Here is a 72,089-nt window from a genome sequence, read left to right on the forward strand (position 1 = left end):
AGCACATTAAACTTAACTTTAGATTTTTTTTACTCCAATCTCACCTTAGGGGCTTGGTAGTTTTGCCTCAAAATGCACACAAGTAATGTTTTTAGTGAGGCATCTTTGTTAAAACTAGTTATATTTCCTAATTAAACTAACGCCTAGTCCTGGTTTGAGATAATCCTTGTCTGGGAAACCACCCCTTAGTTATTTAAGAAGAAACATCTCTAAAAAAACCTCTCACTGTAATGTTTAAAATATTTATTAATGTTTCTTCCTCTGTGTCACCCTTCCTGTGTCACTGAATGACATAAAACATATCCCAGGAGCACAGAAGAATTTGAGGCAATGGGAAATAAAATTACAATAATATTGTCCACATTGCACATATACGTCATTTGATTTATGTTTTGTGTGAAGTATTGCATAACTTTACTCTATAAATAAAATATATTTATAGTTTTAAAATATTCTATAAATAATCTCCACAAGTGCATTTGATGTAAGTCATTTATGATTAGATAACCAAGTCTGTGAAAAACACTTCCTACGCATTTTTAAAACTTGTTTTTTCCCCACTAATCTTTTACTATGGTTTTAAAATCAAATTATTTTATTCAAACACTGATGCAATTAGGGTAACTCTATTGAAAGTCTAAATGATGGCATCAGTGGCGAGACGCTGTGTGTTTTACATTCGGCCTGTGTTTGATAGCTCACCCATCCGACGTCTGCCAGCTCTGTAAACATTTACTTATGCTATTAACACAGGCCACTAAATTCAGCACTGTCTGACCACATATTACATAGCAGCTATAGTTAGACTATATTGCCTGACTCTTACCACTGCTGGGAAGCATTGTAACATACACAACCGACTCCTGACTCATTGTAAACACTATACGGCTTTCACACAAACAAATATGCAAGACATTTTAAAGGGGACATGTAAGTGCTATAATTGGGTCTCCAATGTTTCTATCAACCTAGAAAATGTAAAAAAGATCAACCCAGTAACTTAGTATAGGGAAAACATTTTCTGTAAGCATGTAAAAATAGGTAAATGAAATTTGGGTTCCCCTTATGATGTCAGAAGGGGATCATCTTATTATAATACCACCCATTAATTCAGCCACGGCATTGCCATTTAATGCAGAGATCAGCTATTTTTGCTCACACTTACAAAGTGGCAATTTTAACATGTTATAATAAATTATCTATATGGTATTTTGGGCTAGAAATTCAAATACCTACTCTGGGGGCACCAAAGATTTATTTTCCATCTTAAAAAGTGTTGTGAAATGTCCCCTTTAATACATTTGATATATGAACTAGACTGTACTGTATGTTTAAATACGACCTCCATTTAAATATCTCAAAACTGAAAACACATAGGCTTATTGCCCAGTGTGTTAGGTACATACAGTAGTACGCTGGTGGTTGTGCTTAGGGTAACAGTTGAGTCTACAAAGGAATGATGGCACCGCTCTGGAACTTTGTGGTTTGATTCGATGACTGAATTAAGATCTGATGATCCAGCGAAACGGTGGCAGAAAACCTGTTAACATAGTGGCTTCAAATATTATGTGGACACTTACTGTAAACCACATTTAAAATATCTGAATGTTACCGCATTTGGTAACAACATATCAAACCCAAGAGCCATTTATTTCATAGAAAGATTTTCACAAACCGTATTAAATAAAGTAAGAAGGGTATTGCACTGGATTCTTACTGCTTTGTTAAAAATAAAGACCATGTGCAGAAACCTTTGAAGTACAATATAGCATCTTGATAGAGGTTTACATCATAGAAAATTAAACTTCTGACAAAAACTGAGGCTTCTTTTTATAAATGAGTATCAGATTTCATTACTGTGATGACTAAATATATATTGGGGTGATAGTACATGAATCCGATTTGAACCTGGAGGATTTTTATTAACGTGATAATGTCAGATATTGTCTTTTGAAGTAAGTTTACAGCTCTGGATTGTCTTAAAAGAGAAGGTAACATCAGACAGATTACAGCTCTGTATAATCAACTGATTTCTATATTTGGTAATGAACCGTTTTTTATTTGAAAGCTAATCAGAAAGATGTGTGACTTTTTTATCTATAAAACTCAGTTGTGAAATACACCTGTGATCAGACATTTTGTGGTGGGAATAAAACCATGACATTTATTATAGATTTTTATATTTTCTAAAGAAAAATCAAAGAGGTTGTCTGCACAAAGCATGCCGCCATGATGTAAGAGTGTCCTGGTTGATTGCCAAAGTGTTGCTGTGCAATTGCTTAGATGATTTTAGTGTATGGTTTTGTGTTCTGAAGATTGACATGTGTGGTTGCCATTGTGTTTCTATTGGCGCTTTTCCATTGCACAGTACCCCATGGTTTGGTTTAGTCTGGGTCGGGTCAGCTTTCTTTTGGGAGCTTTTCCATTAGGTGCACAACGTGGTACCCGATACTTTTTTTCGTACCACCTCAGTTGGGGTTCCAAGCGACCCGAGCTGATACCAAACGTGACGCGAAAACACTGTAGATCACTGATTGGTCTGACAGAGTCGTCACTACAGCGTCATCGCAATAATGTAAATATTACACTCTTAAATATTTATGTGGTTTTTAGTAAAGAAAAAGACTCAGTAGTATTAAACATTTATTTATGTTGGAGATTTAGAAGAGTTTGCTATTTTTAATTTTAAACAAAAATTAAATTGTAGTTGGTTTACTTTAATATTTTGAGTACTCTGAACTTGTCTTGTTTTACAGTGTACTGTTAAGTTGTAAAATTGTAAAATGTAAGTATTTGAGTACAGGAAACTTATAAAAAACAAGGCAATCAGTTGCCACAAAATATTTAAGTAACATTACTACTACCATTTAAGTTACATAAAGTATATATTTAATTTATATCAGACTTAAACTAAGTTTGATAAATTAAAATTTTTGATTTGAATTGAAGTTGTCAGTACTCAAAACTTTTAAGTTTGCAAACTTAAGAAAATATCGGCAACCAGTTATAGAACTTATCCGGGTTTACAGTGTAGCTTTACCATGCTAGCTTGCGCTGTCTCAAGGAAACATGTTGTCTTCTGTGCTCTGCTAAGTTCCCAAACTCCCTTTTAGCGGTAAAAAACATCCACAGGTTGAGAATCAGGGACACCATAACAGTTTTTTTACATTCTTGCAGTTTGTGGCGGAACATTCGCGATGCGCACATTCGCATACAGTATATGCTTAAATGCAACCTCAATGAGGCTCAATGGAGTGCCGTCGAATGACGCCACCGGTGTTGGAACAGAAATTGTCATGTGAGACCGAGGTAGTGATAAACGCGATGTGCAAACATCTATTTGTGGTGGCCAATTTTAATTTTGTGGCGGACTGAGAAATAAATGAATGTATGGGAATGTACAACAGCGCTCTCACTTGTATGATGTCACAGCAGTAGGCAGCGCAAATATAACGACACGCCTAAAAATCCCTCCCACTACGAAGTGATACTAAACTCGATGGAAAAGCTAACCACGCCAAAGTGAGGTGAGCTGACCCGACCCAAACTAAACTTAACCGTGGGGTACTATGCAATGGAAAAGCGCCATAAGCAGTTGCAGTTGTGTGGTTATTAGATTTGCATGGGTGGTTGCCAGAGTGTTACTATGCAGTTGCTAAGGTGTTTTCGGTGGTCTTTATTGTTCGGTTGTGTGGTTATTAGATTTGCATGAGTGGTTGCCAGAGTGTTACTATGTAGTTGCTAAGGTGTTTTCGGTGGCCTTTAGTGTACAGCTGTGTGGTTGTTAGATTGACATGGGTGGTTGCCAGTGTGTTGCTATGCAGTTGCTAAAATGATTTTAGTGGTCTTAATTGTACGGCTGTGTGGTTGTTAGATTGACATGGGTGATTGCCAGTGTGTTGCTAAGCAGTTGCTAAGGTGTTCTGTTAGAGTGTTTGTTACTATGTGGCTACAGTATGTCATTGCTGAAGTGATTACAAGGGTATTAATAGATGGTTTTAGGGTTGCTGAGTTCTTATCTACAGTATTGGCCAGTTAATTCAATGTTAATTCAACAGTGTTCCAAGTTTCTACTGTATAATATTCTATCCATAGTTACTTTAATCCAGCGGCGTTTGTCTATATTTCCCCCAACCATTCGTTTATGGCAATATATAATTAATACCCCACCTCTCCTCAACAAGAGATGATTTGAGGTCTCGTTGAAACTGAAGTTTTTTTAAATCCCAAACTTCAAGTAAACGCTATAGTAACAGTGGTAGACTACTTGGCTTCGCAACCACAACAAATGACTGAATATCCCACCTCATGCTTGCACAAAAGTGTCAAGCACGTTTAGCGAGGGAGAAGCAGAAATAGCAGGCACATGTCACTAGTGTTTCAGGGAGAGTTCTGAGAAATGAGTTAATTTGTGAGAAATGCATGATGGGTAAAACTCAACGGGTGGTAGTAGGGAATCCTTTCTGAGCTTTCTTTGACCCTCCCCTCTTTTCTAGTATTAGGAACAGAGAAGCACGTGTTAGTTCATTAGCTAGTGTCATTTCTCCACAGATGGCAGTAGACTTCATGTTTCACTCGCTTTGGTTTGTACACTGTCAGAAGAAATTATTGAAAATGGCCCACCTAAAGAGTTCATATTAGTACCTCAGAGCTACATATTGGTATCAAAGAGTGCATACAAGTACCTTAAATGTGCATATTGATACCAAATGTATACATACCTGTATCTAAATGGTGCATTTTAGGACCTTTTTAAAGTAGTGCCCCAGTGATATCTTTGTACCATTTTTGACCACGTTTTCTGACAAAGTAGGCTTTGTTGATTGCTTCTGGGGCAGTAACAGTATCCTTTAAAACAATCCTAATGTGTACCATTTAGGTACAGATATGTATACCTTTTTCCCCGAGGATCAAGCCCATGACCTTTACTGTAGCACTATTAATGCAATGCTTTTCCATGTCTGAGCAGGAGTAATATAATAATCCCATTCTCCCTAAGGAGTCATATGCACAATACTTTTATTTACATATTTGGTGAATCCTAAGATTTTTTCAGATCGGTTGATTAGAAGGGCAGTTTGAATCAATCAATGCTCCTCGTACCAGACTGTGGATTTAAGGGCCAAACATTTGTTTCTGATGTTGAAAAAGCTGCAGTTCATGAGAAAGATTGGCTTGAATCAGATCATTGAGAGAAACATCTTTTACCACCGTGTTTGTGGATTTCCAGGAGACAGATTACGGAACAGTGATTTTTGTCCTAATCAGTTTCAGGCAGGATTTGAGAGACTAATTCTCTCCGTGACGTGGACAGATATTTAGGAATGTCTTGCTATTTAGTATTTTGACAAATTCGTCTAAATCTCAACGATAACAAATATTTTGCTATGTGTGTTAACACTGAGCACGTGTGTTTGTTTACCGCTGAGGAAAGAATAGAAGGTCAAGGCAAGAAAGCACACGGATTCTGAAACTGCAGCATCAACCGGTCGGCCGGAGGAGCGCACTGCTGAGAGACACTACGATGGGAGCTCGGCCCTGTTCATGAAGACGCGTTACACGAAAAGTAACTAACCCTTAAAGGAATAGCTGGCCCAAATCTGAAAATTGGCCCAAATCTGAAAAAGACGTATATGACTTCCTTTCTTCAGCTAAACACAATGCGTCTTGTAATGTTGTTAACACAGATCGGTGTGAATAAATATGGCACATTGATAACTTGAATTTTATTGGTTTCTTGCAAGAGTTTAAAGTTATTGGTGTGCCACCATATTTGAATTTACAGTGCTGATCTGTTTGTTTGCAATTGTATGCAACATATAGATTGCTTAAAGATACAATTTGTAAGATATTTGCAGTAAAATATCCAAAAACCACTAGTCCGTTGTTATATATTTTGTCCAGCTGATTACTAACAATATCTATAATGTTTTCAACTACTTGTAAATTATGAGAAAATTGCTGCCTTAAACAGTGACACGGGGCAGTGCAGTCGCCTGTAAATGACGTTAATATCTACGTTACCCTTTGTTACCGCCTTTACTGACGTAAAAACCACATGCGTAAGTAATAGCGTCTGTCGGGCCACTCGCTTTTTTATGGTAAGTTTGTTCATCTGAACACTTAATTCTGTGCTGTGTTAACAAACCATCGTATTGGACTAATACTGTAACATCTATGACTAACAATTGCGTTTTGAACATTACATAAAAAGCTTACATAATGAAAAAAAACAATGTCATCAAACACCACATTTATAAAACTTGATTACTTTACCTCATGTGTAACGTGATTTCTCGTTCCTGTCCGTTTGATGGGCATCAGCGTTTGAGTTAAAGACAACAAATCCCATCAGTCCACGCTGCTTCAGAGCGTCATTAATCTACGTCATTGTTATTGATTTGATCTGGCGCCCTCTAGCTGCGCGGAGTATACAAATTGCATCTTTAATAAGCTCAAAAATCACCATTTTATATGAGGATATTTGATGTGTTTTGAACTACTCATTTTTAATGCTAGGCCTATTTGAAATTGAAAAAAATCTCGAACATTTTTCTTAAACACTAAATTCAAGAAAAATGTAAGAAAAATGTGCTTACCCCATTGTCAGATTTTTTTTGCTTGTTTTATGCACAAAATCACTTAAATTTTATATTTTTTGTCTAAAAACTAGACTTATTTTCTTGGGTCATTTTGCTCATCAATAAAAAGCATCTTAATTTAAGAATTTTTAGATATTTTTACTGAAAACAAGACAAAAATACTAAGACATTTTTTTCTTAAATCTTTTTTTGTAGTGTAATTCATTGTCCAATGCAAAAAAAATATATATATATGTATTGTCTTGATGAGCAAAATTACTTAAGAAAACATATATAATTGAAGTAAATTTGTGCTTAAAACAAGCAAAATACCTGCCAATGGGGTGAGAAAATTTTGCTTGAATTAAGTGTTTATGATAAAAGAAAACTTATTTTAAGATTTTTTTTCTCACCCCATTGGCAGGTATGTTTGCTTGTTTTAAGCACAAATTCACTTAAATTGTAAATTTTTGTCTATAAACTAGATATTTCTACTGAAAACAAGACAAAATACTGTTTTAAACAGTTGCACTGCAAAAAAATGGCTTTCTTACTTAGTATTTTTGTCTTGTTTTCAGTAGAAATGTAGACAAAATGTTTCAAATTTAAGTGAATTTGTGGATAAAACAAACAAAAAAAATCTGCCAATGGGTTAAGCAAATTTTTCCAGAATTTTTCTTGAATTTAGTGTTTAAGAAAAAAGTTAAAGATTTTTTTGTTACCCCATTGGCAGATTGTTTTGCTTGTTTAATCCACAAATATTTAAATTAGATTTTTTTTGTCTTAAAACTAGACTTATTTTCTTAGGTTATTTTGCTCATCAAGAAAATTCATCTTGACTTGAGAATTTTTAGTATTTGTGCTTAAAACAAGACAAAAATACTAAGAAAGTCATTTTTTTGCAGTGTGATGATAATTCAGTACCTATTCTGTCCCAGTATGCGATTTTTATAGTGCACTGTTTGAGGAAACATCAATTATTAGTGCTGTCGGAATTCATAGTGGACATTATTGAGTACACTCATTAACACCCACAATTTTTTTTCTTGAAAATCATTTTTTGCAGTGCAGTAAGTTGTGCTGATATATATTTTTCTTTAATATTTGCAATGTATGATAGCAGTTTTATCAAAGCATTAAGGTACTTTAGGCTAGTGCTGTATCGTGAATAAACTCATGGCCAAAAGGGTTGCATTTGAGATGACTGTCTGATCAGCTGTGCAGTATCTGGCACTCCGATATACACAGAGCCGAGTTCTGGGTGGCAAAATACATTCACAGTCTCACAGTGATTTACAGCTGTGTTTATGAATCTAGACAAACACTTCAGCTCATAAGCAACTCATCAACGCCTCATAACCCAAGATTAATTCTCTTCAACATGGCCACATCTTATAAATATTCAAGTTTATACTTTGGCAATATTTAACTATTTGTTTGGATACAGCCGTTTCGAATGCCGACTAAACCATTGATATAATCTGTTAAGCACTAACAAGCCGTATACCCAAAGAAAACATGTTTCCTGTCTTTTTACTTGGTAACAAACATCCGGTTTACCACCATGGTGGCCTAGAAATGGTCGAATTATGGTTGAAGACTTTAACGAAGAAGGAAGACTACGATTTTAGCACCTTAATGCTACTGTAGCGCTGGATAAAACCTGAGATCTCACTTAGCTTTGCAGATGTCTATATAGATACGGTGCAGTGTGTTCAATCAAATCCAGCTCACAGGTGTTTGGCCAAGATCTCAATATTTAAAAATCCTTCCCAAATGGAAAAAAAGTATAAAAACGTCAAGCACTGTTTTCATTTTGCACAAGTTGTTAAAGCAGGATAGAGACCAAAACCAGCCAGCTCAGTCCATTATTTTACCTCATGCCTGGTGTAATATATGTATATGTTTATATCATTTCAAAAGTTTTAGACAGTGACAACATGCACTTACACTTACCATGTTGTCCCATGGGTGATATCAATGTTATCCTAAAGGGGAGAACATAAACTCTGTCATTTCAGTATTTCTAAAAGAGTTTGCTCTTCCTGTAGCTCAAATGGTAAAGAACTACATTAACATCGCAAAGGTCACATGTTTGATCCTGGTTAAAAGATATTTCACAGTCAAGAATCTAGACTATTCTCATCTCTGTTATGGTGCCGGGCTTGGCCTAAAGCTTGTGTTGACCCCCATACATCGTGTGTGTCATGTGAATGTAAAAAAGGCTTAGTTGCAGGCCCGGGGTCAGAATATTGTCTCACATTTCCTCAACGCTAAACCATGAAAGCCTCTTTAAGCCGGACAGTCGATGCCTAAAACAGTATCGCAGGATTCTGGAGGGTTGTGTTAGAGTTGGATCCTGGTCTCTCTCCAGCAACCTGACAACCCTGCTCTGCTCTCTCTAATACGCGCTAATTGCATTCTCCTTTAGCCACTAAGTGGGAAGAATGCATGTTATTTCTGCACCAGGGCCCATCTGCAGAGTTCAGCTTTGAAAGTGAAGACTTAACTGGGAAGGTCAGAGTAGTAAATCCATACATACTATCGTGTTTTTTAACCTTACAACAGTAAAAATGTAAGTTTACTATAGTATTTACAACAGGATATCAATTTACTATAGTGAATACAACAGAATACTAAAGTATACTTTATAATATTACTAATTAATATTATATTCTAATTAAACTATAGTTTTTTATACTAAATTCTAAACTAAACAATACTATAGTATTTACTACACTTTACACAGGATACTATAGTATACATTAACAAAGTCTAGCAATATACTGTAGTATACAACCATTTATTACAGTTTACTATAGTTATTGCTATAAAAATACTACAGTATGCATTAACAAAGTGTAGCAATAAACTGTAGTATATAAATATTTACAACAGTTTACTATAGTTAATGCTACAAAATACTACAGTATGCATTAACAAAGTGTAGCAATATACTGTAGTATACAACTAATTACTACAGTTTACTATAGTTCATGCTACAGAATACTATAGTATGCATTAACAAAGTGTAGCAATATACTGTAGTATACAACTATTTACAACAGTTTACTATAGTTAATGCTACAAAATACTACAGTATGCATTAACAAAGTGTAGCAATAAACTGTAGTATATAACTATTTACAACAGTTTACTATAGCACATGCTACAAATTACTACAGTATGCATTAACAAAATGTAGCAATATACTGTAGTATACAACTATTTACAACAGTTTACTATAGTAAATGCTACAGAATACTACAGTATGCATTAACAAAGTGTAGCAATATACTGTAGTATACAACTATTTACAACAGTTTACTATAGCAAATGCTACAAAATACTACAGTATGCATTAACAAAGTGTAGCAATATACTGTAGTATACAACTATTTACAACAGTTTACTATAGCAAATGCTAAAGAATACTACAGTATGCATTAACAAAGTGTAGCAATATACTGTAGTATACAACTATTTACAACAGTTTAGTAAATGCTGAAAAATACTACAGTATGCATTAACAAAGTGTAGCAATATACTGTAGTATACAACTATTTCCAACAGTTTACTATAGTAAATGCTACAAAATACTACAGTATGCATTAACAAAGTGTAGCAATATACTGTAGTATACCACTGTTTACAACAGTTTACTATAGTTAATGCTACAAAATACTATAGTATGCATTAACAAAGTGTCGCAATATACTGTTGTATACAACTATTAACAACATTTTACTATAGTACATGCTACAAATTACTACAGTATCCATTAACAAAGTGTAGCAATAAACTGTAGTATACAACAATTGACTACAATTTACTATAGTTCATACTACAGAATACTATAGCATGCATTAACAAAGTGTAGCAATATACTGTAGTATACAACTATTTACAACATTTTACTATAGTAAATGCTACAGAATACTACAGTATGCATTAACAAAGTGTAGCAATATACTGTAGTATACAACTATTTACAACAGTTTACTATAGTTCATGCTACAGAATACTACAGTATGCATTAACAAAGTGTAGCAATATACTGTAGTATACAACTATTTACTACAGTTTACTATAGTTATTGCTATAAAAAATTACTACAGTACGCATTAACAAAGTGTAGCAATAAACTGTAGTATACAACTATTTACTACAGTTTACTATAGTAAATGCTACAGAATACTACAGTATGCATTAACAAAGTGTCGCAATATTTACAACAGTTTACTGTAGTACATGCTACAAATTACTACAGTATGCATTAACAAAGTGTCGCAGTAAACTGTAGTATACAACTATTTACAACAGTTTACTATAGTACATGCTACAAATTACTACAGTATGCATTAACAAAGTGTCGCAGTAAACTGTAGTATACAACTATTTACAACAGTTTACTATAGTACATGCTACAAATTACTACAGTACGCATTAACAAAGTGTAGCAATAAACTGTAGTATACAACTATTTACAACAGTTTACTATAGTAAATGCTACAGAATACTACAGTATGCATTAACAAAGTGTCGCAATATTTACAACAGTTTACTGTAGTACATGCTACAAATTACTACAGTATGCATTAACAAAGTGTCGCAGTAAACTGTAGTATACAACTATTTACAACAGTTTACTATAGTACATGCTACAAATTACTACAGTATGCATTAACAAAGTTTAGCAATATACTGTAGTATACAACTATTTACAACAGTTTACTATAGTACATGCTACAAATTACTACAGTATGCATTAACAAAGTGTAGCAATATACTGTAGTATACCACTATTTACTACAGTTTACTATAGTTATTGCTATAAAAAATACTACAGTATGCATTAACAAAGTGTAGCAATATACTGTAGTATACAACTATTTACAACAGTTTAGTAAATGCTACAAAATACTACAGTATGCATTAACAAAGTGTAGCAATATACTGTAGTATACAACTATTTTCAACAGTTTACTATAGTAAATGCTACAGAATACTACAGTATGCATTAACAAAGTGTAGCAATATACTGTAGTATACAACTATTTACTACAGTTTAGTAAATGCTACAAAATACTACAGTATGCATTAACAAAGTGTAGCAATATACTGTAGTATACAACTATTTACAACAGTTTACTATAGTAAATGCTAAAGAATACTACAGTATGCATTAACAAAGTGTAGCAATATACTGTAGTATACAACTATTTACTACAGTTTAGTAAATGCTACAAAATACTACAGTATGCATTAACAAAGTGTAGCAATATACTGTAGTATACAACTATTTACAACAGTTTACTATAGCAAATGCTACAAAATACTACAGTATGCATTAACAAAGTGTAGCAATATACTGTAGTATACAACTATTTACTACAGTTTACTATAGTTATTGCTATAAAAAATTACTACAGTACGCATTAACAAAGTGTAGCAATAAACTGTAGTATACAACTATTTACTACAGTTTACTATAGTAAATGCTACAGAATACTACAGTATGCATTAACAAAGTGTCGCAATATTTACAACAGTTTACTGTAGTACATGCTACAAATTACTACAGTATGCATTAACAAAGTGTCGCAGTAAACTGTAGTATACAACTATTTACAACAGTTTACTATAGTACATGCTACAAATTACTACAGTACGCATTAACAAAGTGTAGCAATAAACTGTAGTATACAACTATTTACAACAGTTTACTATAGTAAATGCTACAGAATACTACAGTATGCATTAACAAAGTGTCGCAATATTTACAACAGTTTACTGTAGTACATGCTACAAATTACTACAGTATGCATTAACAAAGTGTCGCAGTAAACTGTAGTATACAACTATTTACAACAGTTTACTATAGTACATGCTACAAATTACTACAGTATGCATTAACAAAGTTTAGCAATATACTGTAGTATACAACTATTTACAACAGTTTACTATAGTACATGCTACAAATTACTACAGTATGCATTAACAAAGTGTAGCAATATACTGTAGTATACCACTATTTACTACAGTTTACTATAGTTATTGCTATAAAAAATACTACAGTATGCATTAACAAAGTGTAGCAATATACTGTAGTATACAACTATTTACAACAGTTTAGTAAATGCTACAAAATACTACAGTATGCATTAACAAAGTGTAGCAATATACTGTAGTATACAACTATTTTCAACAGTTTACTATAGTAAATGCTACAGAATACTACAGTATGCATTAACAAAGTGTAGCAATATACTGTAGTATACAACTAATTACTACAGTTTAGTAAATGCTACAAAATACTACAGTATGCATTAACAAAGTGTAGCAATATACTGTAGTATACAACTATTTACAACAGTTTACTATAGTAAATGCTAAAGAATACTACAGTATGCATTAACAAAGTGTAGCAATATACTGTAGTATACAACTATTTACTACAGTTTAGTAAATGCTACAAAATACTACAGTATGCATTAACAAAGTGTAGCAATATACTGTAGTATACAACTATTTACAACAGTTTACTATAGTTAATGCTACAGAATACAATAGTATGCATTAACAAAGTGTAGCAATATACTGTAGTATACAACTATTTACTACAGTTTACTATAGTTAATGCTACAGAATACAATAGTATGCATTAACAAAGTGTAGCAATATACTGTAGTATACACCTATTTACTACAGTTTACTATAGTTATTGCTATAATAAATACTACAGTATGCTAGGGGTGGGCGATATGACCAAAATCTTCTATCACGATAGGATTAATTTTATATCATGATAACGATATGTATCACGGTAGAGTTTTTTATGTTTTAATAAGGTTTAAATCTTTAATACCATAGAAATGTTCATAATTCTCACAAAAAACATATACAAGCATAGAAAGATGATAAAAACAAACAAAACTCAAGCTCTCTGAAGATACACAGTCAATAAGAATGATAATAAATAATTATGCATGTATGTATAGGCCTATATATATTTTTATTTAAGGTAGAAAAGTGATTTAATCAGGAGCAGTGAGAGATTTGTTTCTCAATGCTGTTTGATTAACACGAGTGACAGACAGGAGCAAAATTAGGTAACTTCCCCTTTAAGACCAAAGTCCGGATCCAATACACTGTTACACATGCGCTTTCTCTTTTAGCTGTTTACTTTCTCTTAAGACCTTACTGGTCGTGTTTATGATGATGCTTGCAAAGACGGGAATTTTGACGCATATGTGTATTTAAGGCCAATAAAGCGGGAAAAATGCTCACGAGCTTAATAAGCAGAGGTCGCGCGACTTGCGCGCTCCTCACAGACAGAAAGAGCAGCGGTTGCGCGACTTGTCCGCTCCTGACACACAGAAAGAACGCACGCATACAGATCTGTTGTCTGTGTTTCAATGGCTTAAAATAACTTGTTTTAAAACTGCAGTGCTTAAATACGTGTACAAACGTTACGTTTTCGCGACCACACGCACAGGAGCGTGACGTGGGCACGTAACCTCGATAGAAACGATAGTCCAAAATCTCTACCGGTTGACAAATTTCTACCGGTTAATTTTGTCTACCAGTTTATCGCCCACCCCTACAGTATGCATTAACAAAGTGTAGCAATATACTGTAGTATACAACTATTTACAACAGTTTAGTAAATGCTACAAAATACTACAGTATGCATTAACAAAGTGTAGCAATATACTGTAGTATACAACTATTTACAACAGTTTACTATAGTAAATGCTAAAGAATACTACAGTATGCATTAACAAAGTGTAGCAATATACTGTAGTATACAACTATTTACTACAGTTTAGTAAATGCTACAAAATACTACAGTATGCATTAACAAAGTGTAGCAATATACTGTAGTATACAACTATTTACAACAGTTTACTATAGCAAATGCTACAAAATACTACAGTATGCATTAACAAAGTGTAGCAATATACTGTAGTATACAACTATTTACTACAGTTTAGTAAATGCTACAAAATACTACAGTATGCATTAACAAAGTGTAGCAATATACTGTAGTATACAACTATTTACAACAGTTTACTATAGCAAATGCTACAAAATACTACAGTATGCATTAACAAAGTGTAGCAATATACTGTAGTATACAACTATTTACAACAGTTAAGTAAATGCTACAAAATACTACAGTATGCATTAACAAAGTGTAGCAATAAACTGTAGTATACAACAATTGACTACAATTTACTATAGTTCATGCTACAGAATACTATAGCATGCATTAACAAAGTGTAGCAATATACTGTAGTATACAACTATTTACAACATTTTACTATAGTAAATGCTACAGAATACTACAGTATGCATTAACAAAGTGTAGCAATATACTGTAGTATACAACTATTTACTACAGTTTACTATAGTTATTGCTATAAAAAATTACTACAGTACGCATTAACAAAGTTTAGCAATAAACTGTAGTATACAACTATTTACAACAGTTTACTATAGTAAATGCTACAGAATACTACAGTATGCATTAACAAAGTGTAGCAATATACTGTAGTATACAACTATTTACAGCAGTTTACTATAGTAAATGCTACAGAATACTACAGTATGCATTTCACAAAGTGTAGCAATATACTGTAGTATACCACTATTAACAACAGTTTACTATAGTTCATGTCACAGAATTCTATAGGATGCATTAACAAAGTGTAACAATAAACTGTAGTATACAACTATTTACAACATTTTACTATAGTAAATGCTACAGAATACTATAGTATGCATTAACAAAGTGTAGCAATATACTGTAGTACACAACTATTTACAGCAGTTTACTATAGTAAATGCTACAGAATACTACAGTATGCATTTCACAAAGTGTAGCAATATACTGTAGTATACCACTATTAACAACAGTTTACTATAGTTCATGTCACAGAATTCTATAGGATGCATTAACAAAGTGTAACAATAAACTGTAGTATACAACTATTTACAACATTTTACTATAGTAAATGCTACAGAATACTATAGTATGCATTAACAAAGTGTAGCAATATACTGTAGTATACAACTATATACTACAGTTTACTATAGTATTCTGTAGCATTAACTATAGTATACATTAACAAAATGTAGCATTATACTGTAAGCTAGTATACAACAATTTACTACAGTTTATTACAGTTAATGCTACATTTTTGTATACATTAACAAAGTGCATCAATATAATGTAGTATACAACAATTTACTACAGTTTACTATAGTTAATGCTACAAAATACTACAGTGTGCATTAACAAAGTGTAGCAATATACTGTAGTATACAACTATGTACTACAGTTTACTACAGTAAATTCTATAAAATATTACTACAGTATACATTAACAAAGTGTAGCAATAAACTGTACTATACAACTATTTACTACAGTTACCATAGTTAATGCTACAAAATACTATAGTATGCATAAACTACAGGTTACTGTACTGCAATTTACTACAGTTTACTGCTAAAGTATACTACAGTATTAGGTTATTAGTTCACTGAGTACTACTGTATAGTATACATTAACAAAGTGTAGGAATAACTGTAGGATACAACAATTCACTACAGTTTACTATAGTTAATGCTACAGAATACTATAGTATACATACTATTGCAATTTGCTACAACCCCAAAACAGAAAAAGTTGGGACACTGTAGAAATTGTGAGTAAAAAAGGAATGGAATAATTTACAAATCTCATAAGCTTATATTTTATTCACAGTAGAATATAGATAACGTATCAAATGTTGAAAGTGAGATATTTTGAAATGTCATGCCAAATATTGGCTCATTTTGGATTTCATGAGAGCTACACATTCCAAAAAAAGTTGGGACAGGTAGCAATAAGAGGCCAGAAAATTTAAATGTACAAATAAGGAACAGTTGAAAGACCAATTTGCAACTTATTAGGTCAATTGGCAACATGATTGGGTATAAAAAAGCCTCTCAGATTGGCAGTGTCTCTCAGAGGTCAAGATGGGCAGAGAATCACCAATTCCCCCAATGCTGCGGCGAAAAATAGTTTTCTGAGTTTCTCAGAGAAAAATTGCAATGAGATTGAAGTTATCATCATCTACGGTGCAAAATATCATCCAAAGATTCAGAGAATCTGGAACAATCTCTGTGCGTAAGGGTCAAGACCGGAAAACCATACCGGATGCCTGTGATCTTCGGGCTCTTAGATGGCACTGCATCACATACAGGAATGCTACTGTAATGGAAATCACAACATGGGCTCTGGAATACTTCCAGAAAACATTGTCAGTGAACACAATCCACTGTGTCATTCGCTGTTGCCAGCTAAAACTCTGTAGGTCAAAAAAGAAGCCATATCCAAACATGATCCAGAAGCACAGGCGTTTTCCCTGGGCAAGGCTCATTTAAAATGGACTTTGGCAAAGTGGAAAACTGTTCTGTGGTCCAACGAATCAAAATTTGAAGTTCTTTTTGAAAAACTGGGATGCCATTTCATCCGGACTAAAGAGGACAATGACAACCCAAGTTGTTATTAGCGCTCATTTTAGAAACCTGCATCTCTGATGGTTTGGGGTTGCATGAGTGCGTGTGGCATGGTCAGCTTACACATCTGGAAAGGCACCATCAATGCTGAAAGGTTTATCCAAGTTCTAGATCCATGTGATCCCATTCAGACGTCGTCTCTTTCAGGGAAGACCTTGCATTTTCCAACATGACAATGCCAGACCACATAGTGCATCAATTACAACATCAAGACTGCATAGAAGAAGGATCTGAGTACTGAAATGGCCAGCCTGCAGTCCAGATCTGTCACCCACAAAAAACATTCAGCTCATCATAAAGAGAAAGATGCGACAAAGAAGACCTAAGACAGTTAAGCAACTAGAAGTCTGTATTAGACAAGAATAGGACAACATTCCCATTCCTAAACATTGGTCCTCCTCCAGCTGTTCCTTTATATGCACATTTAACTTTTCTGGCCTCTTATTGCTACCTGTCCCAACTTTTTTGGAATGTGTAGCTCTCATGAAATCCAAAATGAGCCAATATTTGGCATGACATTTCAAAATATCTTACTTTCAACATTTGATATGTTATCTATATTCTACTGTGAATAAAATATAAGTTTATGAGATTTGTAAATTATTCCATTCCTTTTTTACTCACAATTTCTACAGTGTCCCAACTTTTTCTGTTTTGGGGTTGTACATTTTAGTGTGGTAAATAATAAAATATACTTCCTACAATTGATCAGTTTACTATAGTTAAGATTACAAAATACTATAATATACATTAACAAAGTGTAGCAATTACTATAATATACTGCACTTTAGTACAATTTATTATAGTAAATACTAATGAAAAAATACTGTATATGGTAAATGGAAAAATATTAAAACAAAGACTTTTTTAAAAGTCAGAGCTAAATAGGAATCCTACAACCTACAACCCTATTGACAACCCCATTTTCCAATTCAGTAGTTGAATGGAAGACTGTCTTAGGCGTTAAGTAACTTTCCTTTTCTATAATATTTATTTTCTACTTTGCAGGATCATAGCGAGTACATCTTGACAGAGGTTTCTTGTTTGCGTGAACTTTTCCTTTAAGACTACCCAGACAGATCTTGCAGTTAAAAATTATGGTCCAACCAACCACTAATAATATAATATGTAGGCTACCACATAATTTTGGGTAGGTCTGGCAAATTTAAAATTTCAGTTTGAGTGCTTTTGCATACTTTACACCAAATCTTAAAACTTGTCTTGTCTTACAAAAAGCAATGTGTTTTAGGCTGCTGTTATATTTTCTCGTTTTTTAAGCTTTTTGACCTAAAAATTGGCCATTTGCTTTCTACAAAACAAATCATTCACAAGATCAAGGCAAGACAAATCATTTTTGAGCTTAATGTGAAAACGTTTTGATGGTCTTTCACAGGGATTTCCTCATTTTTCAGTACATACCTGCGTCTGTTTTTTTTTCAAAGACTGGATTTACAGTAAAAGGTTTAAAGATCAAATTTAGATCACAGGGTAATTACCCCAAATCGTGCCTTTGTTAAAAGCAAGCTTATCTGCAGAAGGAAAGTCTAAACACAGGCTTTCGTGATGTTGAGGTTTGCCGTGTACCATGTTATCATGGCTCCAAAGGAGGATAATACTTGGCAGTTTTTTGAAATGGGGAAACATTTATTTGCGAGCATTTGTCATTAGAGTGAATCCCACTGGAGCACCTGGGTTTTACTTTAGTACGTTCAAAAAGAGGTCAGACTCCACCAACTTATAACAGAGGTCCTTTACAGCAGAGATGTGAACCTTAAATAAAAGTTAGCATAGTTACTGTATATTCATTAAGCCTTAGATAAAAAAGGACATTTAAGTAAACATACCTTACAAAAACATAACTGGTGTGCATCTTGAGACAAAACAATGGCACTGATATATGTTATGATATAGTGCAAGATATAGTGCAAGCTGTTTTCAGTTAAGACAGCTCAAACATGCATTTTAGTCTTAAAAAAATCGCCCCTAAATTGCATGAAATTTACATAAAATTATTGCTGATTTTAATTTTGACTGTGGAATCTGAACTAGTGATAAAACATAACAAAAGAGTGCCGCATACATGACATATTTTTGTAGGCCAACCCGAAATTTAGCGATACACTGGTTTCCTCCCCAAAAAGCAATACATTTTTCCCACAGACTGTTGGATTATCACAAAAAATCTCTGGGCCCTACAGTATTTTAACGATCTGAAACGCAAGTGCGAAGCGCAAAACGCAAGTGAGTTTGTGGGCGGATCTTGGGCGCTGTTGCTATTTTCCCGGCGGGAGAAATAACTCTTGCGCCAGGAGCAAATCAATAAGGGGTTTGTCTGAAGTAGGTTCATTATTCATAGGTGTGGTTTGGGCGTAACGTGAAATAAACCAATCAGAACGCTATCCAACATTCCCTTTAAACGCAAGGGGGCAAGTTCCATGGCGGGTTGCTATTATTATGACGGATTTACCAGGCGCACGCCAGGAGCGGTTCACAGTCGAGGAGACCGACGTTCTTGTAAGAGCAGTCAAAGACAGAGAAGTTGTTTTATATGGGGATAGGAGAAACCCACCCAAATCAGCGTCGGTTAAACAGGCGTGAGAGGAAATAGCCACAATTGTCTCATCAGCTGGCATCACCATCGTTGCGCCAAGCGTACAATGATGTCAGGAGACGGGGGAATCCCAAGCTTGCCAGCATAAATCGGGCACGCCGTGTAACGGGAGGTGGATCTGCCTCTACACAGATCTGCGTCCACCCTCACCGCTGAAAGGGTTTGGGGGCTTTGAAATCGGACCCAAGACACGCAAGCAAGGTCCAACCCCAAAATCAAGTTCATATACATTAAGGTTTCTTATGAAAACATTTTAATTATTATTTACATAAAAAAAGTAATACAGCCACACAACAAATATGAAAATACTTTAATCGTTATTTGCATGAGAATTTTTTAACGCAGCCACACATAAATAAAAACTATCACCACAATGCTCACCACAATGATTTCCCTTATCTCGTGTATTAATATTTTTTATTGTAACAATTTATGATTTGCAAAAATAACTGTTGCATCTGTGTAGATTAGATAAGCAAAGTGTGTGCGCGTTGTGCACGCTATACATTATGGTCAAGCATGCGCCCTTAAAATAGCATAATGAACCACGTGCAACGCGCCACTGACTTTAAAAATTTTTTTTTGGTCAGTGGCGCAATTGTTTTTTGAAACTGCAAAATAGCATCAGGGATGGATTGCGCCGCAACACGCCTCTTTTTTTGCGCTGAACCGCCCAGGCAGCGCAAGTCAATTCCCTAGTTTGCCGACGTGCGTCTGTGGAGGGAAAAACCCGCTGTGCGCCGCGGTGCAAAATACGAATGATACATGCGTCACTGACAAAGTCAATTGCGCTGGGTGCAAGATAGGGCCCTCTGTGTTAAAGTTAAGTGTATGACACCGACACATTTTGTCCAACAAGTTATTAATTTTTAAGTCAAAATTTGCCTTTTCATATTTCTAGTAAACGTATTTACACTTCAAAAAGTATATATACATTTGTATTCGTATGTGAAGCTTAACTTGTTGGAAAAAACGTGTGTCTATATTGTCGGTTAACACAAAGCTTATTTTTGGCGATGATCCAAAAGTTTATGTTTGTTTACATTCCACCCTGATCTCACGAGATTTTGTAAGAATAGAATTTTGCTAATTCGTATAAATTTGTACAACGTGAATCGTACAAACACAAATGATTATCATGAAAATAATCAATAAAGAAACCCCTCACCTAACCACAACAAGACAGGGTCAAAAGCAAATCATACAAAATGTACGAATGTGGTTGTACGAATGAATACAAATATGCCACATCATAAAATACGTAAAAATTGCCACAAGATACAATTGTCATTCATAGTACTGGCTATCTATATTTAAAATGTAATTATTTACCACACTCCATAAACCAGTATGATAAAAAATTCTTGTGATTTCAGATCGTAGTGGTGTGGAAGTCAGTTTCAGTGGTTTTAGGTCAATAACTCAGAGGATGAACTCCATGAACTAGACTTGGTGAGTGACTTGGACTTGGCCTTATTCGTGCTTGTTACTTCTGATTTAAATCAGTCTGCTCTGATCATACCAACAAAGGGATTTATAAGCACACAAGCTTTAAAGGGACAGTTCACCCAAAAAGTATAATTCGGTCTTGATGCATTTGACTTGAGAAGTAAGGGAAAACGTTAGTGACCTCAGTCTCTATTCACTTTCATTGTATGAATAAGAGATCATTGAAAAACTTGACATGATAACAGAAAATACAGGTACATTTTTTAATATTCACACATTGTTTTTTTTTTAGAATGTACAATGCAGAATTGCTTTAAAAATGAAATAAACAAAGCAAATAATCTAGTTATGTAAAGGCAATGTTTGAAAAATGTCTTTGTGATTCAGAGCTTTAGAATGTAGGACAACAGATGCTCGAATAAAATTTCAGTTTTTCGGTTTTGTGTTACTGCTGAAAATTAGTGTTGAGGGAATCCTTCGGATCAGGACTCCCTTTACATTTATCTTCATAAATACTATAAATTCATAACAACACCAACAACATCTTGAACATAAACTACAGTTTTTACCACAGAACAAAACACTGACAAAATGTGAGTGCACAGATCTGTGCTGTAGGGAAGCTGAAGGAGGTTCACTTCAGAGGGGTTTAAAGTTTAATTTGAGGGTAAGGTCTTGCACTCCACAATTTGCATCCTGCATTGTACAGTACCTTACATGGGAACTGGCCAATTACCATAACAAAGCAGTAAAATTTAACAAACCTTTCAGTTTTGTTGACATATTTTCAGAAGGTGGGGTTTTAGAAAGAGGGTAAGGGGTTAAAGAGGGGGTGTGGTGAGCAAGGCCATGGTGGCAAAATGCTGGAAGAATTATTATTATTTATCTTTATTTAACCAGGAGGTCCCATTGAGATTCAGAATCTCTTTTACAAGAGAGACCTGGCCAAGGTAGCAGCCAAATCACAACAAATGTGCATACATAACAAACACCAAATTACATTTTCACACTATAAAAGTACAAAATATTCCAATATATAAATATATAAAACACAATGAGACTATTAAGAGAAACAAGAACATGTCTCCATCACAATACTCTTTACAGTAGTTTTAAATTTTTGGATTTATGGACATAAGGGTTTCTAACTTTAGCTCTTTTTGCAGATTATTCCACCCCCAAGGTGCTAGATAAGAAAAACCAGTTCTTCCCAATTCCGTTGCAACTCGTGGCACATTAAAAAGCAACTACTTTGAAGAGCGTAGCTGGTAGGTACCAGAGCAGACAGAGAGAAGGTTACAAAGGTACAGTGGAAATTTGCCAAGTATAGCTTTATAAATAAAGATATACCAGTGCTGTTGTCTACGAAGTTTAAGTGAAGTCCAACCAACTAAATCATAAAGAATGCAGTGATGGGTAAGAGACTTTGTATTTGTTATGAATCGTAGAGATGCATGGTAAGCAAAGATAATGGGTATAACAAGAATGAGCACTGCTATTACTAGAAATGTGATGAAATCATAGACTGAAATCATAACCGAAAGTGGGTAAAGAGCCGGGATGTGAGTAAAGCAGAGGCGTCTGGTTGCTGAAACCACACCCGCCTAGCTTGATTCTAGTGACAGCAGTGGCAGTTCACTCATCAATCAAGTGGCCACGCCCTTAATTATGCGGAACTTTAAGGCTTAATATAATTTAAACGGATGAGTTACAAAAAAATTAGCTATACAGACCAAAATACTTTTTGTACCAGGCTGTGAACATATCATTTTCTACTGTAAAGTTGGGCATTTTAACATGGGGGTCTATGGGGATTTAAGAGTATATAAGCCGAGAATTTTTTTTTAGATAGGATGAAAGTTTTTTTTTTTCTTTCATTTTGTTTGTTTGTTTATTGTTTGTTTGAAAGCAGAGGGTCTGTTCTTTTTATTTGATATATTTGTATGATTATATATATTTTTAGAAGAAAATTTTCCTGGATGGCATTTTGTGAAACTTTTGTGGAAATCACAAAAAATGCTGGCGGGCAACTTTTTAAAATATGGCTGGCGGGGAATGAGTTAAACTATGTTGTTTCTATTTTTTATTTCTATTGAGAAATTTTAGGAGAATCATCTGAAGGGACAGATTTACTAAACGAGGCAAAAAAGAGCAGATGGGTGTAGTAATTCCTGCGGGGTTATTTACTAAAAAAGCACAAATTAAATAACACAGGCGCAACAACTGATGTCCATAATGACCAACGCAAATTAGTTCAGGGTCGCAAATAAGCAGAGCTAATTGTGAGTTCAGCTCCACGGACATTGCAGCGGAAAATTCGGGGTAAAATCCCACAATACTTTGCTGCCTTAAATTTTTTGTTGAATCAACTCAGATTTACAAGTCATGTCAACAGAGATGAGTTGTCACAACTTAAAAATATAGTTGAGAAAAGTCAACTTAATTTTATAAGTAATAACAACTCACCTGTAGTTATAACAACTCATCTCTAGTCTAGATAAATAATAGTAAGTTGAAATGACTTGTAAATTCGAGTTGATTCAACAAAAAAAATTTAAGGCAGCAAAGTATTTTTTACAGTGCAGCTAACAAAGCCATGAAGTTTTAAAACGTCTGGGGCCTCATTTATAAAATGCTGTGTAAAAACCATTCTACATTTGATCTTACGATCATTTATCAAAAATGCGTACGTTGATTCATAAACCGAACGTATGCGCAGAAAACGTGCCACTTTTATATCTATAAATCGCAAATGAACTTGAACTTATGTGCAGCCGAGCAGTTTCAGATCTCCATCTTTAAACGATGCCTACTGTAATGAATGTCATTTACATATAAAAAGCGCTTGTCAATGTTTAAACCCAATTTCGAGCAGCAAGAATGGCTTATTTTCCAAAAACCTGCAGCAATCAGACAAGCAAAAGTGCATACATCTGCTTACCCTGACGTGGCGCTAAGCACGTTTTCCACGTCAAAGTTTTTATAAATATGGACTTTGCCGTGGATTTTTGCGTATGCACACTTTACGATCAAATCTGTGCGTACGCACGCTTTATAAATGAGGCCCCTGGTATTGTGTGACTTATAGTGATTACTCTTTTATTTACTTAAGCAAATAAAAAATAACATGGATTGGCAAACAATATTTTTGAATAATATGTTCCTCTGGTATTCCAAATAAACTGTTACATGTATAAAAAATTCTCTGCCTTGTTTTTTAGCAATAATTGCAGCCATTTCAAGCACAAAGTAATTTAAATCATGTTTTTTCGCCATTAAATAATGGCGCAAATACTAGTCATGACACCCACGCAAACATTACTAAATCACGTTCCGTGATTCTTTTAAATAATCTCCTCCCAAAAATTTAGCATCTAAAAGGGAAACTCCTAGAAATACATAAGCAATAAAGTCAGTCACTAAAATAACTAGACCACACTTTTTCAGCGCTATTTATCTACTGCGCATCTTTAGTAAATCCAGTCAGTCGTTATTTAACGACAAAATGATGGTTTGCGCTGGTGCAAGCTGTTAGTAAATCTGTCTCTAAGTTAATACTTAAATGAAGCCCAACAAGATCTCCTAAGCTATAAAATTTCACTCTTGGTGATTACATGAACACAACTAAAGCTCTAACTCCATCAAATGTGATTCAACCATATTTTTAATCTCTAATAAATGTTCAGATGAGCACATGGCGGCGTTGTAAATTCAAAGACTTGAAAGAAATGCAATAAACATCAAACACAGACATTTAACACTCTCTGTGTAAAACATCTTACTGTATGTTTTTGGTCAGCATGGTGTAATGTTTTATATTCAGTGATCCAACGTTTCTCAATTAGTCCAAATGAAACAGAAGTTTCATATTTTATTTAAAGCAAGTTCTGCTAAATTACAGGCTGGTCTGTTGAAACCCAAATGCTTTATTTTGTTTGGTATCTGCTTTTTCTCAAACGTCTGTAAAAGTTCTGTGCCTAGTCCTGTATATCTAATCTGTGATCTCTGTGCACTTTCTCTAATTCTGTTTCTCTAAGTGAGTGATTTCTATATATGCCAGTTCATTCAACTTCCCATGAAAATGTGTACTGAGCCATTGCTAATCTCTATATCAGGGAGAGTGAGCCGTATTTAAAACAAATAGAGGGAACGTATTAGTAGTATTTTTTTGTGTGTTGATGATTTGTTCTTTCTAAAAGCAGAAAATGATAAAGTCGATGATAACATTTTTGCACACTGTGACTATGGATATTAGTTTTTTTTTTAAGATTCATATTTTACTTCTAGTGGGATCAAAACCAAAAAAAATTCAGAATGCCTGAACAAATTCCCCTAAATGCCGAGTACATTGTTTTCATAGTGTGGATTTGTAAGAATCACAGAGCTCAACCTGTTCCTAGAGAAGCGGATTAAAGGAAAAATGCGATGGCATTCCAGAGGTGTTGCCGTGGAAACCGAGGTTCCAGTTGATGTAACGGGTCAGTAGCTTTTGGACAGGTGAAAAGCACACCTAGTTCATTCAATAGCCCTCAAATTCATGCTTTTACCATAGGACACTTCCATGCTTCCCCCCGGAGTGAAGGATTCACATCATAAAGAAATATTATCATTCAGAGGAGCGTTTGATTTGACGGTTGTACCTCCTGTTGTTCTGTGTAGCTGGGTGTTTCTTCAGCTATGGGCAGAATTAATGTCCCGGGGTTGATTTTTATTAAAACCAACAGATTTCCACAGTTTTCTTTTTTTATTATGTAATGGTCACATCAAATTAAAACGGTCTTGGAATTTGTTCCCCAGCGTTTATTATACAGTTTTGGCTGGCTTAAAAGTAAAGATTTTATTGTTTTTTTTCTCTTGCCCTAGATTTTCAATAGCAAAATGACAATCCCAAATTTTTTTTTAATATATTTAATAACACATTTGGGGTGAAAAATATAAAGCATTTTTGAGATATTTCCAGTTAAGTTTTTTCAACTTTTATGTTAAAAATACTTCAAGTGAAAAGTTCAAATTGAAAAAAAAAATCAATTTTAGGTGTAAAAATAAATTTATTAATAAAATAATGTATTAGCCTGATGTTGTCATGCTCAAATTTCTAGTCAGAATTTGGGTCTGATACCGCTCCATTGGGCTGTGATTATGGGGTGTTTCAACTGAACCAGGACAAAAAATGGATAGACCTACAACCAATCAGATCAACTGAGTTGAAATGGCGTCTGTCCTTTTGCAGCCTGACCTTAACTTCTAGTTATTTCGCTACAATGACACTAACATTATGATTGTACTAAGTCTAACTAAGAGTTAGCGAATGTACATCAACACCTACTATGTTTACAACATTTCATTCATATCACGACATTGTGAGTTATTTACTAGACTGCAGAAAATGATTTTCAAGAAAAAAATTCTTAGTATTTTTGTCTTGTTTACAGTAAAAATATAAAAAAATTCTTAAATTAAGATGCTTTTTCTTGATGAGCAAAACGACCCAAGAAAATAAGTCTAGTTTTTAGACCAAAAATATCAAATTTAAGTGATTTTGTGCATAAAACAAGCAAACAAATCTGCCAATGGGGTAAGCAAAAAATCTTTAAAAATGTTCTTAAACACTAAATTCAAGAAAAAATCTAGAACAATTTGCTTACATCATTGGCAGATTTTTTTGCTTGTTTTATATACAAAATCACTTACATTTTATATTTTTGGTCTAAAAACTAGACTTATTTTCTTGGGTCGTTTTGCTCATCAAGAAAAAGCATCTTAATTTTTTTTATATTTGTACTGAAAACAAGAGAAAAATACGAAGATTTTTTTTCTTATTTTTTTAAGTGTTTAATTGAAGTTATTTGTTTAAGTAGATTTAACTTTCACTTTTTAGAGTGTAGGGTGTCCAAAGACATTTGGGTTCCTCGATATGGCTGCAGTCCATCCTTCCATCTATATTAATGAACAAATGATAAAGTCTACGAGGCTAAACCTATCTAAAGTTCGGCAAACTTCTGGCCCTTTAAAGACATTTTTTACCGAACAGGAGAAATTGGCAAAATGAATTGGAATCTCGCCATCCTGGGGATTAATATGACCCTGTATTGTGCTCCTCTTAAGAGCTGGAATATGAACAGTGTCCACAGCTACTGCTCAGGAATGAAGAATAAACTATCTCACAGTCAAAAAGTATGAAAAAGACAGATTTATGGGAATTCAACTCTTTAACCTTTTGTTCTCAAAATGAAACCGTGCCTCCTGTGTACCTGGGGTGAGAAAACAGAGCCCTGTTGAGGGAGGTATACTTGAGAAGAAAATAACACGGTGTACTGTATCTTGGCTTTAAAAACAATAATGGGAAGTCCAATGAGGTGGTCCCAGTCAGGGGTCTCTTTATTCTTCTTCACCATACTTAAGAAAATGGCACGTAACAGAGTAAGAAAATTAACTTTCACATCCTTCCTGATAATAGTTTCATTTTGATTGATTTATCATATATATAATGATTCAAAACTACAAGCACTCGAAACAATAACATTTTCTGGAATTCGCAAAAGGGCCTACAGCTCTCAGGAAACCATTGAGGAAATCTCGACAGCCACTAGAGAGTTTTGAAGATTGATTCATCGTTCCCATGCGTTATTTGTGTTCTTTCCGACATAGACGCAGAAACCTTGACTGTGTTCCCGAGTACCTTGGCATCGTTGATAATGACCCCTGGCATATTTCCCACCATTCGTTTCGTGCCGCAGGGACAGTTAGATTGACGTGAAGATCAAAGGTAAAAAGTGGCAAAAAATCACATGGAAGTCCAACGTGCAGATGGATGAATTGAACGTGTTGGTGACGTCCAGATGCAGTCGTGTTTCAAGGCCTGCGTGTGTTTTGTTTTCTCCAGAGGTGTCTTGATTGTGTGCTCATAAACGTGCTGACAAATAGGACCATGCAGGACACATTTATGAGCGGTTTGTAGCATTTTATTATAAACAGATTGAAGACTTCTGTCCGGCTAAGAGAACAAAGCACATGTTTGGTTCAGCATTTTAGACAACTATAAAGAGAAATGAACACAACTTTTCTTCCTGTGGCTCACTTGGTAGTTGTGACACAGTGTGGCTCATTGTGTTAGCACTGGAAAGGTCATGGGTTCGATCCCAGGGAGACATACAGTACTGTGCAAAAGTCTTAGGCCACCATGCCAGAATTAGTTTTGTTTTTGTTTTTGCAATGTTATAGTGATCATATATAATTATTTCTCAGTCTCTTTAATAGAATACATCCAAAAATATAGGAAATGTGTATGTAGTATTAAAAACTTTATAAAAATGTAAACTGATGTGACAAGTTTTTAGGCTAAACCCGCCTTCCACTTGAGCAATAGCAGGAAACTGAAGGATCTCTTAAATCTAAATAAAATTAAATCCTAATTTCTAATTTTAAAGAAATTTCTCTTTTTACTTCATTATGCTCAAACACGCTCAAGATGTGTTTAGTGCCAAGAGAGGTCACACTAAACACAGACAACGCCTGAAAATTTTATTTTTGTATATTTCCTGTATTTTCTGTTTGTATCTTAAAGGATTCATCCATTTTCTTTAAAAAATACAGATAATTTACTCACCACCATGTCATCCAAAATGTTGATGTCTTTCTTTGTTCAGGCAAGAAGGAAAACATTCCAGGATTTTTCTCTTTTTAATGGACTTTAATGGACCCCAACACTTAACAGATTTAATGCAGTTTAAAATTGCAGTTTCAAAAAACTCTGTACGATCCCAAACGATGCATAAGGGCCTTATCTAGTGAAACCATTGTCATTTTTGCCAATAAAAATAAAAATATACACTTTTAAACCACAACTTCTCATCTGTCTCCGGTCCTGTGACGCGCCGGTGCGGCCTCAGATAATTGCGTAATTACGTCAAAAGGTCACGTGTTACATATATGAAACACACATTTGCGGACCATTTTAAACAATAAACTGACACAAAGACATTACTTAATATCATTTGACATACAACAACGTCGTAACGGTCCTCTTTCTCCACACTTGTAAACACTGGGGCGTAATTTTGCATTTGTTATCCGTGACCTCTTGACGTGATGAAGTATTGCGTGAGGTCGCGCTGGCGCGTCACAGGACCAGAGATAGATGAGAAGTTGTGGTTTAAAAGTGCATATTTTTATTTTTCTTGTAAAAAATGACCCTGATACCTCGTTTGGGATTGTTTAGAGTCCTTTGAAACTGCAATTTTAAACTGCATTAAATCTGTTAAATGTTGGGGTCCATTAAAGTCCATTAAAATGAGAAAAATCCTGAAATGTTTTTCTCAAAAAACATAATTTCTTCTCGACTGAACAAAGAAAGACATGAACATTTTGGATGACATGGTGGTGAGTAAATTATCTGGATTTTTTTTTTTTTTAAAGAAAAAAGACTAATCCTTTAACAAATATAGATTGAAAAATAAATATGGATGGAACAAGAAGGCTGGTGGTGGTGCCCTAAGACTTTTGCACAGTAGCCTACTGTATAAGGATTAAATGCAGTGTAAGTCGGTAAAGTATCCTCTGTATAAAGGTAAATTTACCATTTATAATGTAGTGAAGGTGAACTTTTAGGTGCCATAATAATAAATGAATGACTCATAATTATATTTACATAATCCACTAGGAAAATATATTTTAGGGTAGGAGCATAATGTGTCCCACTGGGTCTAAAGCTAACATCTGAGGGGTCTTCTCCTGGTCTTTTGTTTGGTGCCAAGGTTGACTGCGGTGGCTGGTATCCAGTGGTTTCTAGGTTTTTTATGAAGGGATTTACAGTGAACTGCAGGTGTCATGGCCATGTGGGCTGTATGGTACTATTGTGAGCAGAACAATGGCGTGGAAAGCTTGGGAACCGTTGCGTGGCTTTGTTCTCGGCTATTGTCTGTTCCCAGGATGTCCTTCAGGAAAATGACAAAGAAGGTCGAGGAGCTGACACACTGCATTACCTTTATGAGATGCTGAAATGATGGCAGAGGAAGAGAAATAATAGACTTGAATCTTTAATCTTGCATTGTCAGTATTCATTAGCTGTGGTTTTACGGTATATATAGAAGTGAGGTAGTCGGAAAGGCTATAGTGATTTTTACGTTTGTTGTTAACATGCCTAGGGTCCTACTTAGGCTAGTCCTATAAGTTAGTCATCTAAAAAGTGTTACTTAAATCAACACCATAGATGAATCAATAGTATTTTTGGTTCCTTAACGAATCTTTTAAAGGATTATTTTTTAGGAAAACATTCCAGGATTTTTCTCATTTTAATGGACTTTAATGAACCCCAACACTTAACAGTTTTAATGCAGTTTAAAATTGCAGTTTCAAAGGACTCTAAACGATCTCAAACGAGGCATACGGGTCTTATCTAGAGAAACGATTGTCATTTTTGGCTAGAAAAATAAAAAATATGCACTTTTAAACCACAACTTCTCGTCTTCCTCTGGTCGTGTGAGACACCAGTGCGACCTCAAGTAATACGTCATCACATCAAGAGGTCACTGATGACGAATGCAAAACTACGCCCCAGTGTTTACAAGTGTTGAGAAAGAGGTCCGTTCCGACATTGTTGTATGTGGAATGATACTAATTAATGTCTTTGTGTTAGTTTATTGTTTAAAATGGTCTGCAAATGTGCGTTTCATATATGTAACACGTGACCTTTCGACGTCATTGCGCAATTACTTGTAAAAAATGACAATCGTTTCGCTAGATAAGACCGTGATGCCTCATTTGGGATCGTTTAGAGTCCTTTGAAACTGCAATTTTAAACTGCATTAAAACTTTAAAGTGTTGGGGTCCATTAAAGTCCATTAAAATTATAAAAATCCTGGAATGTTTTCCTCAAAAAAAAAAAAACAAGTTCTTCACGACTGAACAAAAGAAAGACATCAACAGTTTGGATGACATGGTGGTGAGTGAATTGTTTTTTTTTTTTTTTTTTATTGACTAATCCTCTAATAGCCTTTTTTTTTAAATTTTGTGCAATTTAAAGGTTCTGTGGATGTTAAATGATCTTTATCAATATATTGAGGAAAATTATGCCTTTCACTTAGTCAAAGCTATTTATAATGAGGAGTCAGAGTGACTGATGCATGTTGGGAAGGCAATTATAGCAGGATGTGACCCGTGACAGCATTTACAGTTCTTGTGGCAAGGCGGTGAGAGGTCCATCGTGCAACAAATGATTCAAAACAATCCTCCCCAGTAACAAGTGCCTTATCACGCAGCTCCATACTACAGTACTATAGAAGAGGAATGGGAGGGAGGGGTCAGAGGTCAGCTTTAAGAATCTCATTATGAAAGAAATGCTGAAACATCAACTTTTAATAACTGACAGCTCATATTTTAGTACAGAAACCACGACAGGTTATTTTTTTATTTATTTTAATAATCTGTGACCCTGTTTGTGAATTCCAGACAATGTTTCATTTCACTTTTTATTTTTTTATTTTTTTTGACACAACCTTGCTCATTCAATACTATATTAATATTATATGTTCGGTAACACTTTACAATAAAGTTGCATTTGCTAACAATTAGTTAATGCAGTAGTTAATGCATTAGTTAGCATGAACTATATATGAAGAGTTTGGTTCCAAAACGCAATAAATCCATTTTTACTAATTTCGGTAAAAACGTGGTTTCTATACCAAGAAAATGACAATATGTAAACCACTTTTTTTCTGTTACAAACTTTCACACAGCATCTTTATGTTATAATAACATTAAAAATTCAAATCCATAATTTGATTTTCAAAGATTTCTGATAAAAAATTTTCCGCAAAGTGCAATAAAGTTTTTTTTTCAAAATGCTATAAATCTATTGAATCAATATATAAATGTGCATTCATCTCTGCCCTTTTATATTTATTTAGTTGAACTGTGGTATACACTGATTAAAAAAATAAACATTAATGGCATTAATCAAAACACTTACTTTGTCATATTAAGAACACTGTCATTGCTGCTGTCATCCTTGGGATGTCGTCGCTGAACTTGTGTTGAAAATGTTTTGGTCCTGCTCAATTTTCGTTAACTTTGAGTAAAAAAATTGAACGTTTTTCATAAGATGCCCTGGGTTCAATGTGTTAACATGACAGAAGCTTGATGCTTTCGTGTGAGAACAAACAACAGCCGGCATTTTTCCGTCATCCGAGTGCCCGAGTGGCTTATGTTCTTCCCTGCCACAGAAAATTACCACAGGTTTATCAATGCCATCAAAAGTAATATTTAGTTTTTGTTTATTTGTTGATCACGAAGTACAAAGTAGATGAGGAAAACTAGGATTCTGTGTGTATTTAACGCACCACCATTAATGTTTACAACGCGTGGAATGGAGCACTGTGATTTGTTGTGCGGATTTATTCAATCTGCAGAGAAGGAGGACTGGCGTTTATTGCGTTTTGGGAAAAAATGGAGAAAAGATGACAGAAAAACACAGCGGATATTGGATTTTGTGTCAAATTAAGAATTACCTTTTTAATATTGACCTGATACAATACTGTTTTTGGTGGTAAATATTTTTTTTAAATGGTGTTTATCGCATTTTGGAACAAAACTCTTCATACTGTATCTACAGTATATAATGTAACAATTATATAATTTATATATATATATATATATATATATATATACATATATATATATATGACGAGCTTGGATGCAAAACCATCCAAGTGCGTTTGCCATGTTTTCTTGTAAATAAGGAATTTTTTGTCAGACTCTGCCAACAAAGTGGTATTTCTGAATGGCATGAGGCCGGGATTAAGCGGATTTGAAGGGAAAGTATTTAATGAATGTATAATACGTGCCGAGAGCATTCTGTTAATATCATTATATCATCTTCGATGGGGTCCCTTTTATATTTTTCCATGTAGATTATAACAAAGATCATAGATCCTACAATAAGCTATCAATAAACAATGTGTTTATTTTAAACAATTTTAGTATAGAAAGAAATGGGAGAAATTCGAGTTTTTATTTATTTCCATTTCTCTGCTGTATGACGTCAAGCGTGAGCATTACTGTAGACCCAAAGATGGCTGTGGTTACTGAGACCTTTCATAATTCAAGCACAAGTCATAAACCAGTGGTCAAAACAAACATGAACAGTTGTGGGCGGCTGACCCTGCCAAGTAACTTTTAGGGAAACAGTACGTGTCCTTTCAACAAAAGCCCAAAATTACTGACTTAGAAGCTGGGTGGCATTATGGACGGCAACCTTTTATTAAAAGTCCTTGTTGTTTGTTTATGTTTGTATACCAAGTTGTAGCTTTAATTATCCTTTCGTAATTGCAGGAAACACAGATACAACAAAAGCATCATTCCGGTGCAAAATACTTTTAAGTTAATGTTGGGATACCCACCTTTGTTTGAGCTCTTGTTTGTGCCTGACTATCATCACTATCATTACTGTGTTAATGTGGGTGTGGTTGACAGGAAGAGACTCAGCCCAATATACCCAAAACATAGACAAAATAAGTTATTTTGTTAGTGTTGTGACACAGATTTTTTCCTTCTGCAATGAATTATTCAACAGGACTAAAGATTCTAGCCTAAACCAGCAAATAAAAACCCATATTGTAAGATAAAATTATGGTAAACCAGTATGGATGCTGAAAATAACTGTGCTGCAAGATAACTGCTCGTCCTTTGAACAGAGCCCATGGGATGAAAGAGAAAAATTTCTGGTTAGATCACAGAGCCAAACCCTCAGAGATGCTCACAAGCAGATGTGCACCAAACAGAAGCTGAATACTGAAGTCTGTGTTTTTAAGTCGTAACTGTGAGATAATAAATGAATTATGCTTTTGTTCACCTGAATTTATGTGACTGGAATGTAACAGGCAAGAAGCACCCGTGCTTGCAAAAGACAAGCATTAAAGTCATAGATAAATTTCTTTTTTAGCTCAGTAGTTAAAGTGACAGTACACCTTGTTCAAGGATCTCAGCTCATATCTTTATCCACATACACAATAACATCTCCATCATTTCTCAAAACCGCTACACTTTTTTCTTAGTTTCTCACTAGCTCTTTATTGCATCTGTAAATAAAAATCCTTACAAAAGTACTATGGTGGTACCATACAGCATTTAAATAGGGTGAGTTGTTTCAACTCATTTCTAAAAATTTGGACAAACCAAACACTTTGATTAACCTACACTCTCAGAAAAAGGTACAGAAGTTGTCACTGGGGCAGTACCATTTTAAAATGTTTACCTTTTACTTCAAGACTAAAAGTCAATATTGTTATACTCTACACTGCAAAAAAAAAAAGATTTTCAAGAAAAAAATTCTTAGTATTTTTGTCTTGTTTTCAGTAGAAATATCTAAAAATTCTTAAATTAAGATGCTTTTCCTTGATGAGCAAAACAACCCAAGAAAATAAGTCTAGTTTTTAGACCCAATATATCAAATTTAAGTGATTTTGTGCATAAAACAAGCAAAAAAATCAGCCAATGGGTAAGCAAAAATTTTTATAAACATTTTTCTTAAACATTAAATTCAAGAAAAATTGGCAGATTTTTTTGCTTGTTTTATTAAAAAAAATCAATAAAATTTGATATTTTTGGTCTAAAAACTAGACTTATTATGGGTCGTTTTGCTCATCAAGAAAAAAAGCATCTCAATTTAAGAATTTTTTGATATTTTTACTGAAAACAAGACAAAAATACTTATAAATTTTTTTCTTGAAAATACTTTCTGTTTTTTAGTTATTTTCAACCCAGTGTTGGGTCAAAAAGGGACGAGAACATCCTCATGGGTTGTAATTGAACCTATACTGGGTTGTTTCAACCCAAAATTATTGGTTGTTTGAAACCATTGTTGGGTCAAATATAAAACTTCGCTCTAGACGCTCGGAAAAACCAAGCATTCGACAAGCTTCAGATGTGAAATTCTTGTGGGAGGGGCAAGTGCTATGCGTTTGCAAGATGACTGATGTTGATTGTGCATTTAATTGAGAGAGTTACCGGTTTGTATTTGGTAACCTTACTATAGGCGGAAAATAGTTTGAAAAAACTGCGGGAATGCCGCGGGTCGATAAACATCACGTGACTCAAAAGTGAAATGTTTATTTACAACTTACCAGGTTGCCCAATGTCCTCACTGACACTCTTCCAAGCGAGGTCCTTTTTATTCCTGTCTCTATAGAAATAAGAATATTCCTGTGAATGAGTGACTTGAATGAGTGACTCCGGGCGGGGCTGCCACCACAGCAGCAAGCAGGCTCCTGATTGGTTAACACAGCGCGAAAATCCAGCAAAGTTAAAAAAATTTAACTCGGGCGTCAGCCGCAAATTCGCATGAAACACAAAATGCACACAAAGCACCATTCGCGCGTACCGCTCCAGACACTCAATTCAACTAGACGCGCGAATATGGCGGAATTGCGTCTACCGCGCCATGCTAAACGCCTCATTCGCGCCGCGAGTGTAGTGGTATCAGAACACCGTGGTACTTTCATATATCATTGTTTCAATTGCTTTACTTGTCTTACTATTGTGCATAAAAAGTGCTTTGTTAATTACGTCGTACCCTAAAATATTTTATTGGTCATCTGTATGTGATTAAAAAATGTAGGAATGTGGATTATATTAATCTGTAGTAGTAAAGACAGGGATGTGTTAATTCTCAAGCAGAATATCTTGTTCTCTCATGAGGCTCAGTAAGTTTAAGTCATAATGAGCAAATCTTTCCTTTGCCTAATTCCTACACCAACTCTTTACTCATAACTGTGATAACATAGAATAACCGTAACTTTTATACTTTTTATAGTCTAAAGAGCCTTTTGTGATACAGAAAGCTTAGGAAACCATACAGCCTGCCATCCTTTATTTTTATAGTGTATCAGCCCAACTCCACATCAGGAAGTTCATACTGGAATGTCAGTCACATCCTGGCAGTATGATATCCAGTTATCTACTGGGCACCTCTTCCCTTACTGGTTTGTCTGTGCCTTTATGATAGTGGAGGATAACATCCCTCTCTACATTTATTCAAATAAAAGTCATAACTCTGTATCAACATGATAAGATATTGGATGTTACATCACTCCAGGGAGGAGTGAATCAGCTACATGTGTCATATATGTTGGAGATGTGCCCTGATGTATTACAAATCAATAATTACGCATCAACTTGCATTTATCTTCATTAAAAACATGTTATAAGTAAACTTCCAAACAGCTACATGGGCGTCAAGATCGACTTGACAATTTAGCACCACACCGGGAGAAAAATCCTGACCGAGCAATTTCAAATGTTGATAGGAGTTCTCTGAAATGTGTTGTTTTGCTCCGAGTTGTAAAAACAGTGTGTCAGTGGTGGGGGCTGGCAGCTGACCTTACACTTTTGGGAACACGGCGGACCTCTTACTGTCATAATCGCATTAGATCCTAATGGGACTATTACTGACGACACCAACCGCAAAACAACCAACACAAGGTTCTTATTTGTATCACAGTGAAGATCTCATGTTATTGTGTAAAAAAACAAATTGAAAAATGATTCAATTTTGATTTTAACAGGGCGAAGAACACGTATCTCATTTCAAGTGTTATCATGACCTTCTATTATGATTTGTATGTCACCAGGAGGGATTAAATGAATATTCTTAACTAAATGATCTGTTTTGTTTTATATGAGAATATTCATACTGTACTGTAAAATATAAATAGGATGAAGGATATATTATTGTAGCTTTTACTGTCTTTGTTTTTTATTGGTCAATATCTGTGTTTAATTTACCATAAAACACAGCTGGATGCTGCACTTAACATTTTTGTGTATCACTGCGTAGCACCCATAGCAAAATAAACATATTTTACCCTAACATATTTTAACATATTGGACCAAAAAAAAACAGTCACAAAAAGCATGGGTATATTTGTGGCAATAGTATGGGTCATTATTTTATTTTATGCCAAAAATTATTAGGATATTAAGTAAAGATCTTTTGTACATTTCCTACTGTAAATATTAAAAAAATGTATTTATAATTAGTAATATGTCTTGCGAAGGACAACATTAAAGGCAATTTTCTCAATATTTTGATTTTTTTCACTCTTACATTCCAGATTTTCATATAGTTGTATTGGCCGAATGTCCTATCTTAACAAACCATACATCAACGGAAAGCTTATTTATTCAGCTTATTTATCAAGCATGATGTATAAATCCTAATTTAAAGAGCACCAGTTATCCGATTCACGGTTTTACATTTCCATTGGTGTGTAAGTGTGTATTAGTAGGGGAGAACCGGTGCAAAAGTAATGCGGCACAAAAGTAACAAAGAGATTTTCAAAGCTTTTAAATATGACGTTATTTACTCACCGTTTTCCGCATGTAGATCCAGAAAGGTGTTTTCAACCATGATAAGTACATTCCTAAAGCGGTCATTTTTTTCTTAAATTTTTTTAAAAACTAAAAAAAAAATTTCTGGTTTCATGTGTCAAAGTACTGATCAATCTACAGGTTATTTAGTGCTCTAACACATCCTGAAGTTTGATCTCTCTGAGTTTTTCAAAATAAAAGTAAATCGTGTTTAAATGTGAAGAGACACTGTCGGGTCGAAAGTAACACTTGTTACTTTTGTCCCGCTGCTAATGGTGTTGTATATGTTGAAAATTTATATTATTCTAATTTAATTTAATTAAATTTTCATAGTGTTCAAACTGTTAAATTGTTGTTTATTCTCAACAATTTAAGTGTTGCTTTTAAAACATTTTATAAAACTAAAATTTCATTATTTTTTTTACAAAGATAAATTACAAAATATGTTTGCAGTTACATATTAATTACATCATAGTAGGTGGGGTCAAAAGTAACAATTCACTACTTATGTTCAAAGTAAAATTATACTGAAGTGGTTTTACATTTTTACAAAATTCCACATGGTATTAATAGTAGAGGTCTTCTCGGGTCCAAAGAAATGTACCCGACCCGAAATGACCCGAATCACTTCATACCCGAACCCGACGTGCATAAATAATTTTTTTTTAAAGAAAGACCCGACCCGAGACAAACCCGAGAAAATTAGACCCAAGTCCGACCCGAACTAGTGAAAATATTTTTTTAACCCAACTGGAACCGAATGTAAACGGCACTGACGTGTGTGCATTCTGCAGACCCATGCGCAGAAGTCAGACAAAAAGAAACTCCGGTGGCCTTGCAACCAATTTGGCGAGCTGCTCCATTCGTTTTACTTTGTTATCTGACGACGACACCAACGTAACCGCTAAAATGTACATTTATAATTGACTGACATGTTTGTCTCAACGAAAATGAACCTTCCGACAACCACACAATGTCGCAAGCGTTCTTGGCAAACAGATGAGAGGTTTGAAAAGGACATTGACACACACAGGCGAGAGAGTTCGGGTCGTCTCGGGTCCGTTCAGAAAAAACACATTCATTTTTAAATTACCCGAGACCCGATGCCGCTATTATTGTACCCGACCCGTGTCCTAGGCACATGTAAAACTTTTAGACCCGAACCCGATCGGGTCTCGGGTCGGACCTCGGGTTTTCGGATCTAAGTGGACCCGTGAAGACCTCTAATTGATAGACCACACTTGTGAGTTATTGACCACATCAAAAATATATCTCTTGTCTATTAAATTTTCTTTTAAAATTAAGTTTTTCTGAAAAATTGTAAATGATGACGCGAGTCATCGTCTCCAACGTAAATATCTTTTCTTGGACTACAACAAACCCACGGATTGTAGGCAACAGTTTACGTCCTGGGATTGGGGATGTAGACAAGACCGACATTATCATAATTCCTTCCGCTTTGGACTCACAGCCTGTAAGTTAACTCCTGTTATACAACAGTTCTTTCTGGTTCTCGAATCTGATTGGCTAAGAGCTATGCGATATTGTGCTGATAACGGCACTGTAACCGCATCACCTTTCGTATCATTCCGCCACCTAGTGAATGGAGGTCCTAAGCAGGCTCATCTCTGAATGGAAAAACACAGACGCGCTGTTTTGAATCACTCTCCGTGTGTCTCATTAGTTTACTAGCTCATAAATCAGTCTGTGAATCCCCAATCGGAAGTAATTATTCTGTCAAAGATCAGCGCTCTTGGATGTTACGTTAAAGTTAATGGGAGAAATGTCTTGTCACATCGTGTGGACGATTAACACTTGGAAAGAGGAATATAAACACTCGTTTTTTTCTGGAGCTATATCTTTTATCAGAACGCGAAAACACCGTGGAAATGCAGGTAAGCACCGCAGCTTTTAAATGTGGACATTGATCATTTACTTTATCGTGATGTGACTATTAAAACATGTTATGAGATATCGCCACTGGTATATTTATAAGCAGCATGCAAAAACATCTCTCTGACACTTATAAAAAACCATTTTGTATAGTACTGACAAGAACAAAGTTTAATAATAATAATCGAGTGCTCGTATCGCGTTAAGAATAAATGAGAAAGCAATAGTAACGTTATACAAGTATAGTTTTATTAACTTTTACCTCGCGCCAAAACAATAACAACACAAAAGACACTAAATATGAATAAAAAAACAAGTAATCGTTTGATCATGACACCACATACTGCTGATTTGATCTCATTTTGACGATCATAAACAAACAAGGCCAACATGAGAGCCAGGGTATCTCTGTCAGAGATGTAGCCCAGAGAGGGCGGTGGTCAGCGGGGCGAGTGAACACTCACGTCCGCTCATGCTTTGGTTCTCATTCGTACCGAATCTCAGTAAGCACTCGTTCAAACAGGCGCTATCTTTACTAATCGACTGCAGATTTAAATATAATACATATACATTCTCGACTAAACTAATCTTAAAACTACACTTTGTGACCAAGAAACGGTAATATAAAGAAACGGCTTTTCCGTCCATTGAGTTGTTATGAGCTTTAACCCTTAAACAGGCAATGTGCACCACGGGATACGCTCTCTTCAGTGTCTTGTTTGGGGCATAAAAAAGATTTTTCAATCAAATCCTTATATCACTTATCAAACCTTGGTCTGTCTTGAATATGTGGGTAACATTATTTGCTTCAAGTTTTTTTTAATCAATTGGTCAGCCTGACCTAAATCCAACATGGCCACCGGTTTTGCAGGACAGTCAGATTTTGTGGTAAGTAAATTAATATTAATCTTACTTTTCTTCTTTAAAAAAAATATTAATACTGCTAATATTAATTGTGAACATTGTCTTGAGGTGCTAAAGAAGAAAATTTGGTTATATGTTGTTTATTTTGTTATTTAGCGCATTTTGATATATACGTATCCCCTGAGATACATTGCCTGATTAGGGTATAAAAAAGGGATTAACCACAATATTGCCTATCTTTGTATTTTGAGTTGAAAAATGTAATAAATGATCAAATTTGCAGGTTAAACTGATATTCATATATTTAGGTGACTGCATCTTAGCATTTTAACTGGATATTTTCTTTCACGGCTTCACAACAGCTAATTTTATGGTATAAGGAATAATAGGGAATATGAGTTATAGAGCTGATACCAATGAATTCTTCAGATTTTGAGAAAAGTGATGAAGATGAATTTTTTTGTGACAGTGCAGTGGTGTATTAGAACCAAGAAATGTTGGTAATTTTCCTCATACCAGGCATGCATTGCAGCCAATAAGAGGCCTCTGCATGAAACACATATAGACACATATAGTTTACATTGAGGGGTAGGTCAGGTAGTATGCAAAATTAATCAATTCTTAAATAATTTACCAAACTATTATTATCTAAAAAATATATATTTTTTGCAGATGGAGCAGAAAAAGCACCAACGAAGCCAATGAAGACATTCAAAAACTGCTCATTCTTAGTTAGGCCTACTTACATTTAGTTGTGTTATTTACATGCATTGTTACTAATAAACCTGTTGTTTAAACTTTTTAAAATGGATGAAAAAATATGTATGGCATGTTTTAGAGCAAGAGAGGAAGTCAGAATCACATAATTTTTGCTGCAAATAAAAAATAAATTTTGATGACTTAATCCTTTTTTTATACCTTAATAGGGCAATGTATCCTGGGAGATACAACTCATAAAATCCTGAATATATCAAATATTTTAAAAATTCAAATGAATATCTTTTACATAAGTCCAGATTATACAAAAAATGTCATGAAATGATTTTTTGCTCAACGTTTTCCACTCTTGCCTGTTTAAGGGTTAAAGCAGCCGAAAGTTTTACCTGTCATTCTGGCCGCCCTCAAATCCGTGGCGGAAGAAGTAGTTCTCAAACAAAGAGGCTTTTAAAATAACTCCGTTGTTGTTTTTTAGTTTTCGTTTTTCAAACGTGTGCCGTCGAACTGTTGTATAAAAGCAATATCGCTCTCGGAGTCGTGTGATATAGCTCTATATCATCACGGCTGTGATTGCCTCCGGCCTAATCACAGCCGTGATGATATAGAGCTATATCACACTCCTACTCGAGCGATATTGCTTAATTAACATTGCAAACATGGTAAACATCTTTCAAACATCTTAAGGAGCGTCACATTTCCGGCTGATGTCAGAAGTATTCATGCCAATCACAACGTACAGATTAGCTGGCCAATCAGGGACACAGTGCTTTTCAAATCAATGAGTTTTGTACAAAATCAGTGCGTTTCAGGAAGAGAGGGAAATCTGGAGCTACAAAAATTTACGGTATGTGGAAAATAATGTGTTTTTTTAACCATAAACCATGCGAACACATGTATTATACCAAATACACAAATCAACATGATTAAAAAATTGACCCTTGTGAATGGTTTTGTGGTCCATGGTCACATAATTATATGAAACATTATGTTGCTGTTCACAGGCGTCAGGGACTATTTTTTCCAGCCGAAGAAAACAGGGTTCTAGCGGGGTTAGAAGATGCTATGACTCGACGCTTAGCAACGGATAGTCGTCTAATCCAGTGGTTCTCAAACTTTTTCGGCGTGCATCCCCCTTGTGTACGGTTCATCCCTTCACAGCCCCCCAAAAAATAAAAAATTATGAAATAAAACATTCTAAAATTGATTTTTTTTACTAAACAAACATATTAAATAATACAATATAATGCTGCCTTATTTTTCTGAGGTTTAATTACACAGAATTTATGATAAATTTATGTATTTTTTAAAATGTCATAAAACTAGGGCCCTTGCACCATCTTGCGGCCCCCAGTTTGGTCTAACCATAGCCCAAAAATAAATAAAATAAAATAAATAAATAAAACCAAACACCTTGTAATCACCGTTGACTTTGCTTACATGGCGCAATCATACATCTCTCAAGTTATTTTAGCAAAAATGACATGTTACCAAATGTAAGTTTATTTTGTGTAGAAGTGGGATACTTATAATCAGACTATATCGGGTCTATAGTTAACCTAGACAGTGAAATGATGGCTATTGCTTGCTGGGTGTTAATGCCAGAACACTTCCAGTAAAGTATGACAAGATCATGGTACAAGATATTACATTTTAGGCATTTAACAGACACTTATATCCAAAGTGACTTACAAAAGTGAGGATTTACTTGAGTTTTTTAGTATTTTGACTTTACTTTCTTTTTTTCTCTGCGTTTCACAGGTAAAGCCGTGTTGCTACAAACAGTCAAACAGTGTCTATTTTCTGCATTGAGGCCGTGTTGACGTGTGTGACACCAGCGTGTGAAGGCCTGTGGCATGAGCACAGCCGTTCCGGCCAAGCACGCTTCGACTCGGGGAAGGTAACGATGTGTCTGATTGGTGATTCGCGACTATGTGTGTGTGCAGTCTGGCATGTTTAATGAACGCTGTCCCAAATGCATTCTCCTGCACAAGTAGTTCAACTTCCTGTGGCTGTTCCTCTGCAGGGAGAAACATGCTGCTGAAAGGCCATGAGAGATGTCAGGGTCATATGCAGACCTTTGGGATTTGGAGGAAAAGTTGTTTACACTTTTACTTGCATCAAGGCCAAAGAATGAAAACTCTTGAAATTGTTCGTCGCCAGTTCCCCAGTTAAAGAATTTGTTCTTCTTTTGGTGTTTTTAACAAGCCTTCAGAGGCGCAATTAAAATACTTGTTTAGCCACTTGCAATGTCATTTAAGATACCAGCATTCTTGTAGTGGTGTTTTTGCGATGCGAAAGTTTGTGTTAAAAACTAATTGTTCGTCTTGAATCGCACGAAATCTGTCCATTTTATGTGTAGGGGTCATCAAGGCAAAGTTAAAAGAAATAATGTTGTTGTAAATCCAATCTTTTCGAATTAAGCGTGAACCTGGACAAGTTTCATTATATACTCAGTGTCATGATGAATTATGGTGCATGACTTAAAATATATTTGTGCATTTGGCAGACACTTAATCCAAAGTGACTTACAGCGCATTTAAGCTATACATTTTCTTAGTATGTGTGTATCCTGGTAATCAAACCCATGACCTTTGCACAGCTAGCAAAATGTTGAGCTACAGGAAATCAAAGTACTGGGGCAAAGTGATTTAGAAGAAAGGCTGTTCTTACAAAAATCCAGTGGTATACGTACAGTGCGTGCATACTATTCTGATGACTGAACGCGTACCCAAAAACGTGACTATACTTCAGGACTAAGACCTCATTTGGGGTGGACTATTGGAAATGTTGTCCCAGGCCGTGCGATGAAGGAATCTAATAAATAAATAACCTCACACTGCTGAGATTGGGACCCACCCATATGATTTGTCCCAAGTCCTGTAAATTCAAGTGACAGCCCTAGTGAAAGATCATTTCAGTGCAGTCAAATATCATTTTACAACCTTTTTTTATCACATGCAAATAGAAACCACACTGGACAGAGACCAAAAGAGAAAAGATGATGTACATTGCAGGCAAAAAAGGCACACTGGTGTTACATCCCAAAACAGACATTGCAGGTAAGATCAAATGGCATCGGACAATCTTGTCAAACAGTAAGCATCTGCACATCCCCTCTTGAAGAATGTTGACGTAACATTACGATGATGCTTTCAGGCCTTTCCAGGCTATTACAGGGATAGATCTGATTTCAGGTCAGGTGTTGAGATGAGGACGCCAGCTGGGGAATTTAACATGCAGGGGTTGAGGAGATCTTGGCAGGATGAGACGGCTCAATCTGTGACAGGTCACTGCTATTGCATTAGATACAATCAGCAATCTGTTGTGTGGATCTTACACTTGCTTATGCTTTAATAGCACAAGATATTTAATGAAGTTATCAGTTCATAGAGAAGTTTCTCCTAAAATTGCTTTTATAGAAATGAAAATATTGATGAAATACCAAAAGACTGTGGAGTTATATGAAATAATTTGGATAAATGTAATGAGAAGAGAGAGTTAATTTTTAAATCTCCATATGCGAGTTTGCTTTTTTCATTTGCTCACTATTTATTGCTTTCTAGAAGAACCAATAATAATATTTAAGAGCTCTGATTTGTATAATTTTTATTCTTATTTACATTTATGCATTTGGCAGATGCTTTTCACTTGGGGCTCGTACCCTTTCAAGAATTAAAAGTTCATATTAGTACTTCAGAGGTACATATTGGTAGCAAAGAGAGCTGTATTAGTACCTCAAAGATACACATTAGTATCTTAAAGGTACATGTCGGTACCAAATGTATACATTTCTGTACCTAATGGTAAATATTAGGACTTTTTTAAATGTAACTTCCTTAGTGACCATACAGTGCGTTACAAGCTATACATTATATGATTATGGGTGTTTACTTGCCCTATGACCTTTGCACTGCAAACACAATGCTCTACCAGTTGATACACTGGAACACATATGTGACCCTGGACTACAAAATAAGGTCATTTTTAATTTAAAGATTTATACATCATCTGAAAGCTGGATAAAAAAGCTTTCCATTGATGTATGGTTTGTTGGGATAGGACAATATTTGGCTGAGAAAATCAGGAATCTGCGGGTGCAAAAATAATCCAAATATTGAAAAAATCGGCTTTAAAGGGATACACAAAAATAAAAATTCTGTCATTATTTTCTCATTCTCATATTGTGCATGAATTTCTTTTTTTTTATGAACACAAAAGAAAATATTTTGATAAATGATGATAAGCATATGGAGCCAGAATGATCTCAATAATAATTCACGTAAAAAACACGATGCACACACGCGTAGCCAAATTCACACGCATGAAGCCTAATTCACATGCACAAAATTTTATATTCACCAAAACCAATTCACATGCACAAAAAATTAAAATACATATTCATAAAATATGTTTCACAAATGTACAACTGTGTACCAAAAATGTTTAAAATTCATGCCTTTATCGCTTTGGATTCGTGTGTGTTTTTTGACTGTCCTGGCAGCGCGCTTCTCCAACGTGGGTCACTCGTACTCTTTAGCCAATCAGATGCGAGCTCACCATTCAACCAATCGTAACCCGCCAAGAGCTCAGCTTTGCACATCTTTGGCGTGATCTGGCTTAATTACAACAGAAATGAAGCTTTACGTTATCAATAGGCTTTATGCCCAGCTGCACTACTTCCTGAACTTCAGCCAGCTCCTTGTTTCCTGTCTGCCATTATTGGACAAACTGATTAATCCAGGTGTGCCTGACCTCAGTAGTCACAAACAAACTGATTAATCCAGGTGTGCCTGACCTCAGTAGTCACAACAACAATAATCAGATACACCTGGATTAATCAGTTGGTCCAATAATGGCAGACAGGAAACAAGGAGCTGGCTGAAGTTCAGGAAGTAGTGCAGCTGGGCATAAAGCCTATCACGCATGGCGAACGAAGAGCGGGATGCACATGTAAGTTATTACTTTATTTCATATTGTTCCATAAATTAATATTACTAAAATAACACACATTTCCCTTGTAATTATGTTTTTTGTGAATATATATTTATATTTCATGATTTCATGCGCGTGAATTAGGTTTCATGCATGTGAATTTGGCTATGCGTGTGTGCATCGTGTTTTTGTGTGAATTATTATTATGATCATTCTGGCTCCATATAAGCACACAGCACAATATTATTGAAGTATTTTGATAAATGATGGTAAGCACATAGTTGATGATACCCATTGAATTTCATAATATTTGTTATTCCTACTATGAAAGTCAATGGTTACCATCAGCTGTGTGCTTACCATCATTTAACAAAGTATCATTCAAGTTTATAACCATTCCAGATGCATTCTGGGAGAACGTTGTTAATAAGGGCCAGCCATTAGTCTTGGAGGCACAAGTCTCTCTCAGCTGTTGCCTGGCAACGGTGTCTCCCGAGAAGCGGAAGAGGATGTCATTCATACCGGGGTCTGGTGTCGCACATGAGGGGGGAGCCGACTCTAATCCTCTTCCTGTTGATTCCTCTTAGGATTCCGTTCGTCCTCTTCCCACGTTGACTTAAATACTTGGCCCCATGTGACATCCTGTGTGGAAGAGCCGAAACAATAACGGACAAGCACGTCAAAACCTGGGAACTACGCTGTGACAAACGTAACATCACACCTTAGTCAAAACAAACACAAGTTCTGTTCTGTTCACACCCGGTTTTATTACGCAATTTAGCATTTGTCACCAGGGTGCAATTCCTATAAACAACGGGAATGTGCTGACCTTGTACGATTTGTAAAATGTCCGGTGATGACAAAAACAGTAATGGGTTATACTGAAGTATTGATTTAATCATTGTAGGCGCTGGGTGAGCTACTAAAACGCCAATTTAATTTGTTTGTAGCTTAGTTGGAAGATGCAAAACCCTTAAAGTGCATTTGGCATATTTTTATCAGGCTCTTATGTTTAGGTTCACTTAAATTGCAATGAAAAAGATTATTAGTCAGTTTTTGATGGAGGTGGCCTTTAGCAGCTTTTGCATCCGAGCTCTTCGTGTATAGATTGAATGCTTTGGATAGCAACATCTGCCAAATCCATAAATGTAAATTTAGCTACAGTTAAGCTATCCTTTTAAAGATCTTTATTGTTCTGGTACAAAAAACATATTAGCAGTGAAGTTGCATTCACAATGCCACGCAAATGCCATCTGTCGCTTCGATTATTTGTTGGAAAAAGTTGATTATTACCGGATAAATAAAAATACTGTAAAACGTTCCTGATAAATGTAGATAAGTATCGCTGCTGCTTTAGTCAGTTTGGTCATTGAATGCTGTGTGAACAAATAAGAAAACATTTTAACTGTGGTGATGCAGAAAGTGTTAAAAGCCACAGACCTTAACTAGCCCACAGTTGTTGTTACATTGCTCAATCCTTTAAAAACGTGTTAAATAACAGTGCTGGAGCCAGAGTAGTTATGCAGTAGATTTTCTCATGAGCAATTAGCTTGTAATGCCAGATCTGCCAAGATAAACAACCTAACACTTCATTTGTTTACGAGAACTTTCTCGCTCTCGATGTATTTCTTTGTTTTTCGGTCTTGCTTTCACACTTTCTCTGTTTTTTTTCTCTCTTTTGCTGTTTAGATGGAGTGGAAATCATTTGCTAATCCCTGTGGATCTTGTATGAATTTTTTTTTTGATCTGGGATGCCACACACAATAAAACTCAGGTGGCTACTTTAAGTTAATGGAACATCGTTTACTGATCTCCATTAACTCTGCTTCATGTCATCAAAGCTTTAAAGTCTGAAACATAGCGAGGGTCCGCATATTGTACGCATGATGTAAATTTCGCAATCAGAATAGTATGCGCACACTGTACGTCCACCGCCAGATTTTTGTAACCACGCTACTTTGTACGCGTAGGTCGCACATACATGTACAGGACTCAACCTGATCTCACAAAATCCATGAAATAGTCACACAATATTTTGCTCATTTTGCATGTCATTGTCACATATTTCCACCATTTTATGTGCCGGTGCCACATTTGTGCCGTCTTTTTTGAGCAGTAAAAGAAGTTATTAGGCTTGTTCAACTTCATGCGGCGCCGCAAGAATCGACAGCAAGATGACGTCAAAGTACCGCAAAAGAGCGATTCGCAAAATCATACGGAGGAGTTTGCTTTTGAATCGCTGTCGTAGAACTTTGACGTCATCCGGCTGTCGGTTCTTGCGGCGCCGCTTGAAGTCGAACAAACCTGAAAGCTGATCAGTGGTTAGTGGGTGGAGCTAATGAGTCAGTTTCGCGCAGTGCATTCTGGTTAATTGAGTCCATCAAAGACCGTTACGAAAATTCTGCTTCAACACACTATCAGTCTAATAATCGAAATCGTGCAAATTTCTTTTTTTCCTCATGTAAAATGCAAAATGGACATAAATTACCCATAATAACACGCTAAAATATCTAGGGTTCAATTCCGCTTTAATAAGCAGCGGATGCGCGACATCGTGCTCCTCTTACACAAAAACAGAGCGCGCATATAGCACTGTTGTTTGTGTTTTAATGGCTTAAAATCACTTGTTTAATACATGTACAAGCTAGAGCTGAAGATCTTTGCCCGAACCCGACGGTTTGATTGTTTTTATTGGCATGTTGGCCTATTTATAGTGTATTGCATTGGCCTATTTAGAACGAGATGTTACGATGTAACAGATGACTTATTTTTTTGCTTTGTTTCAACTTCCAAGTGAAGTGTAGCCTAGCTAGTCATTAATAAATAATGTTAAAACCTGCGTAAATTACTCATTCTTGACAAAAGCTGTGTGCGTGCGCACATTTAAATAATGTCGGGCTGTAAACGGGTTCGGGCTTTTAAAAAGCTGTCAATCTAAATGTACTTTCGGGTTCGGGCTGCATTCTGTCGGGCTCCGGTCATTGCAGGCCTAACTTTTAAGGCTCGATTACAGCTCTAGTACAAGCATCAAGTTTTCACGAACACATGCGCACAGCGTGTAACCTCGATAAAGACGAAAGTTCAAAATCTCTACCCATTGACAAATTTTACAGGTTTATCATGTCTACCGGTTTATCACCCACCCCTAAGCACAGCCATGGTTATTTTGTGGGAACCATGATTTAACTATATGAACCATGGTTTTCAGTTTTTTTACTGTAGTAAAACCACGGTAATTTTCATAAGGGATACTTTTGTGCTACTAGCAACTTAGCTACAGGAACATTTTGGAATCACCTAGTAACCACTCAGAACACCTTAGTAACTTCGAAACGGTTTTGTATGGGCAAATCATTCACATGCAGGTAAATCTCTTGTAACTTAGTTAGAAGAGTGTTATGTTAGCAACACAAAGGTCACGGGTTTGACCCCCAGGGTACACGCATACTGATAAAAGTATAAACTGAATGCACTTTAAGGGGCTGATCACACCAAACGCGTTTATGGCAGTTGCAAACGCCTTTTTTTGAATGATTTTCTTTGCAGTGTAAAAAAGAATACGCTGAATTTACTTAAAAATATAATTCATCATTTCTGTTTTATATGAAATTTTAAGCAGTTTCATAAATTCCTTAAAATTCCATGTAATACTTAACAAAAATACTGTAACAAAAATGATGCACTATATTTTTAAGTAAATCCAACCTTTAATTTTTTTCAGTGTGGGCACTGAACGTTATGCGTGCTGTTTATGCACGCAGAACGTCTTGCATTTTCTGCCGCAGCACGCGTTTTAAAGGTGCGCTCAGAGCGGAAAAGCGCTTGACGTCATTCGCGCTCTTCCATTGTCCAATCGAATGAGGGGAGAGGCGGCCTTCTGGACGACCAGACTGCACTCACTCTTTCCTATGTGTTTTTGCACCTCGCACCCTCGATCAATGTTTGAGCAAGCGAAACTAAAAGTGACCAAAAAAGGCAGTGCGGCATTTTAAGTGTTTAAAACGCATTTGGTGTGATTGGCCCCTAAGTCACTTTGGATAAAAAGTGTCTGCCATATGCATGAATGTAAATGTAGATTAATAATTACAATAGTACTTTTCACATATTGTTGAACTTTTTTTTTTGTTTTTCATTTACCTCAATCATCTATATAACGGATGATACATTTCTTTCAGCATTACTGTACTATACTGTACTGATGGATTTCAGCATACTTTTATTCATTTGAGAATGGACACCAGATGGGTGGGAAGATTCAGCTCAAGTGGTCAACATCAGTACCATTGTTAAAGGTCAGTGGTCCAGTGTGCATTGTGGTTGTTTAAGGTTCTTGACCTCTCAACCATAACAGACAAACCTCAACCACACCAGCTGTTCACCTCAAATCATTCCCATGTCTGGACAAGCTACATACACAAGCACAGCCAGATATATGGATAGCCGGATAATCTTTTATTCAAGCTTACAAACAAAGCCGAATAAAAACGAAGAAAAAGCACCAAACAGGATTTTACAAAGGAGCTTTGACAGTATTGCAGAATAACGTTCACACGTTTCCCCCCCTCAGTTCTTTGTACCCTTGTCCTGTAAACATGGCAAAAATAAGACTTTGATTTTCAGTTCAAAGTGAGAACCGTACTCAAAGTTCCTCAGCGCCGGATCTAACCCACAGCTTTGCCATTTACAACTCATGGACTTGAAGCAACAAGCAAACAAACAAACCATTATATGGTTAAAATACTGAAACTATTCACACAATTCATTTATCCATCAAACACACACTAGTGTATCTGGCTTTCTCAATGGGATCATGTGTTATATAAAGTATATAAATCCAATTTAAGCTAATGGTCGTATTCACCAACAAAGGAGTTGGTTTTAAGTCAGCCATTAGTTGGTCATTTAACCAAGAAACTCCCAAAATCAGCTTAACCAGCAGTATACCTGTTCAGACGGTTAATTACCCGCTTTGTCCAGTTTAGAAACCAGCTACTGCCTTCGTAGCATAAGATGTATTTTCCAGCAAGGTTTGCTGGATCAAAGCGCTTGACTTTCTCCTGAGAAACTTTCCCCGTCTGCTGTGTCCCCCTCAAATTGACTTTACTGCATCTCCTTTTATTTGTGGTGAAGTTGACACCTTTTTTTTCCCCACAAAGGAGCTTTTAATGAGTTGTGAACATCTCTTCATGTTGTGAAGAGCTCTTTAAAGGGCAGAAGATTTAGTGTCAGTTTATTTCTGAAGATTAAAGCACCTCCTTCTGTCCTCCAAACCCCCTCCAAAACGCTTTCAGGCTTAAATCCGCTGAAGTGTTTCTTTAGAGAAGACAGCAGAGGCTTGTGTGCAAAAATAAACTAGCATGACTGAGCCTTTTATTATTTTTTATGAATTAGATCTTGTTAACATTATTTTGAATAGACAAACACAGATCGTGACACATCATGAGATTATTACGGCACTTCCTGGCCTATTGGCTTATATGTATTTTTGTCTTTTGTTAAATATCTTAGAGATGACATCTACAGTAATTCAGGAATTTATGAGGAAACTGAATTCATGTAGGTTTAAAACACAATATCTGATTGGTCAGTTATTTATAATGACCTATCGTTTCCCATCATGTGTCATTTAGTGTCACTCAACAATCTTTGTCTTCTAACATTAATTGTAATATATTCTTCTAATTAATCAATAACCAAAATGAATACAATTTTGTTTTACTTTTTTTTTCATTTGTTTAGTTTCTATTCAGATGGGATAATTTAGGATTTTAAGATAATGTCATAAAAACTATGCATTATGCTTAACATGTAAAGAGCTCAGATGCAAAAAGTGTGTCTGACATATTTTCTTGTAAATGTTTTTTTTTTTATCAGGTTCTTAAGTTGTATTAAGTATGTCCATTAATTTCACTTAAGTGGCAATGAAATGTTATTAGTCAGTAATTGAAATGCCTTATTTTCACAAATGTCACTTTAGTAATTTTAGGCAAGATTTACTAAACGGGGCAAATGAGCGCAATTCCAGAAAAGCGCCAATGGGAGTGGTAATATCTGCAGGTTATTTACTAAAAAGGCGCAAATTAAATATTACAGGTGCAATAGCGGATTTCCATAATGACCAACGCAATCTACTAAGAGCAGCGGAAATTAGTTCAGGGTCGCAAATAAGCAGAGCTGATGAGGGGCGAGTGATCTACAAGCATCCAATGCGCTTGAGTACAGCACCACAGACATTTCAGCTGAAAATTCGGTGTGTTATTCCAGCTACAGAAGCCAAAGTACACTGAAAAGAATCTGACAACAACAAATGAAGGTTTACAAGAAGTTTTGCAACATCTATTGTGTAAATCCTCCTAGTGTCTCCTCTTTTATTTCCCCAAGCAAATAAAAAATAACATGGCTTGGCAAACAATATTTTTAACAAGATGTTCCTCTGGCATACCAAATAAACTGATACGTGTTAAAAAATCCTCTGCCTTGTACCACAAGCTCTCTGATGTCTCTCTTATCAGCAACAATTGCAGCCATTTCAAGCGCAACATGATTTAAGACATGCTTTTTTCTCCGTTAAATAATGGCGCAAATACCAGACAAATCACACGCACAAACATTAGTAAATCACATTGCGTGAGTAATATAAATAATCTCTTTGCATGTGAAAGGGAAACTCCTAGAAATACATATACAATAAGGTCAGTCGCTAAAATAATTAGACCACACCTTTTCAGTGCTAATGATCCACTGCGCGTCTTTAGTAAATCCAGACAGTCGTTATTTAGCAGCAAAATGATGGTTTGCACTGTTAACAAATCTGGTCCATTTTTAGTATTTAACAAATTTCATAGTCTTTCCATCAGAGCACTCTAAAGTAAATAAAAAAAAAATTCCACTTAAAGGGACAATAAGTAGGATTTACCCCCATCTAGTGGTGAAATTGTATTTTGCATTCAAACGAACAGTGCTCTCTAGCGCCTCGCCTTTCCAAATGCGTATTGCAACTACGGTAGCCGTTATGTAATCACTGATCTACTTGTCCGTTTCAGCTGGTTCACGTGTTCTGAATGAAAAGGCGTTGTGGAAACAACAAAAAGCGTTGGTAGGCTAGTGCTTTTTGTCCATCTCTGCTATTATAGTTTATCAATACGGTGGAACGACATGGAAGCCTCCTTTGACTTCCCCGTTCAATGTAAGTAAAGAGAAGAAATTCTAAGCTTACAAAGAAAACTTAGATCATTGGCAGAGGTCATTTGACACCAACAAGGCATATTTTTGAATAAAAACATTGATTTTGATTAATAAAACACTTAAAATCCTACTTACTGTCCCTTAAAAAAAATCTCGTTTTACTGACCTTTCTGACTTACGGTATATTTACACAGGACAGAAGCGTTAACGCTTGACGAAGGCCTGTCTGAAGCGTGGCCAACATCCAATCACAGTGGTCGCTACACATGCTCCGGTCTTCCATAAACGCAATCGGCTGGCTCTGTCTATGTTATTTGCATAAGGTGATCTAATCGGCTGACACACACGTTGCCGCTTGAAAAGTTGAGAAATCAATTTCAAGTTCAACTTCTGCAGCAAGCAACGGCAGTGATGCGACGCCGACGGATCCACAATTCAGTTCGGCAATGCATGATGTCACCCATTAAGAGTGAATGGGAAGCGTCAACGCCCCATGTGAATGTACCGTAAAGGTAAAAGTCTCAAAAGTTTGATCAATATCCTCCTTTAACCAAGTATAAAACTTTTGCAACTTGATGTACGTGCGATGGCGGTTATCTAGTTTATCTTCCGTGCACTTAGAGGACTTTGCTGAAAATTCGATGTGGTATTTAAAGGCAACAAAGCGGTATTTATGAATGTCCGGAGGCCAGGATTAAGCAGAGAGCATTCGGTCAATATTATTATAGCTTATAGCGAAACCAACATGTTGTACGAAATTGCTGTGTTGGCTTCTCTAAGGGAACACGACATACTGTCTCTCTCTCTCTCTCTCTCTCTCTCTCTCTCTCTCTCTCTCTCTCTCTCTCTCTCAGTTGCTAGAACGAGGACTACAGCCAATCCAAGTTTTTTCTCTGTTTAAACCACAGCCTCCTGTTTTTAGTGACCAATTACATTGAGGCTGCATCAGACACTGCGCAGTCATGCATGTGAGGACACTGTGAACAAACAGCACTCTATGCACAATTATAAGGACGCCTCTATTAGAGGATGCATCTAAAGCATATGAGATAAAAGCCGCTGGTTGTTTAAAATCCCACTCATGTCATCCCTTGAGACTGTTTGAAGTCATAAAAGGGAAGCTCTCAAATTGGGGGGAAATGCATACAAAAAGTCACTATGGTGAACAATAAGTTTAACAGGCTTTAATAAAACTCGAAATTCATAAAAAAACAGTAGTTTATAGTGAAATCTTAAAATTTCTTTAAAAAGCAGTAAAGATTGTTGAAACTTAGTATTTGAAAACTTTTGAAAGTTTTTTTAAGAGAAACACATATGCCCTATTCAATATACAGTAAGCCATTTTGTTGTCATGTGGCCATAGTGGTAACAATAGATTTTCATCTACATACAATGTATAACTACTGTACAGTAAACTGCAGGTAACAAAGCATTATTTTGATTTACCATATGAAGGATATATTGGGATATATATGTTGCTAAGTCATGTGAACGGTGGCTTGAACTGTTCCTGGTCAGTCATAACCCGAGTCAGGCTTGTTAGCAAAGCGGTCCTTTTTTATTGTGCAGAAATTTTGCCACATTGTTCATTTTAACCCTCTGGAAATTGTTTCAGTTTAAATGAATAAGCAGCGAGCGGTTCTCGTTCGCTATTGATTGTCGCGTAAGCCAAAGGCGGTTAAAAAGAAATCCCTGGTGAACTAAATGAGGTGCAATTTGTTTGTTTCTCTTGAAGCTTGTAAAGTGGAACCATGTGAAGCAGACTTATATCTCTGAAGACTTTGCAAATAATTGGAAGCCTCAATTCCTGGTTACCACGTTTCAAACATAATTACAAGTTGCAGGCATAGTTTGTTTTGTCTGATGTGGTTATTTTCATTTGCTTGCTGCTGTTTTTGTGCCTCAAACCAGCATCAATAACTGTAGTTCTTCATGCTTTTTCGGATGTACCCGACACAATGCCATAAAATTAAAACTAGACCAAATAAAGGCGATCTGTAATGCCAACTCGCAGCACACTCTGGAAATGCCTCGGTGCACGTTTCACTGTCAAAGTCGAATCCTCAATAAGTCTATTTTACTTTTCCCTAAATGGTTTCTTTATTTCTACAGTCGATCAGAAATAGTCGGATCAGGTGGTCAGGACTGACTGCAGTTGGACTACGATGATATTGAAGACCTGAGGCGATCATTCTCCTCTTAAGCTGTCCAACAGCATGATCCAACCCACACAGACATCAAGACTCCAGGATTGCTCCAGACGTTATTATCTGTACAGCCACATTTGTCTAAAACGTTATAATCAAATGGTGAAGAGAAAAGAATAGGACAGAATAGAATAGTGGGAAATAAATAAAGCTGGAACATCACACTAGACTAGACAACTGGTTAATCCATACACAATATAATCCATACACATGATACAGAAGGAACAATTTGGCATCTCCAATTCACCTAACCTGCATGTCTGATCTAGTAGTATCTAGTGGACAGAGTAAAACCATACACTGTAAAAAAAGATGGACGAAGCGAAGTCGCGTCCCTACATTGTAATGATTTGAAGCCAAAAATGTCCGACCATGGTCGCCACCATGTTATGTAAAAACGTCAGGCATGCGCAGAAGGAATCGTCCGTGGAGCCAGAGGCGGAGCCCCGGTATCAAACTCCCGCCCAAACGCTCTCGTGCCCAATTCAACCACGCCAATCATAACAACCCGCCCCGTTCCTATAGCATCAGATTACTAGCTAAAATAAAACTTATCACAAAAAGAACAATTGATATCAGCGTGATATCAAATACCTGAAACCATCATTTGGAAACTTTTATTGGAAGTGTACATTTTTTTATTATATCAGAGTCCTATTCGTTTGAATGGAGAGGGTGGGGTTTATTACTTGTACTGGAGCCAGCCACTAGAGGGCGATCAAAGAGCCAGCGGCTTCACTTTTCAAGACTTATGAGGCACACCCGAGTACAACTGGCTGAGGGATGAAACTATGGTAATGCAGGACTGTTAGTGGGCGGGGCTTTATCAATGTGACCTCACATTGATAAGAACATCAAAACGGCATGTCTAATGAGACTGCTTTGGTTTAATGGGAATTAAAAAAAAAAGGAGCGGATGGATTTTTTTATCGTAGGGTGGTTGTGTTTACACACTGCCAACACACATTATGTCCAAACGTGGATTTTGCATAATAGGTGCCCTTTAAAGGCAATAGTTTTCATTCTTTTGTTACACATACATAAAATGTAAACAATGTAAACTCTAATCTGTATTAATGGCTCAATCGTATTGAAAATCCTTTATGTAAACACCTTAGGATTGAGGTCGATCAGATGCAAATTCCGATCGTATTGAAAGGTGTGGTGTACTCCGATCTGTGATCCGATCAGCAGGAGAAAAGTATGCATGTAAACGTATGAATCTTAGTATTTTTTTCAATCGGATGCAAAAATACCTTGTGCACATGCGTAGAACATTTGTGCTCAAGTTCACGTTTTATATTTACCTCTTATTTACGTATCACATGATTCTCGTCACACAAACATGCAATAGCAAGGCAATGGCAACAGGCATTATTTAGGTAATGGGTTCACGCACTGTGCATTCTATAGCGTCCATGTGTACTTTCATAACATTAGGCTACATACAGAGGTGTAAAAAGTACTCAAAAATTTTACTCAAGTGAAAGTACAAGTACTGAGTGTAAATTTTACTCAATTAAAAGTAAAAGTATCTGGCCAGAATTATACTTGAGTAAAAGTAAAAAAGTACCACATTAAAATTGTACTTGAGTATTAAAAAAGTAAAAGTAACAGAAGAATAAAAACGAGAGATTCATGTTGTGAATGAACCACATACAAGGTTGTTAAAACTGTTTGTATTTAATTGTATTTCATTATCAAACTATAAGACTACTACCTAATTTTCAACATAATCTCACAAAGTTCCGTGATATAGTCTCAGAATTTTTTGCTCATTTATCCTTGTCATTGTCACGGATCTCCGCATTTTTCTGTGTCTGTACCACAGACTTTCTTTTTCGTGTCAGGTTCACGTATGATTGCTCAATTGTTTTTCCTATTTTTAAACCATTTTCATGTGGGTTTGGGGCAGTGGCGAAGCCAGAAATGTTTAAGTGGGTGGGCCTTTATAAAACAGGGTGGGCAAAGCATAGAATGTACATAAACTGGGGGCGTGCACAACAAAGTTTTTACGCCCGTGGTGGGCGTATGTTTTTTTTCCAATGGAAGCATGGCGTTTTTCAAAACAGCCAGCAGCTGTCCATTTATTGAAAAAGCTCAGCTCGTCAATGTAAGTTCTCACACGGCCGTTTAATCACAGTGGACGAAGGGCGGGACAAATATAACAACAACCAACTGGCTCACAGCTCAAGTATCACAGCAACCAAAGCGCTAGGCTGAAAAAACAGCTGGTATTTGGCGTCCTCCAGGCGTTTTCAGCCGCGTTTAAAAACGTTGGTGTGCACGCTACCTAAGCCAAAATTATAAAACCACATATAAATAACCAACAGTAGCTTGTCTACAGTATATGGGCAGGTGGGGCTGTGCCTGTTTTATACAGTCTATGGGCAGTGCCACACCAAATTATTAATCCACTTGAAAACACAGAACTCAATATAAACTGAATTAGTAAAGGAATTAGTTTTTACATTATTTACGTTACGTGAACATAGTTCCGAACAATGATTCGTCATTCCTCGTCAGCAAAATGCATGACGTGAAAGCGTCATAGGATACGACAGATTCAACAGGTAACGTTAGTGATTTGATTTTACTAAAGAACTCGTTTGAGAGATTGTTATTTAATGAGAAAATGGACATCAAACAATACAATACAAAATTGCATGTGTTGTCATTTAAGTGTACATTTTATTCCAACAACAGTAAATCATACAGCCTATGACACAACACAGAGTCTGCCCCCTTAAATAGTTGACTGGAGTAATACTCCTGACTATAAACTGTAAATAGTAATGACACCACTATAAACATTACGAAAATGTCTGAACTCACCTTTAGATGTCCTACTGTATTAGTCTGAGACGGGGCTTCTGGTTAAAGATGGAGAAAGTCTCGATCATAATAACAAAGTCCAATATCTTTGATCATAATATGTCCCTTCGCGCAAAGAAAAGCAGAAATAAATTTCTCAGATGAGCATTTATCATCGATGAGCGTACAGTATGTGGTGAAGAACAGTCTTTGACACAGCATGACGTCATTATCAAAGAAATAAGTGCTCGTTTCATTTTGTTGACGTTTGAAAAGATGTCCTCAGTAATCCAACATTTCCATGAGTGATGTATAGTCTCTGTCTCCAAAAGTAAACAGATAACAGCAGATGTCATCGTGGAAAGGCTGTTAAACGCGATGATTTGCGACTCGCTATTTTCAAATTCAGTTCAATCGTGCGTAGGCGGAACTAACAATGACTGACGAATCATATTCAACGTTTCATGTTGACAAGCGTGTGCACCAATAGGGTAAAAGAAAACTGCGAAACTGATTGAACATGCAAACTTGCACTTATATTTTATATTTTAATTATATTTATAATTTTATTACATATATGAAATTATAGTGTGATAAGACGTCTATTCATAGTACTATTATTTATTTTTGTTAAATTATTTACACATTTGTCTGGAAAATGGCCTTCTGATTGGATGGGCCACAACTCAAAGTGGGCGGGTAAACGGCTAAAAACCACCAGAAATCAGTTTTTTCTAATCCGTTTCAGGCTACATCCAGAGGTGTTTCTTTAAAAAAAATAATTAAGTAAAAGTATAAGTATTGATTTGTAATTGTACTCAAGTAAAGTAAAAATCCCCAAAAATAATACTTAAGTACAGTAATCAAGTAAAATTACTCAAGTACTTTACACCTCTGGCTACATAAAGCAATAAAATAGCGTCGTGCCTTTTAAAAATTGTGTTTTAATTGCCTATATCTGAAAACTTCTTAAGAACAACTTTCTCCAACTCAGCTTTATACATTTATCCAGAGATAAAGCGTGAACTCGACGAGAGTTGCTGTGCGCTGCACTCTTAGAATGGATGTGTTAAAAACAACACATTAGTGTTGATTCTGGGACACAACTAAAAGCGTCCCAGAATCAACCCATCTCTGTGTTATTATTGAAACAACACATTTTGTGTTACTTTTAACACAACTTGTTATTGGTATTTGGACTGTGAATAGTCATTTAGGCTAGTTTTGAATGTCCATTGGGATGGTTTTGATACGTGAATCTGGCAACCCTGGCTGTGTGCTTGCACAGAAGTTCGGTTCGGATTATATAGAATGTACATGTAAACCAACATTTTACCAACATCAGATTGCGATGTTTAGGGTGCATGTAAACTGTATTGTCGTAAACTTCAATCATATTAATTTCAGTTCGATTGACAAACTTTTGTGCTATATGCATTTATATAATAAGTAGAATGGAAATGAGCTGAATGCAGATACAGCGGCTAAAATAAGTATGTCACCATTTTTAGTAAATATATTTCTAAAGGTGCTATTGACATGAAATTTTCACAAGTTGATGGTAACAACCCATGCAATCCAGAAATAAAGAATATATTTTCATCAATTAAGTTTTGTGTAATCAACTTAAATGACACAGGCAAAAGAATTAAACCCCTGAAGAAAAGGAAGTGCAAAAAGGCAAAGAAAGCCAAGACAGTCAGTAATAAAAAAGCAACCGTGCTTCTTGTCAGCGCAGATAATCACAGCTGGTTCAGTCCCAAGTGATGGTCTCATTATCAAGTTGTCATGCAAGAAACATCATGGACGGGTAAACCTAGACACACAGCCAGAGAAACTCTCAAGTGTTTTCAGAGAAAGAAAATAAAGCTGCTAGAATGGCCAAGCCAATCACCTGACTTTAATCCAATTAAAAATCTATGGAAAGAACTAAAGATCTGAGTTCATAGAAGATTTGAAGACTGTTTGTATGGAAGAATGAAAGGGTTAAAATCACACATAAGCAATGCTTGCACTAGTTTCTCCATACAGGAAGAGGCTTTCATTACCAACAAAGGCTTTTGTACAAAGTAATAAACACATTTTAGTAAGCGTATTCAATGCTTTTCCCTGTGTCATTTTACATTATTACACAAAACGGTAACACTTTACTTGAAGGGTTGTTCATAAGACTTTATGGGTTAACATTACATTAAACTGTCATTTCAATGTCATTATGTGTTAATAATCTGTCAAATAGTTTTAAAACATCCTCATAAATATTTTTCTTGACCTCAACTACAGTGGTACAAATTGAACTTGCAATTAAAATGTCAATAAGCGTTAAAGGGGTGGTTCAATGGTATTTCATGCATTCTGATTTATTAACACAGTTATAGAGTTGTTTCCTCATGCTAAACGTAGGCAAAGTGTCAAAAAAGCAGTTGGGCGTGTTGCAGAGTATTTCTGTGCCGAATGCACTTCGCCAGGGTTCGTACAAGTTTCGGAAAGTTTTTTTTCAATACAAGTCCAGCTGACGTTTCAGGGGTTTCTATACGTGTCACTTCTTTATATGGGCACTTCCCCAGGAAACCCCGCCCACCTGTCAATCAGTGGGAGACGCTATAACTTGCAAACATCTTATCACGCGGCATAGCTTTGTTTAATTTCAAAACTCAACAATGGCACGAATAAAAAGTGTGTTTTTGGATGTAAGGCGAAGAAAGTCAGCCTTATGAAAACAATGGATATAGTTTATTATGCGGGGTAGCAGCAGAGTTTTGCGTGTGTGTTTGATGTGCTGGATTTTCCCAACCGGGTCATGAGTTGCATGCGGTAAGTAAGACTTCTGTCTTATGTTGGAAATAGTCGCGTGTATATTATATAAATGACACGAACATGTAGTGAATCATAAGTTATAAGTGTTGTATAGAGTTGCATGACTCGTACTCGCTCCTTCCGCGGTAGTAACTCCTTCTTCTTCATTTTTCGTACGTTATTGGAAAGATTCGGTAAAGCTAAACTTTCTTTTATAAATCTGATTAAACTAAAGACTCTTCGGAGATATAAAGGATGTAATACTACTCTATAGGTACTCCAGATTAACATCAAAAAATGCAGAAACAGCATGTGTTACATGAGCTTTAATACTATGCTTTAACAAAATGCAACAGACTTTATTCAATAATGCAAAAAAAATATTATTTTATCAATTTTAATTATTATTATTATATTTTAGTTCTTAAACGCCTGTAGGAAACTAAAATAACATTATGAACTGATGAATATTCATGACGCTGTTATAAAACTATATGACAGTGTATTAACACCTAATGACATTTTAATGACAATTTCAATTTGTATCACTGGTAAAAAGTAGTCAGTTTTGGTAATGTCAAGTTTTCATGACAAGCTATAATGTATTGGTTAATGTCAAGTTGTCATAACAAAGACATCTCAAATAGGGCTGCAACAACGAATCGATTAAATCGATAAAAATCGATTACTAAAAGTGTTGGCAACGAATTTCATTATCGATTCGTTGTGTCGCGTGACGCAGAGACGTTTAATAAAAAAAAAGGAAAAACTTCAGTTAAGCGCAAAGCGGAGTGAACACACTCGCACTGCGTTCCAAACCGCCTAATTCCTTACTATATAGTAGGCAAAGAGTACGAGAAGTAGTGCTTTTCGCCTACTATATAGTATGGAAGTATGCGGTTTGGGACGGAGCGTCGGTCTCTCTCGCGCACTGTTGCTTGCAGAGTTCGGCGCCTCATAGACAGGGCGGAGAAATTACAGGGCGGCGGGGAAAATATAAAAAAAAACAGCAAAGGTAGAGGAAAACCACATGTCAGTGTTTTACTCCTCCCAAACGTAAGCGCGTCACTTGGAAGTTATAGCCGGCAAAGAGGTAATCAAACAAAGACGACACGCTTATGCTTTATGGAGCGACGACAGCGAGTAAAAAAAGTTTCTAGAACGAATAAAAAACTCCAATGATATTAAACAAAGAAATAAAACGTTGAGAGAGAGTTGTATGGACGCTTTTCCCCGTCTGTTAAATCATCGCACGTCACTCTCCTGCTGTTCTGTACTGCGCGCTCCAGCTCATGCGTGCCCGGCCCAACATACAGTACATCATACAGTAAGTTTTTAAGACGAAGTAATGAATGGTGTATTTGCATTTTGCGCGGGAGTAGAAGACGCATTTTCCGTTTTCACAAGACGCATTTATGTGGCCAAATGTAATGGAACAGTTTTAACAAATGAGATAGCTATCCGATCAGAGAAAACACATAAAGTCAAATATAAGGTACAAAGCTGTCACTGGGGCAGTACCCTTTATAAAAGGTCCTAATATGTACCAATTAGGTACAAATATGTATCTTTGAACTGCCAATATGTACCTTTGAAGTACTAATATGCACTTTTTGGGTACAAAGGTGTTCCTTTTTGAAAGGGTACTGTCCAGTGACAACTTTTGTACTTTTATTTCTGAGAGTGTACTCGTATACTATCTTTTTGATCCCACCAAGAGAGGCTTCTTGATGGGAAATGCATCATAAAAAGTCTATATATTTGGCAGATGTAAAGCATACATGTGTATTTTTTTGTGTTAGTCCATTTTTATTTTATTATTATTGTAACAGCTCAGGTGTGTTCAATGAGCAACAAGTTTGTGCACTTTCTAAAGATTTTAGTTCTGTTTTGAATAAGGGGTTGGAAATGAATGCTTTTCTTGTTTTTTGTTTTTTATCCGATTCATCGATTAATCGAACAAATAATCGACAGATTAATCGATTATTAAAATAATCGTTAGTTGCAGCCCTAATCTCAAACAATGTCATCTTTGCATTAAAAATGACATAATTGAATGAATGACACTTAATGACAGTTGTCATAAATGTGCATAAAATCTCGTGTCATATCATGATTATGAAGGGGTCATGGACACCCCTTCAAGTAAAATGTTACCCACAAAACTTAATTTATGGACATCTGTGGTATCCGCTGTATACCAGCAGTGCCGTATACACAAAGTAGCTGGTTAAGAATTTAAAGTTAATGAAACATCACCACTTTCTTAATACCTCAAGATAAGAGTGATGTCAAAACATTCAACATAAGGCTCTTTAAGGGTCTGTATTTTAGAGACTCTACTGCATCAAGCCTTTTGCGATGTTCCTCAGCATGCAACAGCTGACCGCACCATTAAAATAAACTCTCTGACAAACGGATATCCCATCTTATTTCCCCAGAGATCTCCCTCAACACAGGAAAAGTTTAATGGTGTGTGTAGCAGCCAGAAGTACTTATTGGAATGGATCATTTCATTGTTTCAGTTCCATTACGAGTGGTCGCACGACAAACACAGACTGGCTCCCTTCAACAAGCATTTTCGAAGGTGTTCTGCATGTAAAGCGTGCGCACACAGCGATAACCATCGACCAGGGCGGACGCCAATAATGTTCTGCCGTCTCTGTCCCGAAACCGGTGGCTTACTGGATATCTCAGATCTGTGTGCGCAAGAGCACATGGCAGTAAACCGTAAAGTCTTACCTGGCTCCTTTCTTATATCGGCTCACGGGGGACAAAGGGAAGATATTGGGATCTCTATGCTTGCAACATTAGTTGAGATTACGTGTAATAAGGCTTTGGATGACTCTGACAATCAGGAGTTAATTGCATTGGCTGGTCATGAGAGTGCCAGCGTTGTTTGATGTTCTGACCAAAAAGGCCGTAGCTTCTCTCTGATGCCTTGCCTCATCGTGATATGAGGGTTGAACAATGTAGAAGTAATGAGGAAACCAAAAGCTCTCGTCCTGTGAAAAATACAAACCAAGCAACTACAAAATAAGAAACATAACAATCTCATATTTTATGCAGATTTGTTAATACATATAGGCATGCCTGAGAACAAGAACTTGCTGTAATTTTAAGTGTCAGGCTATATGCAGAAAGTTTTCTATCCACAAGGAAAATCCAGGATCGCCGCCAAAACGCAATGCCACACAAAGAGCTGGAGAAAAAAATAAATGAGTAACTGAAAACAGATATTTGTCTCGGTGGCATCAATCAAACGGTCTACGTATTTACAAGAGAACAGAAAAGAATGAATTACAATAAAATGCACAAAAATTTGTTTGACTATATTACATTAGAAATGTACGGAGCCGGCAGGTCAACCCTGGGAGAAAAGAAAACAAGATTTGCAAATCCGTGATCATGGTTTTGTAATTCGTCCCCTCGGTTTGAAAACCGTACTCATAGATTATAAAGTCATTCCCCACCAGCCATTTTTTTGAAATGTTGCCTGCCAGCATTTTTTGTGATTTTCACAAAAGTTTAACAAAATGCCTTCCAGGAAGATTTTATTCTAAAAAAATATAAACATACAAATATATCATATAAAAGAACAGACCATCTGCTTTCAAACAAACAATAAACAAACAAACAAAAAGGGAAAAAAGCTTTCACCCTATCTATATTTTTGTCTGCTTATAAACTCTTAAATATGGGTATTTTTCTTTAAAAAAAAATTTTTAGTAAAAAGCTGAAATAATTGCATTTTGCAAATTGAATTTTGTTAGAGATCAGATTCAGAACGATTATCAAAACAGAGTTTAACAGAACATTTTTATATTTGAGCCAACAACCCAGCATTTTGGGTTGAAAAACCCCGCATAGGTTAGATTAAAACCCATGGGGCTGGGCTCCTCTGTTTTTGACCCAATGCTGGGTTGAAAATAACCCAGCATTTTTTTAGAGTGTAATGCTCAGATAGAATCAGTTTTTGTTAACTAGTTAACAGCAACAAAAATTTCACACACATGCATGTTCATAACACCATGAATATAATGATATTCAGTATATTTTCATACCTCCTTTTTATTTTGTATTTGCTTGTACTGTACTTATTCACTTAAAGCTGCTTAAATGCAATGTAAACTAGTAGTAAGCACTATAGAAATAAATGTGCATTTTATTGAATGTGAACTATGCACTACCAAACTCACGTAGCAACAATACTGTACAACAGTTTCAGCACTCTGCCTTCGTGGGTTTCCTGGTGTCTCTGGTTTCCTAGAGGAATGTCTGACTACGACAAATAGGCTCTCAAACAACATTACTCTTTTTTTTAAAGGGCATTTCTTTCAGCATCACCAGGAAATGTATGTGTGGATGTCCTGGCCCAGTTTACTTGACTCTTCAAGATGCATGTTTGGACTATAAATCTGCGAGGAAGTCTTTATACTCTTTGTATCTGTTGATGGATTGTAAAAGCTCCATAATGGATGATTTTGGTTCTCGAGGTATTGTGCTGTGTTGCAGGAGATAAGCAGACGCTTCATCACTCTCTGCTGACCGCTAATGTACAGCTACACAAACAATGCACGTAACATTTAATTAAACAACGCCAACTGCATTCCCAAAAAAGGCAAACTCATCCATTCTTGACGTGTTTTAGAAACAAAAGATGAGCAATAGGTCCGGTGCTGTGGTTTTTGCAACAGTAATCCAACCTTACAGTCCAGCATGTAATCTGGAAGGTACAGGTGGTATTCGGCTTAGTCATTTTATTGACATAATTACTGTAATATGCCATTATCATGTATTTGGTAATTGCACGTTAGTATTAAAGTCAAACCAGGTAGACATTACGCATGACTTTAATTGGTTGTCTGGTGTTTCCAGACGTTTCACTTTCCAACAGATGTTAGGATTCTATAGTTGCACTGGCCAAAGAAAAGACATAAGGTTGTAAAAATTGTGCATGGGCTACATTTGTATTGTTTTCATGAGGTTGATTATGTAACAGGGTTCCCATGGGTCCTTGAAAGAATCTGGAGAAAAATTTAAGGCCCTGGGAAGTTTTTGAAAATATACATACATAGATACAGGTCATTGAAAGTGCTTGAATGTATTTTATGCAATAAGTTTTCTGGAAAAATTCATATTGTTCCCTGTGAAGTGTAGGATAATATCATAAAAATTCTAGACTTTCGAAGCACAAGTGCTAAACTGTTCACTTTAAATGCTTATATCTTCCGTATGCGAATGTTGATTCATACCAAAATGCTTTTTTGCATAGTTGTGTTTGACACATGAAAATGTCTCGGGTTATGTATGTAACTGTTGTTCCATGAGAAGGGAATGAGACGCTGCGTCTCCTTTGCCATACTTCCTGCATCCCTGTAACTCCGTCTTTGGCAGTATTTCAGATAGCGATATACTTCCTGGCTCCCGCATCACCCTGTCTTTGTCGCTAAGCCTCACCATTGGTTGAATTTGATATACACACTCAGACACACTTACCCCTGGACGTGTCCCCAATGTGTCACCGCAGTGACGCAGCGCAAGTTCCCTCGAAAGGGAACTGTAACAATGTATCTTAAAAGGAAACACGTTGTAACCTTGCTCTCACTTGAAATGTGTCCCCACATTTAGTCCTTGGATTTGAGGGTATTGGACCTGGAAAGTCCTTGAAAGGTCCTTGAATTTCAACTTAAAGAATAATTCCGGTATTTAACACTTTGAGTCTCATTTCTGGTTTGTTTTGGATGAACTACAGTGATGGACACTGAAATTTTGACAATGGGTCGTGTCTTGACTTTTTGACTCGTTTAGAAGCGTCTCTTGACTGCTTCAGAATGGAAGTCAATGACCATACACAAACATGTCATTAAAACAACACTTAACGTTCATTTTCAAAACTGTACTACTCACCAAGTGGTTTGTGGTGTTTGTTGATGATTAAAAACAAATATATTGGCGCAATGTATGATTTCAATCCGTGTTATTTGCTATAGTGGAACTATTTTTTTCAGATACCTCAGATCCGCGTATACTTCCGCTCTATATTTGAGTCTGAAGCGTTAGCACACTCCCGACCACTTGATGGCGACAACCACTTTGCCATACAAGTATGCTCGGTGTCTAGCGTATACACAGTCACAATCGAGCGCAACTTCAAACCTGCCATCAAATATGGGAAAAATTTATTCTGAGAGAAACCGAGCGAAAAAACTACAACCACATGTAAACAGACCCTTTTCTGTTTCCCGGCGGCGGAGTGATATATCAGCGAGCAATGAGTCTTTCAAGAGAAGTCAATGGAATTTTACAAAATGCCAAATAAAACACGACAGAAACTGTATTTCGCTACACAACTTGTTTTTAATCATCAACGAACACCACGAACCACTCGGTGAGTAGCACAGTTTTGAAAATGAACGTTAAGTGTTGTTTTAATGACATGTTTGTGCATGGTCATTGACTTCCATTCTGAAGCAGTCAAGAGACGCTTCTAAACGAGTCAAAAAGTCAAGACATGACCCATTGTCAAAATTTCAGTGTCCTGTTGTTCATCTAAAACAAACCAGAAATGAGACTCAAAGTGTTAAATACTAGATAGATAGATAGAATTATCCTTTAACTAAGGTGTGGGAACCTTGTATAAAATCAGGTACATTTAGTGTCCAAAATCATTTAGTGCAGAGAGAGAGAGAGAGAGAATGATTTACAGCACATTTGAGTTTCAATTTCAACAAACCACCATCATGGGGATCAGTGTTTGCATCATCAACTCTTTTGCATTTAAAATGACACACCCAAAACGGCACATTTTTGCAACCCTGTATCACATGAAATACGTTCTGGGGAACTTTTTCGGGGTACAAAATATTATCTATGCCAGGGGGAGTCAAATGGCGGCACCCAGATAATTTTTATCTGGCCCTCCAACTTGTTTTTGATGTTTAATACCCCCCACAATCATCAACGTATGGCATAGATAATATTTTGTACCCCGATGAGAAAAAAGGGAGTAAATAACTAAAACAAAATGAACAGCATTAGCTGCTACGTGTGAAAAGAACGATGTATTATGTTCAGGACAAACGTAATAGCACTGCAATAAATTGCCTATATTAGGTTAAGGACCAACGTAATCGCACTGCTTATATGTTGGCATGTAACGTAATTGCGATTTGCTAAATAGTTTCCTCAGAACGTATTTCATGTGATACAGGGTTGCATTTTTGCTCACACATACAAAGTGGCAATTTTAACATGTTATAATAAATAATCTATATGCACTGTAAAAAGTAATACCTAGATCTAACTTATAAAAAGTGAGGCAAGTGACTGCATGGGAAGTTTTAGGTTGAGTCAACTTGCAACCTTTTTTAAGGATATTGAACACACTAACATTACTTAATATGAATGCAATAAAATTGAGTTGAGGTAACTAATTGTACTAGTATTACTCAGTTAGATAAACCTACTTTTCTTGGTACAGGTAACATATTTATGGTTAGTTGTTGTTTTTATGCCGTGGGATGAGGGCTAGAAACGTTTATTCAAACAACGCACCCACTCACTTTCGTTTTGGGCAGCTGTAAAGCGCGACATACTTCAGTATGGAGTCTATGCACAAGCACCAGTCTTCTGAACAATGGTAACTACAAAACTCAAAGAAGAAACAGAAACTCTTTCAAATATCGAAGATAAATGAACATTAAACACTAACAAGTCTTTCTTTTTAGTTAAAAACAAAACAAAAAAAGTTTCAATTCAAATTTCACTCTCCAAATGCAGTCCCATGCAAAGCATGCTGGGAACTGCAAGTCCACTGCCTAGTTAGTTGTGTTTACTAAAATAATTCATGTAGTTTTAACACAAAATTATTAAGTTAATTTCTTTCTTACAAATTTAAATCGATTATACATAATAAAATTAAGTTGAATTTACTCAATAATGTGTTCATTTAGAATTAATCAATTTATTCCAATTTTTATTTTATTTTAACTCATATTTTGACTAAAAAAACAAGAATTAAATTTTTTTAATACAGTTTACTCAATTTATTTTTGTTAAATCTACTAAGGCACAGAAACACTTTTTACAGTGTGGTATTTTGAGCTTAAACTTCACATATGTACCACTGGGGGAAACAAAGATTTATTTGACATCTTAAAAAAAGTCTTGTGAAATGTCCCCTTTAAGTTAAACCAACAAATCGTTTTTTATTACAGGGATGTTAAAGTAAGGCACAGTGTTTACAATATGAAACAGAACTGACAGTCATACTCAGAGAAATACTTTTTCAGCTATTTAAGACACAAAAAAATATTATATTGGTATGGCCTATAACATCTTGTGATCCATGACAATGATTACCAAATAATTATATTAAAAAATTAAGCATTTGAAAAAATGACTTTGGACACCAAATATACCTGCAATTATATAATGAACCATTAAAATCAAAAACTAAAGCAAGAAGACACAATATTAGATGCACCACCAATATCTAATGTGCCCAAACCATCCAAAGTTATTTTCAGTAGCTGTGTTTGGTTTAGTAATTGTCTTAGCTGATGTTTGCTTGTATTCTCTGTTTAACTCTGAGATTTGAAAGCGGTTTCCTTTCACACAAAGGCAGACAAGAATAGCAAGTAAGACAACCGTTTTTAACAACCATCCGGTTTGTAACTAGTTTACAGTTTTCCACAGCTTTCCTTTCAGTGGTTCGCGCTTGATATTAATTTTACATTTGGCATTTTACAGCCATTTCACGAGGACTTATTCCTGCCACAGCTGCGCCATTAACCGTTCAATCGCTCACACCATTAAGTCCAATAAAAAGAACTGTGAGGCGAGACGTTTGCGTTACGGGTGACACACGGGAAGACCTGCCGCGGGCAGGTAGAGTGGCGTTTGATGGTTCAAGGTTTGTTCCTGGCTGGCCGCTTTTCCAAAGCCAAGCTCTCCCAGCAGGCGATATGGGTTGCTACTGTTTATTAAGCTGTTTTGTGGGCAGTAAAATGCAAGAAGTGGCCTATTAGGGCTTGTCTGTGTCTGACAGACCGAGGCCAAGTAGTTCAGTAATTACTTCTTATAAATGCTTTCATTTCATTACGTATCGCTGAGCCCAGCAAAAAGGAAAGGCATTATTTGTACAAATCGACCAATACAAGTCATGTAAATCGCAATTAGCCGCTCCTGGTTTGCGTTCACATATAAAACGTTTGCCTGCAAACTTGCATTATTCTGCAAATGTCTGACAAACGCTGACCTGTTCTTTATATAAATTGCTTTTCCACCATATAATGACACGAGACAGCATCTTATTAGCACTGTTTGCACAAAACCTATAATTCATGGGAACACAAGGAGGGTATGTTTAGCCACAAGTCCATACGTTAATACCATGATTGCCCATTTAAATGTGCTTTGGTTAAAACACGGGACACCCAGCAAGTCACACAGTTATAATTTAAACTCATTTAATTTTGTCTGGCTTAAAAACTTATACTTGATCGTTTAGATGATTATATTCCCAATAGAACATTATATTTCTCAAAAGCAAATGTTGTGGTATTTCAGGGTAAGACATGAAAAAAATCTGCAAATTTCCAGAACCCGCAGGTTTTCATTTTATTTCTGGAAGTGCAAGGAACCTAATCTGTTTCGTGCCAAACTGTTCTGGCTTGACTGAGACCAGATCATGCTGAAAACCGGTTTCCTTTCATTTTCATATTTATTGGGTTGTGGTTAAAGTAAAGTGTAAACCGCTTTTTCCACTAGAAGTCAGAAATATGGTTATATGGTGATCTGTTAAACCAAAAGAGCAGTACTTTTGTTCTGGATTTCCAAATACAGAGTGTCATACAAGAGTATTAAACTTTGAAGAGATCCATACAAAGAATTTTACAGACAGGAAGGAAGGACTGTAAGATTGTAAGAGCCAAATTAAACACTTGTCTAGTGGATTTCAATGGCTTTGGGACCATATCCACAAAAGAAGAACTTTATGAGCAAAAGAGAAGCTGTAACTACCTAAAACATTACATTAAGTTCAAACATAAGATTTCTTAATATGCTTTATTTGTTTATCCTACTATGGAAGTCAATGGGTAATGTGATAACCTTCATTCATCCAAATATCTTCTTTTCATGTTTAACAGACGCAGGGGAGTCAGTTTATGTTGAAAAGTGGTGGGGACAAAAGATAAGATAAAAAAATTTTACAGCAGGAAAGGGGAAAAAATGTAATAACGGCGCATCAAAAATGGTCATAGCGTAGGCCGGTCAACAACACAAAAATACTCAGCATAAAACCCTCAACAATGTCGACTGCACATGTAACAGTCAATGCCACACCAGCTCCACCAAACAGTGCCAAAGCACCATAATGTAGAAAACAGCAACACGTAAAGTCAGTGATTACAATGAAATTCATTATGTAAAAGAAAACACACTATAAGCACACAACGCAACATATGTGACCATGGACCCCTTGTACACTGCCAAAAATGATTTTCAAGAAAAAAAATTCTTAATATATATATATATATATTTTCAGTAAAATTATCTAAAAATTCTTAAATTAAGATGCTTTCTCTTGATGAGCAAAATGACTTAAGAAAATAAGTCTAGTTTTTAGACCAAAAATACCAAATGTAAGTGATTTTGTGCATAAAACAAGTAAAAAAATCTGCCAATGGGGTAAGCAAAAAATCTTGAACATTTTTCTTAAACAATAAATTCAAGAAAAAATCAAGAAAAAATGACTTACCCCATTGGCAGATTTTCTTGCTTGTTTTATGCACAACATCACTTAAATTTGATATTTTTGGTCTAAAAACTAGATTTTTGCTAATAAAAAAAAAACATCTTAATTTAAGAATTTTTAGATATTTTTACTGAAAACAAGACAAAAATACTAAGGATTTTTTTCTTCAAAATCTGACTTTCTTACTTAGTATTTGTGTCTTGTTTTCAGTAGAAATATCTAAAAATTCTTAAATCAAGATGCTTTTTCTTGATGAGCAAAATGACCTAAAAAAATAAGTAAGAAAGTAATTTTTCCAGTGTTAAGTCGCACATGTATTGCTTGATTTTTTAGAACATTTTAACCAA

This window comes from Paramisgurnus dabryanus, chromosome 12 (genome assembly GCF_030506205.2).
Source record: "Paramisgurnus dabryanus chromosome 12, PD_genome_1.1, whole genome shotgun sequence".
Classification (NCBI taxonomy): domain Eukaryota; kingdom Metazoa; phylum Chordata; class Actinopteri; order Cypriniformes; family Cobitidae; genus Paramisgurnus; species Paramisgurnus dabryanus.